We start from the raw sequence: 72089 nt of genomic DNA, 5'->3' as shown, positions 1-72089 counted from the left end.
GTATATTTTGTTTTTTTTTTTGTTTTTGTATTTAATGTAGGGAAGTGTAAGTAAGTGTATATATATAAATATATATAAATATTTATAGTTTGTTTGTGTTTAGCTGTTCATGCACTCTACACTAGAATCTGATCCCATGCTTGATTTTTTTTCAATATTAGTAGCTGGTTTTGGGAACAGAACAAACAAAACTCCATTCAATAGCCACTCTAGATACTTAGGAAACAAACTGTTATAGCAGCAAAATGTAACAAAAAGTAACAAAAAGACTGCTATTTAAATATGAAGTCTGCTTGTTCTGTGTCTTTGGATAAATGAGTGGTGCATTAATAAAACAATGACAACCGTATGCGCTTTCTGTCAGGAAGTAACGTACTTTCATAGCAATATCTTAGAGTCTCAAATGAAATGAAACATTGTGACTTCCAGGATTCTTTAGAAGTATTTTGTCTTTTTCTAAAGTTAATACCCCAGAAAGTCCTGCGGTGCTTGCAAATCGATTTCTGATTCAAGGCCATTATTAATTATGATATTGCACCCCATTATGAATATAAAACTGTAATTAATGCGTAATGGAGATTCAGTGAGCCACTTTTAGATGTCACTTTGATTCATTGTGATTCATAGAATCCAATGCAAATGTTTCAAGTGCCAAAGATATACCCACAGGCTCATTAGAGCTTTCTGATTTTTTTTTTTCTCCACGTTCACACAGTGAAAAAAATAGTGATGAAAAGGCAGGGAGAGCTGACCTTACTTCATGTGCACTTGTAGGAGTTTCCTTTTCAGACACAAAATTTAAGGGTGGAAAATATGAGTCATGCAAGGTTATTTGAAGAAGAAAATCATGGTTTGCGTTTATGCTATTTTTCATAATGATTATTGATAATGAGTTAAATTACAATAATTGAGTTCAATATCAATAATGGTGATTACATTAATCATTATGGAAATGTGCTGGGTGGTTCTGTGTTCTTTTATCTGTGCATTGTCAATAGATAACCCTCAGAACTTTCCAATTGGGGTTGGGGGGCAACTTACCCCAGGAGGGACCATCTTACCCCACTTGTAATATTAAACATTTTGTGCTATGACACACACTATGAAATAAAGTACAACCGAAAATAGTATTCTCTACTAACCAGCTACATCAGAGAACTACATCATATATATATAGTGAATAAGAAATATTATTGATTGCAAAGGCACCTGTTGTATTGCATTAATTATTTAAATAAAAAGTGCATAAAATTAGATAAGATAAGATCATTTTGGAGAAATTAACAAAAATAAAAACTGTACATATGACACACACACATTAGATAGATAGATAGATAGATAGATAGATAGACAGATAGATGGATGGATGGATGGATGGATAGATAGATAGATAGATAGATAGATAGATAGATAGATAGATAGATAGATAGATAGATAGATAGATTGATAGATAGATAGATAGATAGATAGATAGATAGATAGATAGATAGATAGATAGTTTTACCTCTCAGGTCCTTCAGGGTATCTTGGAGAGGTGAGATGTCCAAGTCGCAACATCTAATTAAACTGGGGTGCCTCAGGGTTCAGTTCTTGGACCACTTCTCTTCTCTGTCTACATGGCATCGCTAGGTTCTGTCATTCAGAAACATGACTTTTCATATCACTGCTATGCTGATGACACTCAACTCTGTAAGTAATGTTTATTTAACCAAGAAAATGTGACTGGAAAATGAATTTACATTATATTTAAAAAAAAAAAAAAAATTAATAAAAACCTGCACACCACTGATATATGTATATTCCTGACAACATTTCAGTTACTTAGTTAAGGTGACAGTTTGAGATTTACCATTATTTCAACTTTTATAAATAAGTATTTGTGCCATTGTATTTATGTAGAAAATGGTAAGATTGGATTTGTTCAAAAAAATAAAGCATCTGCAAAATGACAAATAACAAATAGCTTTAATAAAGAAACTGTATAATAACTTTGTCTCAGGCTAAAAAATATCTTAATTTGTATGCCTTTCTTCCTACATAATAAAATAGTATCCACTCAAATGAATAGTTAATGTCTGTCTGTCTATGTATCTATCGATCTATCTATCTATTTGCAGCACAATAGATTTTATGTTGCTTTGCGTTGGGGCGATAATGACCCTCTCTGGGTTTATTGCCCAATAATGTCTGGTCAACAATATATTATTATCCCTTATTTAATTTTGTAAAATAGGCTTATATAACATTTGTGTGCAGCCAGCAAAAGCTTTACCATTTAATGTGGCTAAACCAAGGCTGGTAAACAGGTTTGTTCCCATTTGCGCTGATGATGTTTGGAATTCATTCTTCACTAAACTTGATTCCTGAGTGCTATCTGTAGGTCTTGCTCATTTACCCAGTTACCAGGGAAACCACGCCGGCCCTAGAAACTACGCTGGTTTCCATGGGAACTATTGCAGGCTATTCTCTTCATTGTCAGTGACAGGAATTAGAAAACAGGAGATATTGCCCAAATATAAAATATTGCCCAAGTGCCATGCACTCTTATAGAAACCTGTGAGTTTAGCTACAGTATTTTTACCATTTTCCCCCATTCAGTTTCTATTCACATTACGGCCCTCTTTTAAAAGCTTAGTGAACTGCATACAGTATCACAGGTACACGATTATGCTTTTAAGGCAGCATCTTTTTGGTCAAATTCTGTAAGGCAGCATTGCATGTTTACTTTAAGGAAAAATCAATCCCATAATGCACTGTGCTAAGCTCAGTGAAAAAAAAAAAAATACATCCAGGGTGGCAGTTGAAGCAAGAAATGTCAATTATAAGTATACATATCATTCATTTAAAAACATATCAATGAAAAAAAAATCATTCTTGAAGTATGACCTTGTTTCATAGCTGTTTTCTATTTGTGAAGTTTGTAAATAAGCTGTAGATCACAATATATATAAAAAAAAATTAATCGCATTATTTTTTCATAGCTAATTAATTGTTAATGCGTTAAACTGATAGTCCTAATATATATATAATATATACATGTTGTTACACTCAAAGGTTATAGGGCTCTCAGGCAAAATACCAATTTGTCAGTTCGTTCTGATGTGATGTCTTCATTCCCTCCTTAAATATCCTTACGTTACTTATTTGAAAAAGTAACTCAGATATTTCTTTCTAAATTAAGAAGTAATCTGTTACTTTACTAGTAACTTAAAAAAAGTAATCTGATTATGTTACTTGCGTTACTTGAAATGCATTACCCCCAACACTGTTAATACAACTGAATGCCCAAAAAAGTTGTTCACATTTACATATTTTCTGTTGTCATACATAAAACAAGTATAAATAGTGACTAAACACAACCCATTGATACTACATGTTAACCAGCAGTCACTCTCAATTTACTCCTTAAATCCTGATTTATAATCGCAACATCATTTCATAAAATCAACATACATCTATACTAAAGGGCGGCTGTATCTGGTGGTTTCAGCTATATTATTTTTATGTCTGCATCTGAGTAACAAACTATGGTCTTATTTATAATTCAAAACAGTGCTGCTTCTCTGCTGCTAACTGCACAGAATAGACACAGAGAGATGATACTGTGCCAGGAAAGTCATACCTCGCTCTCGCGGGCCAGTACTGCCGACATCTTCCAGCTGAATGACAGCTAAGGTTTATCCAAAAAAGTTGCTAGGTTTGTCACTATGTACTAATGGTGGAAAAAGCCACGAAAAAAGAAAGTTGCTAAATATAGTGCTAAAGTCACGCTTGTGTATGTGAGACATGGGAGCTGATGGCAGGGGGCGGTGGATAATTGTGGCGGTCAATGTGTCACTTCCTGGGTTTGTGACATCACAAACCCTGAAATTTACATAAACCCTGCCCCCAGGAACACGCATCAGCGTGGGTGGGGCTGTGTTGTGCCACTTTAGAGAAGAGGAAGAGTTGTTGTAGTAGAGTTTTGTTGACTCAATCTGAACAGGTTCAGTGCCGGATTTGACCATAAGCTTGTCCTCAAAGATGGAGCAGTTCAAACTATAAATCAGAAACTATTTTTAAGGGCCACAACATCAAAGTAAGTTACTTACTCATACTTTACTGATGTGCTTTCCTTTAGTTTATATCGTTAATTGTATTTTGTAGTATGGATAAAGCTTTAGTATGGATAAAATCTTACATCAAAAGACAAAATAAGCAGCAGTAGCATTTACAAACAACAGCATATCTAGAAAATATATGAGTTAACTACAAAAAAATACCATTCTGATATCTCCCGTAAGAGTCCTGCTTGTATAGGTTCTGCTCGATCCTCTTCAGTTATATTCTCTGGGTCAGACTCAGGCTCAAATTGATAAGGCAATATTGACACCATTGTTTACAATATACAGGGACTGCATGCAACTAGCCATTATGGTAAGTGGCATGACGTTTCTGGATAACATACACTAGGCAGGTAGTGAATCACAACACACTGGGCCAGCTAACCAATCTGAACCCATTACAAATTTCTGAGGGAGGAACCAGAAATTCAACAGACAGTTTTTAGATGAACAGAAAAAGTGGTGTAGAATAAAGGTAAAATTAGATTTTTAAAACGAAGCATGCACACGTTACAGTGCATCCCATACACACAATCAAGCCTTCGAGAAAAGCTGATAGACCTTAACAGTGACTTGCTGTTATCTGGCGGTTTTAATTTCATATTTTAACTATTTTTTTACGTTTCATATATCAATCTTCAACGTTTTATGTTTAAAACAAATAATTATTTATGCATTTGTAACTGCAGGTTAAATGCATCCATGTCCACTCTGAGCTACATTAAACTGTGTAAATACACTTCAGATGTAGATTCCAGTTTTCTGATGTTGGAATGAAAGAGATGAAGTGCCTCTTATGCTTACCAAAAAATGCAAAATAGAAGAAATAGTTAAAACGGAACACAATCTTGCTGCTCAAACTGTGTATAAGCATTTTTTTAAATTACTTATTTATTTATTTATTTATTTGAATAGGCCTATAAATTTGTTTGCTCCTTTTCAATTTTGCATTTACTTGTACTCTGACTTTCAATTCTTAAGTTCGTTTAATAATAATAATAATTTTACTTTCAATACTTAAGTACTGTATGTTTAATATTATTTTTTTTTAATTTTATTATTTATGTTATTTTTGTTTAATTATATAGTATCATATAATACAAAGTCATTTTCTGGTAAGATATCGGTATAATTTGACTTAGTGTGGCTTTCTGGTATTTCAACCACCACTGGACTGTACAACAAGTACACCTTTCTTTGAAATGTATGTAATTACACATATTATCTTTGAAATATGTGTATTGCTAAATGTACTGGAAAGCATTTAAGGTAAACTAATTTTAGCAAATATTAAATGTCATTTCTATAGAAACTCGTATGTCATGTATCTCAAAATATTTGTAGTAATGAAGTTAAAAATTTAGTTGGTTGTAATCACAAAGCAATGCAATTTACAGACATGGAAATTAATTTATTAATATATGAGGGAACTAGCCTAGCCTAACAATGAAATATTTCACATTTGAATTCATAACTGTCTGTCAAAAACTGATGACAGCGTGCATAATGTCAATAATGTCAGCTTACAAAAACTTTTTTTATATGTAAATATTGTATGCAATGAAATGAAAATTTTTCCACACAAAAACAACCACACACCGTCAAAATCTTGAAACAATAAACAAATAAATAAAATACAAATCCTTGCAGAAAATTTCTAATGAGCTAATGAGAAAACGAACTATAATGAGAAAGCGTGCAACCAAATTTTTCATTTCGTGTTACAGTAGCTCTTGACCTTAGTAATCCGTCTTTTTCTGAAAAAAGAAAGAGAAATAAAATGACATATGAGGATAGGGAAAGCTCCAATTATTGTGCAGACGAGTGTATCTTGTGACAGTTTAGTATGGCTTAGCTATTTTGGGAATGATATCATACCCACCATCTTCATTAAGTGGCTGCCATTTAAATCAGTGGGCGCTAAAATGGATTGGCAACAGATGGTGAAAGGATATGACTTAACACAGTTGCTTAGTAACATAATCAGCCTCTGAAATGAGAGCCAATGGCTCCTTTGCATTTTTCAGTGGAAGGTGAGAGTACAATTGGTTGCCATCATGCACTAGAAGCTTGAGAATTGCAATAATAGAACAATACTGTTGCTACTTAGTTGCATTAATTTTCTTGAGTTTAAACACAAAGTATATATAATATATTATGCCTAACTATAACATGGTCCTAATATATATATATATATATATATATATATATATATATATATATATATATATATATATACACACAGTATATATACACACAGTATGTATATATATATATATATTAGGACCACGTTATAGTTAGGCATAATACATCATATCAATATAAATATTTTGTATTTTGCAATATTTTCATAATTATCGTTTGAGAGTTGAAATGGTTGGCATTCTGCACTGTGCAAGATGACCAGCAGATTGCGCTATACACAAAGAATTCGAAACACTGGCATCAGTTCTTCTATCGTGTTGCCTGAATCCAGTAAAGCATGTGGTATAACAGGAGTGAAGCACACAGCTATGCACCGAACCTGTTTGGTGCTGTTCCCAAGCCAGGTGATAAAGACACTGACACTGTCTTTTGTCCTGAATGTACAGTTTATTCGAGTTCATTCAGTGTAACAGCATCAAGAAGTAACTGGGATTACTTTTACTGGTCAAGCTCAGTGTTTGATATTGTTTTGATAGCTGATAGCCTGTAATATAAGCTGAAGTAAAAGTTTTGCCATTCAGGGTAATGTTTTTTGTCATTCGGTACATCGTAATGTCATCCATTAAACTGAATTACAGAATCACCATATACAGTAGATAACAATTTAAGCATCTTGTTTATATTTTAAATTAATTAGGAATGTTTAGCACTAACAAATGTGTTAAACTTTTTAGATGCCCATGAACAGAGAGCTCTGCAAAGTATTCCTGTGGCTCAGTGGTAGAGCATTGCGTTAGCAGCGCAAAAGGTTGTGGGTTCAATTCCCAGGGAACACACATACTGCTAAAGAAAATTTATAGCCTGAATGCACTGTTGTAAGTTGCTTTGGATAAAAGCGTCTGCTAAATGCATAAATGCAAAGCACCGCCAACAAGTTAATGTGGGCCCAGTAGCTATTTGGAACGAGAGCAGAAAGGTATTGAGGATTGCTACTGTCAGAATAATGGTTTACCTCTGTTTTTGGACAGAGAGCCCCCCCCCCCATCATTATGTCACAAGTTCAAAAGAAGCCATTGAGGTGATTCTCTACCCGAAATCCTGATAATATCATTTATGTGGCAAATAGAAAGTCTTCATAAATATAGCTGCAAGCAGTAGTTTCTGGGCCAAAGTCACAAGCAGGGAGCATCAGAACAGTAGAATAAAATTACTATTTTTCCACATCTGCTTTTGCTGTCATTTACTCAGCATATTAGATTTCATTTAATGATACAGACTAGGGGTGTAACGGTACACACACATGACAGTTTTGACATCAACATATGGTTTAAAATTCAATTCAATTCAATTCAAGTTTATTTGTATAGCGCTTTTTACGATACAAATCATTACAAAGCAACTTTACAGAAAATTAAGTTTCTACAATATTTAGTAGTAGCTTATCAGTGGTGATTGTCAGTTCATGTGCATATAGCAGAAATGTTCAGAAAAATCAATAAGAAGACGTAAAACAAACAGACGATTGACACTATTAACAGCAATTATGCAATCAAACTTATAGCAAAATGTGGTAGTTCTGTATGTTGTCTCTGGGTTAGCATCATCTGAGGTCCTCTGAGGGGTTGGCATCATCTCTTCTCAGGTGTTCTGGATCCAGACTGGAGCATTGTGTAAATCCTAGTTACCACGGGATGTAAATCCCGTGGCAAAGCAGAGAAACAAATAGAGACATAATTAGCGTAGCTGCTGTTTCCAGCCAAGTAAAATTAATTCGTTTAACCCAAGCTAAAGAATAATAATGCACATTTGATCAGATATAACTGCAGTCCAAAATTATGAGATGCATTATTTGAATGCTTGGCCAAAGAGGTGTGTTTTTTAATCTAGATTTAAACAGAGAGAGTGTGTCTGGGCCCCGAACATTATCAGGAAGGCTATTCCAGAGTTTGGGAGCCAAATGCGAAAAAGCTCTACCTCCTTTAGTGGACTTTGCTATCCTAGGTACTATCAAAAGTCCAGCGTTTTGTGACCTTAGGGATCGTGATGGGTTGTAGCGAGGTAGAAGACTAGTTAGGTACGCAGGAGCTAAGCCATTAAGGGCCTTATAAGTAAGTAATAATATTTTGTAACTGATACGGAACTTAATAGGTAGCCAGTGCAGAGACTGTAGTATTGGGGTAATATGATCATATTTTCTTGACCTGGTAAGGACTCTAGCCGCTGCATTTTGGACTACCTGTAGCTTGTTTATTGAGGATGCAGGACAACCACCTAGCAGTGCATTACAATAGTCCAGTCTAGAGGTCATGAATGCATGAACTAGCTTTTTTCTGCATCAGGAACAGGTAACATGTTTCGTAGCTTGGCAATGTTTCTAAGATGGAAGAATGCTGTTTTTTGTAACATGGGAAATATGATTTTCAAAAGACAAGTTACTGTCTAATATAACACCCAGATTTTTTACAGTACGAGAGGAGCAACAGTACATCCGTCTAATTGCAAATTGTAATCTACGAGATTCTGTGTAATGTTTTCTGGTCCAATAAGTAATATCTCTGTCTTATCTGAATTTAATATGAGAAAATTATTGGTCATCCAATCTTTTACATTTTTAAACACACTCTGTTAGCTTAGATAATTTTGAAGTTTCACCTGGTCTTGTTGAGATATATAGTTGAGTATCATCAGCATAACAGTGGAAACTAATCCCGTATTTTCTAATGATATTTTCTAATGATAAAATTGCTTTTTGTTTGTTGAACAGAGGTTTACAGAACAAATTGTTATAACTTTTTTCATAACATATTTATTTAAACATATATTAAATAATTAAGACATCACTAACAGGTAAAGTAAAATATAATAAGGTATATAGTCTAATTTCGCAAAATAGTCATTTCTAGACTTCATTTCTCTACTGAACTAACGAGCTGTGGACACTGATGACTTGCCTGAGGTTATAAAATGCTACGTGACATTTTGTTTTGACGTCTTTCCGTGGTTGAAACACTGATTCAGCAGTTACATGAGGCATGAGATGTTCATGTTTATTTTGCATTAAAACTAGTGGTAAAGAGAAAGGGATGATCACGATTACTTGCGCGCCACGCTGCCATTTGAACTGAGGATTTTATACAGCAATCTGTGACACTACATAAAAAGAGTGCTAAAACAGCATTTATTGTTTGAATATCCTGGATTTTTTTTTTTTTTTTTTACATAATTTGAAAGATGAGACTTTATTCTTATCAAAAGTAACAATACATGAAACTGGAAGTTTCCAATGAAGTTCCACTCGTGCAGTGGTTAAAACAATGCTGTATTTGCTCGGTACACATGCGCACCAAACTGAAAGACCCTTTCATACAGAGCCCCCAGAGCATGGGAAGCTGAAATGGAGCACACATAGTCTCTTAGAGTACCAGGATATGTACCCGAGGACAGTTTTTTTTTTTTGCATGAACTTCAGCACTGAAACAACGTGGGTCTGTGTGGTGTGCCTTGGTGAGAACAACAACATCTGGGCAGATACTTAAAATAATCTGTACTACATCGGCTGGAAGCCCAGCATCTTTTAGTTGGTCCCTTTAAGAGGCCAGACATGTAGGTTCCAAAGCTCGGGCCAGGGATGAAACACTGTCCCCTGAGCCTGAGACAGGAGATCTCTCCTGATCAGAATCACACACAGTGAGCCATCAAGGAAGGATATTAGATCTGAGAACCACACTCTGATCGGCCAACAAGATGCTATCAGTAAAAGGAGAGACCCTTGTTGACGGACCTTGGCCAGGACTCCTGGGAGCACGTACAAGCCATTGCGTCCAGACCCAGGGGTGCTGGACGAGTCAGGGAGGAGTAGAGGGGCATTGGGCTATCTCCTGTTAAGCAAAGAGGTCCACCTCTGCTTTGTAAAATCCTTCCCAAATTTGAGTGACTACTGGTGCAGTTTCCATTCTACATGTGTCACAGCTTGTCTGGACAGCAAGTCTGCTCCCACATTATTATGCCCCAGAGTGTAAACTGCCCTGAGAGACAGGAACTTGTCCTGTGCCCAAAGCAGAATCAGCCTGTTCAGGTGGTGTGAATGCAGTCCACCTTGGTGATTTACAGTATGTAACTACCGCAGTGTTGCCCAACTGCACTAGGACAATCTTAACTTTTGGCTGAAGTATTATAGGGCCCGAAATACATGAAAATGAACAAGAAGGTAGCTAGCCACACACTGAATTCAATACAGGCTGAAAAAGTCTAGCAAAGTATTGTTTTATTTTATAAATTGCATTATGCAAAACGTGCAGAGTGCATGTGAGTTAAAAACAAGTGGACACGAGCAAGCAGATGTTTCAGCACAGTGTTATCTTCCGTGTTCCCATTAAAGATCCTCCATTTTTATAGTTACTGTAGATTAGCAATTAATTATAGAGAGAGAGAGAGGGATGAAACTTTTGTGTGTGAATTGTGTCTGTGTTCTGCAAACAGTGAAGCTGTGAGTTTCGTTACCTCTTGCTGAGAAATACAGTGTGGGGGATTATTCCCAAAATAATCACTAGATAAAGTCAAAATAATTTTTTTATTGTAACTATGAGCTACATTGACAAGAGTGAAGAAGAAGTATTCACCATGATGCTTACACAAGAGATATACTTGAGAGAAAATGGATTTCACTGTAAGTGATTTAAATTCTTAGTAGTAAGAAAAACAGTGTTTTAAAGCTTGTTGTTGTGTAGAAAATCAAAGTTATGTATGTTATGAGAATAGTAAGGCCTGTAGATAGGGAGCATGTGTTATTTAACAGGGTTTCTGCAGGAGTTTTAAGCCCAAATTTAAGACCTTTTCAAGACCTGCACAAATAAAATTAATACCATAAGAGGGGGGTAGGGCAATGTCTATAGTACCATATTAAAATGTAAAATTACTGTAAAAAGCATAATTTAAAGTTCAGATACAAGTTTTCACAAAATCAAAATGTTTTATAAAACGCTAAACTTTACATTTAAGCCTTTAAACCATTTTTAAGAAAATGGATGAGTCAAAAGTATTAATTATTATATTAATGTAAATTATTATAAAAAAAAATATTCTATCAATTAAATAATATAAATTAGGGGTATGCGATATTGACAAAAAATAATATCGCAATAATTATCTGGGATTTTATCGATAACAGTAATTAGTTAATATTTTGCCATGGGGTGTGTTATTGTGCTGCTATCTTATCTCTAATTGTGCTAACAGCTGGCTCCTGAATTTTTTGATATTCTTCATCTTCTGTGTGGTAAGTTATAGAAATTAATAATTTCCAACAAGTTTTATTTATCTATTTATTTTTATTTTTAAGCCATTTTTTTCTAAAAGTGTGCACCATCTTTTGAGTCAAATTCTTGCATTTGGGCTTTTACCAAGCAAATGAAATCAGTAATCAAATTCGAAATGCTCACGATCAAGGCAAGTCACCTTTATTTATATAAGGTTTTAATACAAATCAATGCTATAATTCATGCACTCAAATAAATGTGATCTAACCACAGTAATTCATCTTGTCTGATTTCAAGAGGGCAGAATGCTAGATCTCATTTGCCTCATTTATGCATTAAAATGATTAAATGTAAATGTAAAATCATTTAATGCACAGCTGGCCAGCTGGCCATAGATTACATAAATAACAACAGAATTGTTTTGTATTGTTAAAGTTAACAGTTCATTAAGAAATAGTACATTTATTTACTTATTTCTTAATTTATTTTGGAAAATGTAGCAAGTGATTGAAAAATCAGAAAATTACATTGATAATAATAATAATAATAATAATAATAATAATAAAAATATAAAAACATAATAAACTTCTTAGTTCAGTCTCAAGCATTACTGTTATGTTGGTCCATACAAAACGTACTGGGACTTCATTGCTTTCACAAATCACAAGGAAATCGAGCCCCACACAGAGGAAGTCTGAGGTCACTTGGTTTGTTCACATAGCCTCTTAAAGGCCTCTTAAAGGCATCAACATAACACGTGAGAATGAATGTGTCATTTACTTGTTTACCAAAGCATACATAAACAGGTCACTTCCATGTTTAGCATTAAAACCAAACTAGTTACCTGCAGAATTAATGAACTCATTTATCCTATACAGCAAAATCTTTTCTAAAACATTTGAAAGAATACTGACAATGCTATCCTATTGATTCCTTATTTGGGGGGCCAGCAGAGATATTGTCTAGACCACTTCATTTGTTGTCAAACATCTTGTATATCTGCTGCTGCAATCTCCATTTAGTCAACCTGCCTGAAAAAGTGGAATGTGGCTAACACAAGTAAAGCATCTACCACAACAAATATGGTTTACACTCATAACACAACAGCACCCATTTCAACCACATGGGATCTATTGCAGTAGGGGAAATCCATAACCTTTACAAAAGCCTTTTTTTTTTTCCTTCTTATCATAACTACAGGTCATTATGTCAAATAAAGTCATGAAGGAAATCTAAAAAGTCTATCCACAAATGTAAAATCAGTTTTGGGTCACAGACAGCATGAATACAATGCTAAATGCAAAGTGTTTACATAGAGCCAGTGAGAGAGAATTAACCCTTTAAGTGCCACCTTTTTTGAATATAGATTAGAAAGTGCACTATTCAAACTTAAATTGTTATAATTCATGAACGCTTTAGAATACAGGCCTAAGGCTCGACTCTTTTTTAAGACAATCTGCAGATTATTGCAGATGTGAAATCATTTCAAAATATTAAAGTATCAAAAAGTTAAAGAAGTTTAAATTTACTGTAAAGAAAATGCACTGTACCTTTTTTATATTGTTTAAAATAAAAATTCAAAATATTTTTGAATTCAAAATTGCTATAAAATTAAAACCTTATGTCTAAATAAGTTATGTTCCAAATTCCAAAAAAAGAAAAACTGACGTTCCTGAGAGATTTTATTTAGGGTGTTATACCACAAACAGCCACCAGCTTCCATCTGAATTTTACTCCACTGACTTTTTTAAATGCATTTTTCTGTCACAAATGTCTAAAAATCTTTGTCAATTTTACTTCTATTACAAAATGGAATCTTGAGACTCAGACCTTTCAGATGATATGTATTTTAAAGATTATATAAAGTTTTGATTCTAAAAGACCATAATACATTTTGTAATATGACATCTGACTCCACCCACTAAGGGGGAGGAGATCGCCAAAAGATTTTAAAGTACCATTTCTATGGTAACGCAATGTCCGATTTTCAAATTGGATTTCACAGAATGAATTTTGAAGTTTTAAGCTTTCAAAGAATATGTATTTACGATTATTACTAAGATACATGACAGAGAAAAAAAGACAATGAAATGAAAAAAGAGCTTTTGTGTTTTTAATGTGTTTTTTACACTGTATTTTATATTTTCTGTGTTTTTTGTGTGTTTTTTTTTTATTTTTTTATGTGTTTTATTTTTTTTTTATATGTGTATTTTTAAATCATTTTCAAAGTTTTAAAATTGCTTGTTTTATTTTTGTTATTATTTTTCTTCATGATTCTTTTATTTTCTTTTATGTAAAGCACTTTGAATTACCATTGGGTACGAAATGTGCTATATAAATAAACTTGCCTTGCCTTGGCTTGCCTTAAACTACAAAGCAAATATAATAGTGTATTGTTCCGATATGAATTAAAGTAGCTGTACAAACTTAAGTTTTTTGTGTCGTGGCTGCACTACCACCTGGAGTGAAAACCTGTAGTTTTCTCACTACAGTGCGAAGTCGCACTATCAGTCAATGAGGGGTAGGAAAATGTAGAATGGTAGTGATAATTACCAATTAAAACAATGAATCATGATTTTCACAACATGGGACAGAGTTAAATAGGAAGCTAACATGACAGCAGATTACGGACTTTCAAATCAACAACAAAAAAAGTGTACCAAGGGTATACGCAGGTATTGATCTATTATCAGTCATAATACGCAAACAGCCTTGGGCAAAAAGTAAGCAAAGAGCAAATGGCCCTGACTACACCACTGGTTCAAGGAGGTTGTTCTCCTGGCACCAGTCCTCCAGGCCTTTGTTCCCCTCTTGGTAGGCCAGTGTCATCAGCAAACTTGACAGCAGTGGTGGAGTTAAAAGTGGCCATGCAATCATAAGTGTACAATGAGTACAGCAGGAAGCTCCAGCGGTGAGGGTGAGACATGTCTGCCCACCTTACTGCTTGTGGTCTGTGAGTCAGGAAGATAGAGACCTGTTTCTCACATCCAGAGGGTTCAGGGCCGTGTGCAGAAAGGTGTGTGATGGCATTGGTAGTTAATGATGGTATAGGCAAACTGTAATTAATCCAGGGACGTTTCTGACCAATGACCAATGTAATGAAGTTTCTGACCAATCTTTCAAAGCATTTCATTACAATTGATGTCAGTCCTATGGCAGTTTTTATTTTTTTTAAATGAATATATCCAGTACATATCATAAAACATGATTATGATTGCTTTTAAAGTGTTGAAAGTATATTGTGTAGCTTATAACATAAAAAACAAATGAGAAATGAAGATTCTGTCATTATTTTTATGTTGTACTTGATTGTAATTATAATATAATATAATATAATTCAGAAAAGGACACAAATACACCTCAAAAAGCACTTAAAAAGTGTGAGCAGCTCAGGTTTACCGCTGCTTAACTTTTAAAGATCATAACTGGTTACAGTGCAAATTCTATGCAACTAGGTCATAAGTGCAAATGTAGTGGTGACCTTTCACTTCATTTAACTAAATCTTGATCATAAGAAGCACTGTTTTGTCAATCTTAGAAAACCTTGTTTTTTTTACAGGTTATTTGTGTTAAACTGAAAATTCTTTCATCATCTACTTATCCACAAGTCATGTTGCACTAAACCTACTGAAACACAAAAAGAATACACAAAGTGTGTGTGAGAGGGTAAGGATGTATTAAATGCAAAATGGTGTGTAAGTGGAAAATGATCTGAACTTGAAACTCGTCACAAACAGGATCCTGCAAGTCACCCACACGATGCAGAAAAAAACTTCTTATTAGTCCATCGATGCTCTCTCCAATCTGTTGATCAGGACCGAATGACAACATCAAACCCACACAGCAACTTTGAGCATCATGTCAAGCTCCCGAAACCTATCTAAGAAATCAGCTGAGAACTGCAGTTTTTGCAACAAACAATGCAAACTTTATTTAAATAACAATTATTTTGCATTTTATTACCATGAACTGGTACAGTAATGGCTTTAGCCAGATTACAGGCATGTATAAATATGTACATACACAGTTTATAAAGAACGTGAAGAAAGGCATGCAAACAGTAATGCATTTTATAACAGACTTTTTTAGGTTTCTAATGCAGTATGCAACATGGTTAATCTCATTCAGTTTTCAGTTACTTGTCAACAAAATCAAATCAAACATTTAACCAAATTCTTTAAAAAAAAATTGTTTAAATAATTAAATAATACAAAAAAAGTGCAAATCTATATATATATATATATTTAATTATGAACAACATTTAGTATTTTCCCACATTGCTCTCATGTTTCGAGAAAAGTACACGTACAGAATGTACCACCACAAACATGGGTTACACTCATAACACAACGACACTCATGTCAACCACATGGGATCTATCGCAATAGGGGAAATCCATAACATTTACTTTTTTTTTTCTTTTTCTTATTTCATATATTATAACTAACATAAATATAGGCCATTCTCTCAGTTAAATAAAGCCATGAAGGAAATCTAAAAAGTCTATCCACAAATGTACACTCAGAGTACTCTAGCTCAGTGGTTCTCAACTGGTTGGTTTCACGCCAGATCTGGGTCACAGACAGAGTAATAAAAAAAAAAAAAAAAAAAAAAAAAAAATGAAAATACAATGCTAAGTGCAAACAGTGTGTGTGTGTGTGTGTGTGTATATTATGCACACACACACACACAGGGGATTATATATATATATATATATGTTGCTATATATATATATATATATATATATATATATATATATATATATATATATATATATATATATATATACAGCGAGAGAGAGAAAGAGAGAGAGAATTTAACTACAAAGCAAACATAATAGTGTACAGTTCAAATATAAATGAATGCTTCCCATGTCTTGCTGTTAAAGTTAACAGCTGTACATCCAATCTATCATTTAAAATAATAATAATAATAATAATTATAATAATAATAAACTGCCACACACTTTAGCACATTTAGATAACACATTTAGAAACCAAATGCTAATTTTCCTACTCAGCCTGTATCATGAACGGGCCTGTACAATTTCATACTGATATATATATAGAGAGAGAGAGACAAATGATTTGATAATAAGAAAAATAATTTGAGAACCACTGCTTTAGAGCAAATGCAGCTACATATTCATTATTTACAGAAAAGCAAGACATACTTAAATACACTTAAACTGCCATTCAGAGGATTGGACACAACTTATAATTCTTGACTGTTATTATTATTGTTTGTATTTTACAATAATAGTGAAATGATCAAAAGTATGAAATATCACAAATCTTATCAACAATGTTAGAACCATCATACACACACACACACACACATACACACACATGCCCTAGAGGTTTATACAAATACTTTTTTTTTAATGGTCATATGAAACATATATTAAGTCATGTGTACCCAAGCTGTGACCAATAGTATACATTGTTTAAAACTAAATATTTTCAATTTGTTGAGTTAAAAAAAAATGTATTTAATCTAGACAAGTCACAAATGGAAAAGTCATCCATTAATGCTAAATTTCAGTGAGTGAGCGGTTTATGCTGATTCTCCTTCTGTTTAAAGCATACATGTTTTTAAACTGGCCCTGAATTGCACACAGTATTGTTTTCCTGTATGAACTGGATAAGAAGTAATAGATAATTGGGTCTAGGCAGCTATTTAGAGCGGACAATAGCAAAGTACTCTCATTTAAGATGTGCAACAATTGTTGGCTATGAAGATCTCCGATCACATTCAGCTGAGCCAGAACGTATGGTATCCGTACTGCATGGTAAGGCAAGAAACACACTGTAAAAATGGCTGGCACTAAGAAAGTCTTTATGATGACCCTCTTTTTGCGACTCTGTGCCTTAGGGTCACCATTACCCATGGTCATAGTCTTGAGTTTCTTAGTGATCTTCACATAAAAACAAAGAAAGGCTACATAAAAAACAAGGAAGAGCACCACTGTTGTCAGGTTTATAGTCCCACCGACAGGTCCCTTGCTGTGGAAGTGGAAGCAGACCTTGTCACACGGATGTTTTTGACTGTTGCTTGAAAAAAAGGGAATCATTCCAGAAATGAGGATCACCCAGACGACGTAGCTTGCCATGTGGCTCCACTTTGTCTTTTGGATTCGAAAGACCCAAACAGGCTTGATAATTTTCAAATAGCGATCTAGACTGATGAGGCTGAGGAACAGGATGCTGGAATACATGTTTATGTAGAAAAAGATGCCCACCACCTTGCACAAGAAGAAGGGACCTTCTTTGTTGTGGTAGTGAACTCGCAGGGGCAAACACATGACCAGGAGGGTGTCCGCCAGGGCAAGGTGCCGCATGTACACAGCCATGGAAGAGTCTGCATGCCGGCGAAGGAAAAATATGTAGAGGGTGACAGTGTTACAGAGCAGACCAATGCAACAGATGAAAATGTAGCCAATGGGCAAGAAAGGGGACAATATGCCATCATGAATCTGACAGGACTCATTGGTGGTTAAATTGCCTTCCTGAAACATTGTGACAGCCAAAAAAATTGGTGTACACTTGCTGACCGCTGCTCCTCAAAATCTTGACATACAGTGATTTTGGGTTGTCCTAATGGGGCATGGGAGAAAAAAGGTCAAAAAATGGTCTTTATGATGACAGGTTCTCACTTGATCTATTCCTACAACTTGTTGAATTGCTTTTGAATAAATGCTAAGATCCCAAGAAAAGAATAGCAGTCTTACCTGTATGGCTGGTTTGCTTGTGCTTGAGCAAGTGACTAGATACATGTCTGTTCAGAAACTCCAGTACCTATGCAGGAAACTCTGCTCGCATGTGACGTTGACCCTGGTTGATGTGGTTGACATTACTGCTAACCTCAGTAGAAATGCAGAGGAGTGCTAGATAAATCAAGCAAAACTCGCTTCCATTCTCGGAGGACAGGAAATATCTGGTTGCCAAAAATGAAAACTGGATTTTTTTACCCCCAACAATACACACTTGAGGCTTGAGGAATATATACTTCAGAGCATAGGTCGTCCACCCCCCGCACCTGGAGACCCACTAGGGTTGAAACTTAACTCTGCAATACCCTGGGTCTCCAGGAGTATGGTTGAAGACCTCTTTTTTAGAGCTCTTTGACTTGTAATAACCTAAACAACCTTACAAGTTGCAAAACAAAAACATCCATTTCCTCATAAAATTTGTGCTCAGTATTAAAATGTCCAATATAGTTCAATTTAACACAAACAGTAAGATCCTTATCAGACAATTTAAAACCAGAAAAATTTGACATTCTCTTTAGGCCTTCAGATCATTACAAAATTCTTACTAGCATTTTATATAATACCATGTTCAAAGCCATGAACAGAACTGATGAGTGACATTTACATTTAGGCCTAGTCATTTAGCAGATGCTTTTATCCAAAGCGACTTACAAAGTAGAAGCAATCAGACCAACAAGTGAGCAACAATATACTTGCTGTGACAAGTCTCAGTTAATCTAGCACAGTGCACATAGCAAGGTGTTTTATATATATATATATATATATATATATATATATATATATATATATATATATATATATATATATATATATATATATATATATATATATAAATTAGACTGAATAGAATAGAATAGGTAAGTGCTAGTATTAATTGGTCAGGTGATGGCAAAAAAAGATGTCTTTAAAAGTTTTTTGAAAATGGCTAAAGACTTAGCTACTCGGATTGAGATGGGCAGGTTGTTTCACCAGCTGGGAACAGTTCAGGAAATGGTCAGTGAGAGTGATTTTGTTCCTCTTTGGGATGGCACCATGAGGCATCGTTACCTTGCAGAACACAAGCTTCTGGAGGGCACATAGGTCGGAACTAGCAAGTTTAGGTATATTGGTGCATCACCAGTTTATCACAATAAATGTGATCTTACTACACTGGATCCCTGTGTCTGATTAAAGCAGGTCGAATGCTAATGAGCCTTAACTGACAAAAATGACCATAATTTGCACGGTGGAAGAATTATCGTCTTGTCATATACAACCATTCAAAAACTCTGCAGAATTTATGTCACCTGATGTTCATGAACTCTCATAACTGGTAAGTGTTTTTTTTTTTTTTTTTTTTTTTTGGTTCGTGAACAGGCTGAGCCTTAATGAATCTGCTTCTTTATATTTATTTGATTACTGACCGTTGCATGCAATCGTGAAATACAAGATTTTTTTAAAAATTGGCTATTCCTTGTAAAAAAAAAAAAAAAAAAAAAAAATTCGGGTTTGGGTTGGGTTCGGGCTCTAAATTTAACTGTGGCGCTCAGGTTGGGTCGGGTCGGGTCGGGTCAGACGATCTCGAGTACAGGCTGGATTCGGGCTTCAGTTTAAAGATCGTGCAGACCTCTCGTGTGACGTGAGCTTTCTTCGGATAGTTGAAGACCACTTTGCCTGCTGCATTCTGGATCAGTTGCAGAGGCTGATAATAAATGTAGGAAGGCCTGCCAAGAGAGCATTACAATAGTCCAGTCTGGAGTGAACAAGAGCTTGGACAAGGAGTTGTGCGGTCTGCTCTGTTAGGAAGGGTCTAATCTTCCTTATGTTGTATAAGGCAAACCTGCAGGACCGGGCCATTGTAGCAATATAGTGTGCAAAGCTTAACTGATCATCCATCACAACTCCAAGGTTCCTGGCTGTTCTGGAAGGAGTTATGGTTAACAAACCTAGCTGTATAGAGAGGTTGTGATAAAGTGCTGCATTGGCTGAGACCACAAGGAGTTCTGTCTTAGTAAGGTTGAGTTGAAGGTGATGATCCTTCATCTAGACAGAAATATCTGTCAGACAGGCTGCATTGCGAACAGCTACCTTGGATGGAGAGGATGCTGGCGTTTGTTGTTCGCCGCTTCTCCGTTGTAACAATTTCTTTGTTTTAATAGTTTTAATAATTTTTAACCTTTTTTTTTTTTTTTGGATGGATTGTTCTAAATTGAAGTTAGAGGATGCTGGCACTTTGTTGTTTTCGCCGTTTTCTCTGTTTTAACAATTTTTTTTTTTTTTTTGCATGGATTATCATTGAACTGAAGGCTTTCTTCTCACCTACTGTTATCCCCTCCAACATCGGTTGATTGTTGCGCTGCTACTGCAAGTTTTTTTGGCGATTGGCATGAAGCTCAAGTATTCCCTTCCACAGTTGCTGACTCTCAACAACCGCACCATTCCAACGTGCACGGCAGTTGTCAAAAAATGTGGACTTCTGTGACGACCACGTTATATTCACAGAAGTTCCCGTCATAAGTTTGTTTATCATCAGCATGACTGCTCTGCTTCAGAAATTCCATCCATCTGGACCACTGTCGCACATCTGCCATGTCATCAGAACAGTGTCGCTCTTGATGTTAGTAACACAGGATCCCTGCACAGCAGGCAGGACAGAAAATGTGGTGTAAATTCCAGTATACTACGGCCTCTACAGAGATTCATTACCTTATTAACGTTTAAAATATAACTTTTTAATACACAATCCCTCTCAAATAAATCATCTTTTATATAAGACCACGTCATGGATAATGGATTAGACTTTATGTGCATTATAGAAACATGGCACCAGCCTGAGGTCTACTCAGCGTTAAATGACACATGTCCTCCTGGTTACAGCCACCTTAAGAAAGCCTGCAGCACTGGTCACTGTAACACACAGACAGAATTTGGAATTGTCCCCCCTCTCCCTGCCTGCATTGTGTTCTTTTGAATGCCTTGCATTAAAGTGTAAATCCCCTTTCCTCATGACAATACTTCTCATCTATCTGCCTCCTAAACAAAACTCAAGTTTTTTATCAGAGATGCACTATCTACTTACAACACTCTGCACATTTTCTGCTAACATTACAATACTTGGAGATTTTTATATTCATGAAGACATTCCCTCCTGCCACTTTGCAGCTGAGTTTCTGCCACTACTGGACTGTCTCAACCTCCAACAACATGTTGATGTCCCCACTCATTTCAGGGGCCACATACTGGACCTGGTCATTTCAAACTTAGCCCCTATTAGTAACTTTCTGGTGTATGTACTGGGTGAATCTGACCACAAGGTCCTCTCAATGAAGCTGCCACTTCCTACACTAAAGATAAGCGTCAAATCTGTTTCAGGGACCTGAAAAAGATCAGCCTCTATAGACCTCCAGCATCTCTCTTCTGTTGATTTTTCCTCAGCCACTGAGTCGGTTGATTTCTACAATCAATCTCTGAGCAGATTTCCATGCTATTATCAGAACTAGAATTGTCACCTTTTCGCACTCAGCTCCCTGGTACACCTGCGAACTGCGAAAGATGAAGACAGCAGGGCGTGTCCTTGTGCCTCGCTTTATGGCCTCAGGACTTACTGTTCACAGGCAAGCCTACAGAGAGCATCAGAAGGCCTATGCGAGGTCCAATATCATTAACAACAGTCCTGGTAACTCTAAGCAACTATTTTCTACTATAAATTACATCCTTAAACCACAAACTCATTGTTATTCAGAAGCTACAGAGGAGAGGTGTAACAACTTTATCACTTTTTTAGGAAAAAAAAAATAGATAACTTCTGCTTCATCCTATACAGCTCTCCTGTCTTGTCTGTCCCTACTGTCGGCCCACAGCCTGGGATTTCCCAACTTCTCTGCTGTTTCTCTGACATCTCACAGCAAGCGGTTGAGAACATTATTAGAAAGATGAAACCATCCACTTGTGCCCTGGACTCCTTTCCCACATCCTTGGTAAAATCTAACCTCTGTGTTATAAATCCCCTGATCACCAAGGTCATCAATAACTCCCTCCAGGCTGGCCATGTTCCATCTGCATTGAAAACTGCTGACATCAGACGACTTTTCAAAAAACCCACCTTAGACCCAGAATCCTTGACAACTACAGGCCCATCTCCAACCTTCCATTCCTTTCCAAAGTGTTGGAAAAAGTAGTAGCTGCCAGCTTCTGGTCCATTTGAAACAAAATAAACTGTTTGAGAAATCCCAGTCTGGTTTTCACTCCGGCCACAGCACAGAAACTGCCCTGGTCAGGGTTACAAATGACCTACTGATGACGGAAGATGCTGGCACCCCATCTCTCCTTATCCTTCCGGATTTGAGCTCAGCATTTGACACTGTGGACCACAACATTCTCCTTCATCATCTGCACTCCACCATTGGTCTCTCTGATTCTGTGTACAACTGGTTCTCATCTTACCTCACTGGAAGAACTGAGCATGTTGCCTTGGGAGAGGTTAAACCCTTGACACACAATGTCACTTGTGGTGTCCCTCAAGGCTCAGTGCTCGGCCCCATCCCGTTTATCCTTTACATGCTCCCCCTCAGTCATGTAATCAGCTGGCATGGAATTTCTTTTCATTGCTACGCTGATGACACTCAACTCTATGTCAAGACCAACTCAACCTCGTCTGCTGCCCTGCCATCTTCCACTCTGACCACCTGCCTGGAGGAGATAAAGGCGTGGATGAAGCAAAATGTCTTGCAGCTAAACAGCTCCAAAACTGAAGCCATCCTAATTGGCACTCCAAACCAGGTCCGAACATCTGTCATAAATAGCATTACCTTCTCTGGCAGGGATATTTCACTTTTTAACATAAGTCACCAACCTGGGTGTTAAAATGGACTCTCATCTGACCTTTGAGGACCACATTAAACATCTGTGTAAGACCTCTTTCTTCCACCTGAGGAACATCGCCAAACTTCGCCCCATGCTCACTCTTGCAGATGCAGAAAAGCTTGTCCACGCTTTTGTTTCCTCCATGCTGGACTATTGCAATGCGCTTCTCAACGGGATCCCTGGCAAAAGCCTCCAGAAGCTGCAGTACATTCAGAACTGTGCTGCTAGGATCCTCATGAGGGTGTGCAAATATGATCATATCACTTAAATTACTCCATTGATTCACTCAGGATTGAGTGCAAGGTTTCCCTTCTCACCCACCAGTGTATCCTTGGTCATTGGATTCACTAAATGTTCTCATTGGTCTCAACCAAGTCCAGCAAATTTTTTTTATTCTCCTTCAAAACAAAAATAATTTGCATGTTGGGCCTAAAAACGTGTGGAAATGCTAGGTGCGCCACTTTCTCCTTTTTTCCAAAGCACTCTGTAGCCTGCGCTCTATGCTTGCGCTCCCGTGGCGTCTGCCGTTGCTAGGCAACCATGACCTGCTCTCTATGAAAACGCAGAAGTTTCAGCAAAGAATAAATGGATTTCCAGTACTAAAAATTCCTTGCAGTAGCTCTGCTAATAAATTAATTTAAAAAATGGCTATCCTTGTACAGCTATGATCAGCTGTTTCTCCATCTTGGCTTAGCTTTCAGTTTTGTTACGGGAAAGGATGAAGCTGATTCGTTGATTCTTGTCACATGACTAGCGGTGCACTTGCTGCATTCTGAAAAATTTAGATGTCTATAATTTAATTTTCTACCTGTTAGATTGTGTTTTATTAATGTCTACACCTACCCCAGCCTTAAACTTACCCTTTACAATAATGAACTAATTAATGTTGTACAGTATGACAAAAATTACACTGTATTTATGTGCGCATGCCCAGTAGAGCCAAACGTATCTCTTCTAGCCTTAACCGTGCGAATGCGTCATATCCCCAGCTTTGCGTGTGTGCACTGCGCCAAGGCATCAGACATTTTAATTTTTGACCACAGACATAATGTCAGCAAACAGCAGCATTATAAAGTAAATAAAATGTAAATAAAGTACATAAAAAATAATTTGACCCTACAGCTCCAAACTCGTTCCTAGAGGGCCGGTGTCCTTTAGAGTTTAGCTCCAACCCTAATTAAACACACTTGAACCAGCTAATCAAGTTCTAACTAGACACACTAGAAACTTCCAGATAGGTGTGTTAAGGCCAGCTGGAGTTAAACTCTGCAGGGCATTGGACCTCCAGGATCTAGTTTGAATACCCCTGTCCTACAGAGTTGTTACTTGGCACGTGCTTTTTGATCATTACAAATAATAATGTAAAATGATTTTCTTAGAATAGAAGATATGCTGTCTCTCGCATCACATACATTATCAGTAGTCAAGTATGTAGTCTTTGAAGAGGATCCTTTTTTTCTCTCATTTGGACTCGATCTTGAAACTTTTGGACCTGAACTTGACTTGGACTCAAACCTCTTTGGACTCGGTGTTGACTCGGTCTCGACTAGTCCTGGTCTTGGACTCGACAAAGCTGGACTTGACTACAGCTCTACTCCCCACCTCAAGGAACTCTTCACTCCACAATGCTCTACACGTACCCTCCGTTCCGTTTCAGTATATCTCCTGAAACCTCCTAGGGCCAAGCTTCATACTATGGGAGATCGGGCTTTCTGCTCAGCCACTCCCAGTCTGTGGAATGCTCTCCTGGACCATCTGAGGACACCACAGTCTGTGGATTCTTTTAAATGTTGCCTTAAAGGCCACCTTTTTAAAAGAGATTTTGCTTGATTTTTTATTTTTTTTTTATTATTATTTTTTTCTCCCAGACCATCTGAGGACACCACAGTCTGTGGATTCTTTTAAATGTGGCCTTAAAACCCACCTTTTTAGTAGAGCTTTTGCTTGATTTTTTGCTTAGTGTAGCACTTTGGGATTTTGTTGAAATATAAAGTGCGTTATAAATGAAATCTATTATTATTATTATTATTAACTACTGTCGGATCATCTGGTTGGAATGAGAAGTAGAGTTGAGTTTCATCAGCATAGCAATGATAGGAAAAGCCATGCTTCTGAATGACGGATCCTAAAGATGACATGTAGATGGAGAAAAGAAGTGGTCCAAGAACTGAGCTTTGAGGAACCCCAGTAGCAAGAAGTTGTGACTTAGAAACCTCACCCCTCCAAAACACCCTGAAGGACCTACCAGAGAAGTAAGAACTACTGGAGTGCGGTTCCTGAGATGCCCATCTTCATGAGGGTGGACAGGAGGATCTGGTGGTTAACTGTGTCAAAATCAGCAAACAGATCCAGCAAGATGAGTACTGAGTATTTGGAAGCCGCTCTTGCCAGTCTCAGGACTTCAGTCACCAAAAGCAGTGCAGTCTCAGTTGAGTGGCCACTTTTGAAGCCAGATTTGTTGCTGTCCATGGGGTCGTTCTGTGCAAGAAACATAGAGAGTTGGTTTAACACATATCGCTTAAGTGTCTTAGCAATGAACGTTAGAAGGGATACCTGTCTGTAGTTTTCTAAAAGTGCTGGATTTAGAGAGAGTTTCTTAAGCAGTGGGGTTATCCGAGCCTGCTTGAATGCTGTGGGAAATGTACCAGAATGACAAGAGGTGTTAATAATGTGAGTGAGCATGGGTATAACTGAAGAAAAAATCGCCTGAAGGAGGTGAGTGGGGATAGGATCAATGGGACAGGTAGTAGGATGATTGTAAAGAAAAAGTTTAGAAACGTCTGCCTCAGAGAGTGGAGAGAGAATGCGTATTTATGGTTACAAAGTTTTTTCAGTTTGTGGTGTGGAGAACTGGTCACTAATGGTCCTTGTTTTATTTATGCAGAATATTGCAAAGTCATCAGCAGTATGAGTTGATGAAGAAGGGGGTGGAGGATGAGAAAGAAGAGAAGAAAGGGTTTTGAAAAGTGTGTGAGAGTCAGAACAGTTAATTTTGTTGTGTTATTATGTTGTTTCAGCAGTGGAGACACTTGGAGAGAAGGAGGAAAGGAGCGACTGATATACACTAAGGTCAGTAGAGTTTTTTGATTTGTGCCACTTCCTCTCTGCAGACCTAAGTCTAGAGCAATGTTCTCGGAGAACATGAGACAGCCAGGGGGCAGAGGAGGTGGTGCGTGCTGGTCTGGATTAGGAATGTTCATTTCTGTTATTTTTCCTAACCGACAACCGACGCTCGTCAGCTGATTATTAACCGTTAACAGACAAGATTATTTTAAATTAGAATTGGATTAAATTAGAAAGGATGAGTGTCTGTGACCCGTTAAAAATACTAACATTTGTTTCCCGGGGATTCATTTTACATGCACAAAAAGCAGCAGACAAAAGAACATGGTTCACATGATCATCATATCACATCACGCACCTCAGCACTTCTGCGTGCGGAGAAAAACAACTAGGCTTTCTCTCTCTCTCTCTCTCTCTCTCTCTCTCTCTCTCTCTCTCTCTATATATATTTTTTTTTTCTATTATATATATAAACAAATAAATAGGCCTATATGAGAAATATATTTTTATTTAAATAATAAATTAAGAAAATGAAAGAAAAACTGTGCAACAAGTAGCCTAGTAGGCCTATGCAGAGTTTCGGTTAAGTTTTAAAATACAGTCAGTCAAATACATATCCCAACATATGGGGAAATAAACACACTGCTCAGTTTAAATATGTAGTAAAATCTGTGCCGTTAAGTGTTATCACTGTACCACAGGGACGTAAATTTCATCTAACAGTTGGGGGGACAATAAACATAAAATTTTCAAGAGCAATTTTTGAGGGGGACACAAATAATACAGCCAAAATTGTACTTGTAAGGATATGTATACACAGAGGAACGGCTTACTACTATTAGAACAGCAGGGAGACGTGCCAAATTAGACAACTTCAAGCTGTAATGGTCACGCTGAGACAGCGCTCATGTCCATTGACCGGGGGGGACTAGCCATCTGGAGCACTTGTAGTTTTCCCGGTGGGCCGCTGTACAATGTGGGCCAGCCCTTTGCATAAATATATATAAAAAATGAATTGTAGTAAATGTATGTATATCCTTCCTTCGGCCCAGACGAATGGCCCGCGCAGCCCACTTGATTCAAAAATTCTAACTGATTTAGCGTGCTCCGGCTCAGTGCAGCAACTCAAAAGTGTTCATCATTGTCAAAATGTTGGAAATAGCCAATCAAAGTGTAGAAGGCGGGATTTACTTTTCACAGATGCTGTGCTGTGCGTGACTTCAATGTGAGCTGAGGTAAGATTTAAGCAGTTAAACATGACGAGACAATTCAGCAACATTTGCCAACCGTAAAATTAAATAAATATATAAATAAATAAAAGTTAAACGACGGATATTAATTTTCAAGAATACAAATTACTACTGACCTTTTCAAATTTCCCGTGTGCAATGCATCTCGCAGTCACTGAATGTGTATGGGTTGATAATGTCCTAAACCCCTTTTAGGCTCCAGCCCAACTATGTGTCATCTTAGCCCCCCAAAACTGTCTGAATGTTCGGGCCAGTGCTGCTTCCTCAAGAAAGTTTTATCATTCTCACATGTTTTAAGTCTTGTCAGTTTAAACATTAAGGTAATTTTAAGCCATTTAAGCACTAGACATCTCAATGCGGTACTCCCGCGCTGTGATCGTTTCTGTGCGCACCATGCTCAAACAAAGCCGTCTCAGATCCGTGAGATCCGTGCATTTCTTATGTTAATAATGTTCATCAAAAAGAACAAAAGTAAAATCATTCACTGCTCTTAAGTAAAGTCTGTAGTTTTAATGGATATTTGTGTATATGTCAATGTTAAAGAAATTCGGTGTTATTACATAATATGGGTGGTTGGTGGGGGGGGGGGGGGGGTGGCCCCAGTCCACCCCTGCCATTGACATTACTATCCGTCACAGTGTTACCAAGTCCGCGGTTTTTGCGTGGAATTGGGCTACTTTATCACTGTTGCCGTAGGTTGTTTTTCATGTCCGTGGGTTGAAGCGACCACAATAATGCAATTTTTAGCCCCCGGAATGCAATTTTTACCGGGGGATCCCCTTGAAACGCGGATAGTTCGTGCTAGTTTTGAGTAGAAATTGGGCGACTTTTGTTATGAAAACATGGCAACCCTTTCCCTCAAGCAGGTAACATTATTATTGCTAACATTGCGGACTCATCAAAAAATAAATTGCCATCATCTGTATTTATGAGAAAATAATCACTTCATCCGATGTTTAAGTGAGTAAAATAGCCTTGACAGCCTTACTTACTGGAGTTCCACAACTATTGACTTTGTTCTCACTGGACTTGTGTGTGTGTGTAGGTGATGTAAAAGAGGAAAACAGCATTTGGACCAACGCACTGTGAGGCAAGGGATCGTAAGGGAAATAGGTAAGTGAGGCAAATGAGTGAGGCAAATGTTTCTAAACTCTAAAATGTTTTGCCCCGTTTGTTATTTACAATGCACAGAGTGGTTTTTAATTATATTTTTAGGGGATATTTTTAGGGGATTTCCGCCTATGCCATACTGCCTCGATGTTATGCAAAAAAAATTGTTTTACATGGATATTAAAACGCAAGTGAAGTAGGCTACATAACTCATAATCATTTGGCATTCAAATACATCGCAAATACAGAAACATTTGATTTTGTGTCAAATGAGAGATGCAACGATGGTTTCAGTTTCGTTTTAGCTTAAATTAATTCATTTTTGCTTGTCGTTTATATTGCTTCTTATATTTTTAATTCTTGTTCTTTTCTAAATACTGTTAATTGAAAGGATTTGTTGTGGAGTGAGGGGAACTAAAATAGCCTAGCTATGTTTACAGTGTTTATTATAATGTTTGTAAACATTTAGCGTTGGCATAAGTGACGTGACATACAGCCAAGTATGCTGACCCATACTCAGAATTCGTGCTCTGCATTTAACCCATCCAAAGTGCGTGCACACACACACACACACAGTGAGTGAAGACAGTCGGTGGGCAGTTTTTTATGCTGCGGCGGGGGAGCAGTTGGGGGTTCGGTGCCTTGCTCAAGGGCACCTCAGTCGTGGTATTGCCGGCCCGAGACTTGAACCCACAACCTTAGGGTTAGGAGTCAAACTCTCTAACTATTAGGCCACGACTTCCCCATTAGGCATATTTCTTAAAAATATTTTTTATATATATACATAGCGTATTTTAACCATGCAGCAAACCTTTTTAAATATTTTGATAAATTACTGAAAAAATAAATAAATAAATGACTTTTTAAACCATGGTCGGTTAATGGTTAACCGGTTAAAATGAACATCCTTATGATAGATAGATAGATAGATAGATAGATAGATAGATAGATAGATAGATAGATAGATAGATAGATAGATAGATAGATAGATAGATAGATAGATAGATAGATAGATGAAACTATATAAACAATTAAATTCAGTTGATTCCTTTGCATAGTCATATATTTTCTTTCTGCTGCCAAATTTTGGTTGCAGCGGAAGTGTTTATTCCTTTCTTGTAAATGCATTTAAAATTATTACATTTTTAATATTGACATTGACAAAAAAAAGTGAACTGATGACTGTCGCAAGAAGTGAATCCCGCTGACGCTCTCCATGTTCTGTGTGATTGGCTGTTTGCTTCATGTGTCACACTTTCAGGTGCACACACTCCAGAGTTAATTACAACTCTGGTCCAAACTCTGAGTTGACAGAGAATGTTTATATCATGCTTTGTGAGCCCGGTGAACCTGGGGCCCGTTTCAGAAAGGAGGTTAAGTGAAATCTCTGTGTATGTTAACCCTGAAATGAGGGAAACTCTGGGTTTTCCATTTCAGAATGGGAGGTTTGTCAAACCCGAGAAAGCAGGGTAAGTCAAGCCCGTTTCTGAAAGAGAGGTAACTTATACTCAGAGTCAGTTACTGTGGTAAATTACTCTATGAACCGAACCTGGTCGGGAGCAGGTTTTCTTGTGTATGAACATAGTTTGTTTGGGTATCTTGCCCTTTTTTTTAAACAGAGTTTGATGTTTAAATACTTCATTCATTCTGCACGCTGCAAAAATGCTTTTCTTACTAAGCATTTTTTTCTTATTTCAAGTACAAATATAATTATAATAAAATGAATAAATCAAGATGGATTTTCTTTATAAGAAAATTATATAAGATATTTAGTCTTGTTTCCTGGGGGGATCTAAATTAAGTGCATTTTACTTAAGTAAAATTATATGCCAGTGTGGTAATAAAAATAATCTTAATGCAAATGGACAACAAGATTATTCAGAGTGTCTATTACTAAGTCCATATTTACAGTAGCTCCTTCCTCCGATGTCACACAAGGTTAAATACGATGTGTTAATAAGGCAGTAACGCCTTGGGCGTGGAGAACTAGCTTGTAACGCTATTGATCGGGTTCGAGTCCGGCTTTTGCCGAGCTCGTTCTTCTCACTTTTCCCATCATATATCATATTAGAATATATTTTTAATAAAAATGAAGAAAATTTTCTAAAAGTGGAAGTGTCTAACGAGTGTTTAATAATGATAAAAGTATTTATAATTTTAATAAATATAATAATTTACAATCTGTTATAATTGCATCCTGTTAATGTACAACAATACTGAGGTGCAAATAGTATCCACCAATATAAAGTATAAATAGCATTTAATTATTATTTACAATTATTGCAAAGAACTGCTATTTTTACATGGTAAATAGAATATATCACAAGCTATTTGCACTTAGCCTACTGTAAAAAGGATCTATCGCTAAGAAAGTATGTTAATTCTACTTAGTGTAAATAGCCGCTGCTGTATTTTTCTTACCCTTTTGGCAGATCATTTGTAAAATAATAAAAATGCACTAATATTATTATTATTATTATTATTATTATTATTATTATTATTATTATTATATATTTTTTAGTTCAATAAGCCAGTTTTCACTGTGATTTTATAATAGTGATAAAAATTTAACTTGTATTGAGTCTGAAGTATGCAGACATCTTTTTGGCGGTAGCTGTTGCCATGGTGAATCGTAATATCGGAGCTCCATTGATCATGGCTTTTCACAGTCATGGTGCACGTGCTAAACTCAGGGTCAGCCTACTCAGAGTTGACTGAACCTAAAAACTCAGACTTTCCCATCTCAGAGAAAGTCAACTCAGAGTTCAAGTTTTAATTCAGAGTTGGTTCAACCGGGCCCCTGATCTAAACCAGTTTGGCTTTATAGGGTTTTGTCAACTCAAAACTTCCGCTGCAACTCTGAGTTTGTTCATCTCGCTTCATGCTACAGGCCACAAGTAATAATAATCCCATGGGAACAGGGCTTTGATGAATGCATATAAATGTATAAAAATAAAAGCAAGTGAGGGACTAATGACTTAATTTATTTAACACAGATTAACAGAGTAACATAATTAGGACAACTAGGGAAAGTAGGTCAAAGGAAAGTGAACACAGAAAACCACAGACATGTAACAAGAAGCCAAAATAGAAGAGACATGTTGACTCTTCTCAGCACGTACAATCAGACTAGCTGCCGCATTCTGAACTAATTTTATGTGTGAAATAATTGTCTGACAAGTCCCCACACAAAAAACATAACAAGACAAAATAAAGGCATTAATAACCTTTTCTAAATCTTTCCTTGACAAAATAGATTTTATTCGAGTAAGAGACCTAATCAGCAAGAAGAAGAAGAAGGAAAAACAACAACAACTCTTAAACACAGCATTAATGTGCTTGCTAAATATCAAATCTGGGTCAAACACAACTCCTAGATTTCCTTTTTTTGGGGGGGGGTTGACCAAGGACCTAAATAAGTGTTAATGTCTGAGCATCCTCTGGTGGGGCAAAAATCATAATCTCTGTTTTACTTTAATTTAACTGAACCAAATTGTGAACCATCCAGCTTTTCACCTCTTCCAGACATACCAAAAGTAAATTTGAACAACAATTCTCTCCATGCTGTATTTTTAAAAAACAGAAACTTGCTGCATGAAAAATCAGTATGCACCTACAATGGGAATATGTTTTTATTTTTTATGGAAGGTGAAAATAAGTACAAAATGACTTCCAAATAAATTTTATGCACTTTAAACTATGCTTCCAATATATATCCAATAAAGAGAACAGGCTGAAACAATTAAATATTTTGTTTTCTTATTTACAGTATGTTATAGGATTTTTATTAAACAGTATTAATTAAGGACCTGATTCAAACCAATTTCCTGTTCAAACATTTAATTTATTCATTAACATAGAAACTACAAAAGCTTTACCAATCATTTAAAACAACTTAAACCAGAATTACTTCTCAAACATTTACTGCAAGGCTGCTCAAGGCTGCCCCTTACTGCTATCATTGCCCCCAACGGAAGTGACAAGAGCTGGTTTCAAAACTCATGTTTTGCATGTCAGCCAAACCTCAAATGCAGCCATAACAATCTTTGAACTCTGTAACTCTTAAATCTGCAGCTCACTGCTAGAAAATGATGTACAGGACACCGAAACCTTTCCAACCCACGCTACCAAACTCCCCAGTTTCACTTACGACACTGCAAAAAAAAACTAGCAGCACAGACATTCTGGTAACACACATCACATCAAGTGCTGCGTAAAACGTAGGGATTTCACACTAGAGAAACCCCAAATATCCACATACAGTACAACATATAATACAAAAACACAACCAGTAAAAAGAACAAACATCCTATAAAAGTTACATTTTGTATTTACAGTCAGGAAATTGTCAGTACATTCGAAAAAAATATATCAATTATTCAAATACTTATAATCAATAAAATCAAGAGACAAGTTTCCTTTAATAACTAGCAGCAGGTCAGCAAACAAAATAGTCTTGCTCTGTTCCTGTTGTTTTCTCCTTTTTTGTGTGTGTGTCTGATGTTAGAACGTTTAGGGGGAGACAAATGAAACACTTTGTTTCGACCTGAATCAGCAACATCAAATGAGATGGAAGAGGAAGCACAACAAACATAAAGCCTGCATCTGCCCTTGTAATATTTGTAATGCTTTGTTATTAATAAATGTAAGAGTGGTATGGTCTTCTTTTAAAAATCTGAAAGGTGGTAGCTAAAAGGTACAAACACTATGGAGCCTCGGGGACTCTCTTAAACAAGACATGAACAATGTGTATTTACTTTTAAATTGTAACATATTTAGATATAAGTGTATGGTGATGATGCATCAGCCAAGTGTTATTAGGGAAATAAATAAACATTTTGCTAATATAGTAATTTGCTTATTTGCATTTGCTTATTTGCTAATAACAGCACAAAATGTATGTCTTAAGATGTCTGAATGTACTGTATGTCCACTTTGTGTCTAAAATACACACACACACACACACACACACACACACACGAATATATATTCACCATAATACAATAATCACACCATTATTTTCCAGAGACACAAAATTAGATCACTTAACCTCAGAACTGTTTTGACTAACTAAATCTCACATATGTCGATATTCAGATGAAATCAAACACACACACACACACACACACACACACACACACACACACACACAAGAAGAGCAGCCATTCATTAAGTGTTAAAATGAGATTTTGTGTTGGTAATCTAATCCCATTTTACCTACCCTTTTTGAATATTACCTTCATTAGTCTAACTAATACTGACCACTATAAGGAATGAAAATGAGCAAGCAAACTTGGACACAAAGTGTACTGGATAGTGCTTTAAAATTTGGTAACCTGTTTAAAAGTACTACACTTTTGTACCTTATTTAGCCCTAAAAGATACATATTAGTACTATAAATGAACATATATTACCTTGTTATTATTGCAATGATTTTGGACACAGCCAGAGGCAGTAAAATTAATTGATGTAATTAAACTAAATAAATAAATACCTCCTGAATATGTTCTAGAGGACACCGTTCATACTAGAATTCTCTAACTGTACTTTCACTACTGAAAAAAAAGTTTGTGTGTGGGACGCAAGGGGGCGTACATGCTCATCAATTTGAAATTTACTCAAGCTTGTCTTATGGATTCACTTACATGAATGCATATTCACTATTTTGCACAAGAAAAGTTCATTTTCATTTCAATTACAATAATATACAGGAGGATTACTTAACTTTTCTCGTACATTGTTTTATTCTTCTCCCTTTATTATTCATATACTGTATAACCATAAAAAGCTAAATTGAACAATCAGCTGAAAAGAACACAAAACCACTATTCAGCATCTTGTTTATGACATTTTCAGTTTCACAGGGAAATGAAACAACGTCAATCAGCAAGCGGTTGACACAACTGTAATTCGCCAAAACATTTGCTAGTTTTAAAACTGTACTATGATGAAGGCTTTGCTCATTAATATTTAACAAACCTTCCTGGTTACTGTCACGGATCACTCGTGGAACACGTAAAATCCAAGTGCAGTTTATTAATCCACAGAAAAAACAAAGATCGAAAAACAGAGCAACAAGCAGAAAACAAAGGCAAAAGGTAATCCACAAACAGCGTAACAAAACAATACTGAAGCAAACAAGGGCTAACAGAACATGGTGTATATATAGGGGAACTAATGAGACTAAATGACACACATGAGAACTAAGTGCAAGGGGTGATGGGAACTGAAGTCCGGAACACAAACAACAGTCCAGAAGAGTGCCCTCTGATGACTGGCAAGGGCACTCCAGCAGATGGCTGTGACATGACCCCCGCTTTAAGGAGCAGATTCCAGACACTCCAAATAAAGTCAAAGAAATCCAGGAGGGAGGCAGATCAGGGGGAGGGATGGCGGGCTAGGCCCATGTTAGAACAGAAGGCCAGGACAGTGCAGGAGGCCAGGGCGGGCCCGGCAGGACAAACCAGCGATGCTCTGGCCAAACAGAAACCCTGGCGGGCGACCAAGGTGGAGCCAGGAGCTTGTCAGGCAGCAAGGGTGGAGCTGAAGACCACCTCAGCAGAGCTGACAAAGCAGATGACCCCCCCTACAAAGCTCAGGCAGGACTGCAATAGAGAGCTTAGAGGTAACAGACTTGATGGCCGCAATAGGACAGACAAACAGCTCAGCAATGGTCTCCTTGAACGTAACAGGGTAGACAGACAGTTCACCTCGTCAGGATAAATAAAGAGTTTATAAATGGACACCCTTGTCTTGAGAGGAGCTGAAGTGAACACCCCTGCCACCACTGGAAGCTCTGCAGCAAACGCTGCCACCCGGGGAGGAACTGAAGCAGTCTCAGGAATGGACTCCTGGACTGGGGTGAGTGCTGGAGTGAACTCAAACTTGAGTGGGATCGGGAGTAAACTCATAGACTAGAGTAGGCACTGGAGTGGACTCGGACAGCCAGCCTTCTGGAGTGGACTCTGAGGGCTCCCGGACTGGAGCAGGCTCTGGAGTGGATTCTGTGAACTTCTGGATTGGAGTGTGTTATGGAGAGGACTCTAAGACCACCGTAGTTGGGTCCCCCAGTACCACCGCACTCAGGACCACCGTAGTCGGGTCCCCCAGTACCACCAGATTTGGGACCACAGGAGCAGACTTAACTGCCGTTCTCCTTCTCACCCTACGTTTTACGGGGCAGAGATAGGAAAGCTTCACTGTTCTCTGGCGATGTTACAGCGGATTTTGGCATCTCCGGGGGCACTGCAATGGGCTCAGACTGACCTGGTGATACCACTAAACTGCGGTAACAGAGATAGTTAACAAAACCCCAATAATCCAGAGTCTGAAGTGCTTCCATCTCACACTGGGGCCGAGGTTTATCCAGGCAACCATTAAAACAAATCCTTGAGTGCCACATCATTGTAATCTAGCCCCACCACTAAAGTCCAGAAAAACTGGGAGAAACCTCAACCTCCATCCCCTGCTGGCACAGAGCCAACAAGGACCGAAATCGTGCCATCCGCTCCTTGCTAGTGGCTGGAGGAAGAATATGAATTCCCATGGTTCAAAGGAAAAACAGAGAACACTGCTCAACTGCTGGATCTGATGTTGGCTTCAGTATTCTGTCACGGATCACTCGTCGAAAACATATAAGATCCAAGTGCAGTTTATTAATCCACAAAAAACAATGATCCAAAAACAGAGCAACAAGCAGAAAACAAAGGCAAAAGGTAATCCACAAACATTGTAACAGAAAACAATACCAAAGCAAACAAGGGTTAACAGATCATGGTATATATAGAGGAACTTATAAGACTTAATGACACACAGCTGGGAACAATGCTGAACTAATAAGTGCAAGGGGTGATGGGAACTGAAGTCTGGAACACAAACAACAGTCCAGAAGAGGGCCCTCTGGTGACTGGCAAGGGCACTCCAGCAGATGGCTGTGACAGTAACATCACAGGATTAATATTCATGAACCACGCCTTCAGTAGCAGATTTTGCTTGTTTTCTTTAAAAAAAATAAAAATAAATAAATAAAAGCTTTTCTAATCTTTTTCTATTCTATCTATTTGTTTTATTTTTATTATTATACAATTAACAAAAGCAAAAAAGCCCTGTAACACTACTTTCCTCTATTCTTTTTCTATTCTATCTGTTTTCTTTTTATTTATTATATAATTTAAACTTGTTACAGCACTTGTATACCATTGTTCCATTGTTGATTTTGATTGCTTCCATTGTCTTCATTTGTAAGTCGCTTTGGATAAGAGTGTCTGCTAAATGACTAAACGTAAATGTAAATAACTAGCCCCCGCCTATTATCTGTCTTTCAGCCAATCAATGTAGACTACTGCTACGTCATTAATATTCATGAGCTTAGTCTTCGCCATAGTAGAAATCGCTTGCGGTCCGCGGTCTGTCAGAGAGAGTAACTACGTAAGTGCGCACTCTAAAAGGAAGCTGCAGTGTGCCAGCCCCCTCCTCACACTTATGTTTATGTGCTTTGTCAGCTGTGTCTTGTCTCTTGCGCAAACTCTGGACTTCGAGCCCGAATCCTTCAACCTTCATCTTTAACTATCTCAAGCTTTCTTATCACGCCGTATCGCTCTTCTGACCAACCCCTTTCGGACCTTGAGCAGACCCAACTCGGTCCAGACAGGTTTTTTTTCTTTTACTACGCCCTCCCCCTCAAACTGTGAAACATGACATTAAATTCCAATAAAAACGAACCTGCTGTCATTCTGGAGCGTGTGAACAGCGCGCGAACGGCTCTCTCCGATCTCTATCTGGAACAGCTGCTGCAGAATAAACCCAAGTCAGACAAGGTAAGAGGATTCGCTCAACACACCACTGATCTCACGATTACAGAAGACGACTCGTTTCTTTATTTCAGCGTTTACATTTGACAATCGGATGTTGACAGTGCGTGTCGATAGTTTTTATCAGTGTCACAGATATAAGAGTTTCTCATGGATGATCAAGATGTTCTGGTCCAGACTGGTGCAGCCCGGTTTGAGCTCAGCATCACACTGACGCTCAGAACAACTTTCCTCGTCATACCATTAGATATTTTGACGATTTCAGGTCAGATAGTTTTCAACGTTACTAGAACTAATTTAACACGACTCACATTTAAAGGCGTTGAATAGATTATCGAATATTATTTTGGCATGACGCATCGTCGTGACGTCATAATGGTAGCGGGGAACTCATTTCCGTAAAAGGGTTCTTTCGAACAGTTCTTTTAAGAACCGGATTTAAAAAAATAAAAAATCATTCGGTGATTCTTTTATCAGAGGGACCCTTCCTTTTATGGGATCTGTTATAAAAACTATGGTTACACTTTGTTTTAAAGTGTCCTTGTTACAGTGTAACTATACATTTAAGTACTTAGTAATATTAATTAACTACATGTAGCCTACTTACTAGCCTATATGGTTAGGGTTAGGATTAGAGTTTGTCTTAGGGTTACTTGCAGGTAATTGTGCATAATTAATTGTTATTATAAGAGTTATTAGTACATGTAACGTCTAACAATCTACACCTTAAAATAAAGTGTTACCAAAACTATGCATCTGTATGCACGTTTGTTATATATTACCCCCTTTTCTTCAATTATTATTTCTTCAATTTTGTTGGTGTTTTGTTGTGATTTCACATGTCCTTGTAGTCCATGTGAGGTAAATAAAAAAAAATTAAAATAAAATAAAAATCATGTCATGAATGTATTTAAATAAGTTATAGCTAAATATATACAATCAATGCATAACTATATATCCAGTTAGTTTTATGTGTTTCACTTCTTGTGTTTTACTATCAGTCAAATCCTCTGGAGAATCACTCAGACCAGTTCGTGAACCACCTCTGAATCACTTATTAAATATTTATTAGTATTTCATTTAATGTGGTGGGGATTATTATTATTATTTATTTTTTTTAGTCTGTGCCTGGAAAATATCATTTTTACTCTAAGATAATTTAATAGAAACTGATTCTACTTTTTGCTGATGTCATGCTAAAATAGCTTGTCATCCCAAAATACCAGAAACTTCCAGTTAAAGGCTCAATTTAATTATTTTCCTTCCTTGGAAAAACAATGGAGACATTGATGACATCTCAACTAACATTCTTATAAGCTGTTAGAGATAATAATCACATCATGTTCGCCTAGAAGCCTGTATAGTTATAATGGTAATTGAATTAGTTAAAGTAGTAATGTTTCAGATTCACATGTTGACTCATCATCATCAGTCTCTCTACTCTTCACTTTTATGGGTTGATGTCATTAATTCCTTTTCCTTGTGTTACCAGCAGTACATGGGACATTATGTTCAAACATGGTAAAGACATTTTCAGTTGTGAAGTATAAGGTTAATGATTGTTTCCTCAGATAAACTCAGTGATGATGAGGAGGAAACAATAGTGTTCTGTAGTAAAGATAGGATTAGTGGCAAGAGGCACAACAGACATGTTAACTTTGGTTTGCTATAAGAAGTCATATTTCTATTAATCTTCTTGGTCAGATGTGATGTCTAATGAGGGAGACCCATTGAAAAGCGAACAAAACCTTATTATTATTATTTCTGCTCTGGACTTCTGATGTTTATGTCTGTCTCTGGCCCTCTCTAGCTGAAAAATGTTGCACATATATTGGCATATATATACCTTTTTTTTAATAGATATACTGATGTAATAGCCAATAAATCTTTGTATGCATATGCAATAGTCACTTACCAACGTGATGGTTAATATTATAAATCGAATGTTCCAATGTGTAAGCTCCAATGTCTTGATATTATCTGCTTCTATTATTAGTCAGTTCAGTTCAGTCCATTGTTATTAATGGCCGATAACTTTATGGTCAATATATTGTCATTTTGAATGCATATTTCACTGAGGTCATATCTAGGGATTTTCAGATTTGGGCCAGTACACTAACCAGCAATGAGAAGTATGAAGACAATCACTTAATCCATCATCTCATTCAAATACTAAACCTTCTACCTGCAGAATACTGAGGGGGCGCTGCACTAGTCAAACTGAAAAGCACAAGCTTTCTATTAATAGAAGCCGTAATTTTCTCTGCGGATAAAGGGGGGAGTCTGGAGAACAGTTTGGAGCTGCTTGTGTATAACACAGTGTCCCTGCGTTGTGTTTGTTTTAGATAAAAGTACAGGACATGTAGCTTCCCTGTTCACACGTGGCTGATTGTAAGCACACTGACCGTAGCACACATATGTGTAGCTGGTCTACAGTAGAGAAGGATATTCCCCATCAAAATGTGCTTATTAACAGTAAACCTTTAGCATTATTGTCACAAAAATCATGCAAGCAAATAAAGTTTTAAATAATATCATAATAATGTTGTTTATATTATTGGTCCCACTTTATATTAGGTGGCCTTAACTACTATGTACTTCAAAATAAGTACAGTGTACTCATTGTGGTCATACTGTATTGCAAAACAGTTTTGCTGCTATTGAGGTGGGATACGGGTAAGATTAGGGACAGGTTTGGTGGTATGGGTAGGTGTAAGGGTTGGTTAAGGTGTAAGGAATGGGTCAACAGTGTAATTAAAAATGTAATTACAGAAATTAATTACAGATGTAACATGCAGGGTTTTTTAATATTAGTACAATGTAAAACATGATTGTACATAATAAGTGCATTGTATCAAATTATTAATTTAAATATAAGTGCTGTACATGGGTTTATTGCACAGTATGCATTTAGCAACACTGCAAGCAATCAAGTAGTATATAGTGTATATATTATAGTATATATGCAAGTATACGTATAAAGTTGGACTTAATTATATATTCAACTTTATATAGAGAGCTGGGCGATAATATAGATACATGAAAAAATGACTAAATGAAAAATCAGGCAGCTGAGATCATACAGTCAATATTTGCTATAATAGCTAAAAATAAATAACTGTGGTAAAATCACTGTAAAGTTCATTGTTGTGGCCTATGGCATTTTTAAAACTGTGACAGCGGTAATATGAAAAAAGAAACCAAAATGCCACAATTTTCAATATTACAAGGCTGTAACCATGTCATGTCTTGTTTTTTTTTTCTTTTTTCTTTTTCTTTTTTAAAAAGAGAATAAATAATAAGAAAGAACCTGAATTTTAAGTAATCAATTTGAACTATTTTCAAGTTCATACTCTTATTCGTATGCTATTGTTTATTGTCTTGTCACATTCAGTAAAGAATTACATAAATCAAGTAAAGGAAAGAATATATTTTCAAATCAAAACTGCGAAATCTGACAAAAAGGTGGAGCAGTTTGCAACACTGGATATTATTGTCAGTTATTTCAAGATTTCTATGGCAAAACAGTTGTTAAATGTTAAATGTGACCCTGGAGCACAAAAGCAGTCTTAAGTCTCTGGGGTATATTAACTAATCAATCAAGATGCATGAAGTCACAGTGCAAATTAGGCCCATTCAGGTTCATGGTTTGGAAGAAGACACTTTTTAAACTCACTAGGGTTGTTTTGGCTTGTGTTGCTCAGGGCAGTCTTCATAGATAAGGGATGTGCTGAGACAAGACTCAGAATACTGCAGGTATCAGCAAGAGACATCGACTCTATCACACTTCTTCTGGTGAAGTGCACTGCAGTACATATCTCCGCAAAGACCAGAGCTGTTTCTACAGATGAAGAAAAAAAGACTATAAAGTTTCAAACTGAGTTGTTTGAACATGATAAATGATTTCAAATATTTAGAGGACTGTCTTGATCATTGGTCCTTTTAATTTTTTTTATTTAATTATTTTTATTTTTTTGTTCAGCACTGAAAATTTCAACATCTTAAGCCATGCGATGACACTTCCCTGAAATCAGAGGTGGTTTTTCTTTGTCTGTTGAGTCACATGATAGTCCTGACTCAGTGAAACTCCAAAGTAGGAAGTGTTTAAGAGGAGATCGTGTCGCAGACTGTTATTTTGCCCTTGGGAATGAGGATGTGTTAGGGCCTCTCACAGTTATAGAATTGGTTGCATACACACTGCAGACTTTTGGGAGTGTACAAATGAAGTACTCTTTTAGCATTACAGTCAACGGTCTGAAATGGGATTTACTTCATGAGGATATGACCTCTGTAATCTGCAGTAGCTTTAGTTTTGCCAAATCTGAATTCTTCATATTCATATTTCAGAGTTGAAGTGCTGATTTCACAAGACCTTAGTCAACATGTTTCTCTGCATGGACACGCATTAGTGGGTTCTGTTTAGCTGACCCATGCATTGATGATTTATCAGCCCAATCGTGGCATGCAACCTTTGCTCAGGATGTCTGGCTGTTTCCTACCAACATGTGACTTCCCTCTGATGAGGACAGTGCTGTCAGCAGTACGAAGCGAGTTCATTGGAGGCTTTTGCTGATGGTTGATCTCCAACTGGTGCCGCACAAAATAAAATTTTTTTTTTTTTTTTTGGTTTAGGTTTTTTTTATTACTTTTAGACAGATTTAAATAAAAACAAAAAGGTGTTTAAAATACAACAACTTTTTATTTTTTATATTATTTTATTAATATATCAGTAAGAAAAAATCCATTATGCCGTATTAAAAGAGTACATTTGGCTATATGGGTATTCCTTCATTTTTAATTTGTACTGAAACTGGTCCCACTTTATATTAGGTGTCTTTATGTACTTAACAATACTAACACTTAATAATAAAATAATGAATTGTTAGAAAGAATGTATATATTGTGTTTATGCTGTTTTTTAGGTGGAATATCAATATGTTTCGATTTAAAAGTAAATGCACATTGTTTTTAAGGGTGGCATCTTGTCAAATATATTAAGTTAGCACTTCTGCCTCTGGTCTTAATGTGTCCAGACAGACGCTATATTTATACCGGATTGAATTACATGTAAACACATGTCAGTAAATACGTGTTTCAGGATTATCCTACAGTATGAGTGCATAAATGGGTTTCTTCAGAGAATCCATATGAGCAGGAAACACAAAAGCAGTGATTTGATTACCTTAATGTAGTCACTCAGACCTGGGACTCCCCATTTGTCCTGTTATCTCCCTTACACTAATGGACTCAGTCTTAAAACCCTTTGACCTTTACTTTCACTCTCTCTAAGGCTAACTGAAATGCAGAGACTCTAACTTTGATTGGACTTTGATACGAATCATGAGTTTTACTTTTTCTCATGGAGGTTTAGTTAAAGCATCTAATGATAGTTGATTATCATATGAGTATCATATAATGTGCAACATCAATTTTATTTGTAAATGAAAATGTTTTTCATGTGTGTAGCATGATGTTAATGTTATGATGTTAATCATATCTTAATATGTTTGTCCCTTAGTTGCATGTAGCAGATTAGAGCTGGATGATAATATAGTTCTAGTAATTAATTAGCAATGTAAGCTATGTTTGCTATAGCTGAGCGGCTAAACTTCAGCAACACATAGCATATGAGGCCTCTATTTTTCCAGATGTGCATTAGATCAGCCACGTGTTGATTCTGATTTAGCACGACAAAAGAGCATTTCAGTTTTATTTATTTCAGTGTAACTTAACATCATCAAATGTGTGTGATTCTATCCGCAACAACTTTGAGGACATCTAAACTATGAAAGGACTGCGTCGAATTTGCATGCTCTGACTTTATCACAGACTGATGGCTTCCATTTGTTAAGGGGTATCAAAGAATGTTTTTCTGTTTTACACGAAAACTGTAGGTGTGTCAAGTTAAAACAGTGAAAGGATTCATGGCTCAAACATGGTTTGTCTCATTCTTTGCTTCCAAAACAGCCTCTTTCAAAAGAAATGTTAGGGATTGCTTATGGTTTTGAACATGACATTTGCAGTAATCTAATCTGTATGAGTCTAATCTTCTGTTTCTAATAATTTAAGATCCATGGTCCAATGGAAAAGGCTGGTTATAATACATGTTGTTGAACTGCCAAAGTATAAAACCATGCTGTTATTTTTTGCTAAAAAGTATTAAATCAGGAATAGCTGTGGGGTAAAGTGTGCCAGTGGCTCAACTAATAGTGATAGTAGGCTTTGCATCCAAAAGCACTGTTTTCAAATTATTCTAAACTTTTTCTAGCTAGTTTACAAAATTCATTCATTGTGCAGTAAAAATATACATTGGAATAGGACTACATTTTTTTTCTCTCTCTCTCTCTGATTTAGTTTTATTGTATTGTTTTTTGCTCACTAATGGCACTAGATCTTTCACTAATTCTGTTTCATCATGACTTTAAGCATTTTTTAGGGCTGTGCAAAAAATCGAATACGATTTTCATGCGCATCTCTTCAGTAAAGACGCTCCTGTAATTAGTAGTATATCTCCAGCACGTGCGTTAAGATCAGGGTTGCCAGGTTTTCACAACAAACCCTGCCCAGTTGCTTCTCAAAACTAGTCCAAAACTAGCCCCGAGGTTCCCCGATAAAAATTGCATCCCGGGGTTAAAATATAAGTTTTTTTTGTCAGGGTTTCCCTGGTAATATTCGCGTTTTAGGGACTAAATATCACGTTATTGGTATTGGGGTCGCTTCAACCCGTGAACATGAAAAACAACCGCAGACTTGGCAACACTGGTTCAGGTGGAGCAGCATTTACTACACAGAGCCGTAGTCCACCGACAAGCTACTCAAAATCGCCAAAGAATCGCCTGCGATTTTAAAATCGATTTTGTGTAGATTGTCAGTGAATTACGGCTCTGTGTAGTAAAAGCCAACCAGTGTTTCCAAGTCTGCGGTTGTTTTTCATGTCCTCGGGTTGAAGCGACCCCAATACCAATAACGTGATATTTAGCCCCTAAAATGTGAATATTACCAGGGAAACCCTGACAAAAACGTATATTTTAACCCCGGGATGCATTTTTTATCGGGGAACCTCCTGGAAATGCGATTGGGCTAGTTTTGGACTAGTTTTGGACTAGTTTTGAGAAGCAACTGGGCAGGATTTGTTTTAGAGGACAACTTGAAAGGACAGCTCACCTCCCATCAACATTCATTCACCTGCATGTTGTTCTAAAACGTATGGCTTTTTTAAAGGAACACACGAGATATTTTGAGAAGTGTTTCAGTGTTTTGTGGCACAGCTTGTCCTTATTGACCAGTATGAATACATAGTGGATTTCATAATGTATGAAAAAAAGCATACCTCATCATCATAACTAGTTGACACCAGATTGTGCTGATCAGGAAAACCATCATGTTAGTCACTGCGTCATCAAACTCAACTCAAAGCTGAGGTCTAAAGTCCGGATCATCTAGTAATGTGGTGTAAACTTTGCCCTGAGCATTCATGCATTGTCATGCATTTGCTGAACATCAAGACGTGTACATACGTCTTGTAAAAGCAAGACATGGCATTTTTTTTATTGTTTTTTATAAATTAATTATTGAAATGACTGACTGCTGCTCTCCAGGCCCACTGCTCTGTCTGTGAAAGCAGATGATTGACAACCCGATCATCTCTGTCATATTTTGCTCCTAAATAATGCTTGAAATTACCAGATTTACCCTGGCATGGTAACCCTATAATTATAGCATGACGGTAACAAACAACAAGATATGTTGTCACACTCTGTGGACTATTAAAAAAAAAATAATAATAATAATAATAACTACAAGATGAGCTAAACGTGCTGTCCTGCTTCCCTTATTGTATTTAGCAGTGTAGTAGTTTAGTAGTTTGTAGTAATGTCAGCTGCAAAAATAACTCTTCACTCTATTCATTGTACATTTTTCACTGTGCCTTTTTAGTAAATCCTGACAGTATTGTTTTTTTTTTTTTATGCCAAAAGAGGGTTTGTGCTGGTGCTAAATCTGGCCCTATATGTATGAACAAAAATAGGACAAAAAATAATAATTAAGCCACTTTATACATTTCAGACTGAAAATCTATTTTAAATCACTAATAAAAGTCGGATAAAGAAAAAACAAAACAATACTGGTACTATCAAACCATTTCTGTAACACTCTTTCTCCATAAGAACTTATGCATTGGGCCACTCAGTTTAACATATTATTAAATAAAATGTACCATTACTACTTTCTGGGGAAGCTTGTTTAGTCATGTCAGTTGAAACCAAGCCCCTCATCAGACAACATAACCATGCCAACCAGTTCCCAGCATTGCAGGATTTAATGAAGTGTTAAGAAGTAACCGTTTAATCATTAACCCAGGACAGATGTCCACAATGATGCTTTAATTCTAATCCTAAAACTTTACAAAATCATGTATGATTCCTCCCTAATATCTTGTGTAAGATATATGGATTCAGCTAATACAAAACGAATTATTGGGATTCCTGTAATACAGATCTTAATGTGCTCCATGTTTGCATTCCCAGGCCGCTATGCAGGCTTACGACTGCAAAGGACAGGAAGTCTTCTCCAACGGCAGCGCTGGCCATATGAACGGCAAAGACTCGAGCAGGATGCGAGAAGTGGCCTTTGAGAAGAACCCCTCTGAGCCACTGGTATAAACTTTTTGTTTCATTTATGCATTTCATTTAATGTTTCAAAATGACTAATTCAAATTACAAAAAAGAATAGAATTAAATTCATTGGAGTCATTCAGTTATTTAAAAGTAATGATTCATCCAAACATTTTAAATGTTGTCTATCATTCAAAAGGAGTATTAAGAAGACGTCTAGTCTAAATTTGTGTTTTGTGTCTATTCAGGGTGTAACTCTTAAGCTGAATGAAAGACAGAGGTGTACAGTAGCGAGAATATTGCATGGAGGGATGATACACAAACAAGGTTTGTTTGTGAATAATAATCAGTTTCCATACAGCTCAATGAATAATTGCTAATGACAAACCTTTTATTTATTTTTTAACAGGTTCTTTACATGAAGGTGATGAAATCGCTGAGATTAATGGCAAAAGTGTTGCTAATCAAAGTGTAGACCAGCTACAGAAGATTCTGGTGGGTTGTGTTCTCATTTGTGGACGCACACTTTTCAGTGTCTTGTGAGAATAGTACATTTTAGCATACTTTTAAAAAGAGCACCTATTATTAAAATATACTTTAAGTGCGAACTGAATTAAATATTCTTGGACAATTAATTGTATGTTATTTAAAAATAAATTAAAATGTATAAATCTTATCTTAAATGTAGACTGTTTGTTTACACGACACCTGAGTTTTGGGGACTGAAAACGCATATTTTTAAAAACGGGTTTCAAAGTGCAAGTTATCATTTGCGTGTAAACACTCAATACAGGAATCTTTGGAAATGGTGACGTCACACGCGTGCGTAGTATGTGTTAGGTATGTAGACAGTGGAGTTGTTGTTTACTTTTTGATTTTAGTGGGAAGTGAGATAAAAAATAATGGAGGATTGCGTGGTACTTTTTTTTGTTGTTGAGAGTATGCTAACGCTTCTTCAACAAAGTGTGGATTTACTTCACCAATATTACAACCAACAGCAGAGACGCATCATATACAACATATAATCGTCACTTCCCTACAGGTACTGCTTACTAACAAGGTGACAGCGCCAACTACTGGCCTGGCATATGTAATACAGCGTTTTTGGCAATTTTCGCGGATATGTGTAAACAGTGAATCGTTTTGAAAATGTTGTGTATACATAAAACTTTTTAAAAATGCAAGGGAAAAACTTTTCCATTTTTGACTCCACCGTTATCGTGTAAACATAGCCTAAGACTGCTCTCTTGGCAGCATTCACACATTGAAAAGCATTCATTAATTGGCTAAAATATATCTTAATGTAATTCCTATTTATACTTTTATGTCATGTGTTTAAATATATGTGTCTTTACACTTAACTTTTCCCCACAAGTAGTATGTGTTAGTCACAATGTCACATTGCTTTGTATCAAACGTGATAATATACAAGTAAATGGTAGAATCTCAGGAAAACTACAGAGAATTGCCTGGGACATATTCAATCCTAAAATCTGAAGAAAAATTAAGAAATTACATTTAGCATTTTGTTTTGTTAATATGAAGTATGAATGAAGTATACTTAATGAAAGCATTTGTGTATGACTGACGTGAGGATTTTCATGACTGCCTTAGATTATCGAGAGAAACTGTATTTGTGTTATGCTAATTCGAATTTGGCATGAAGATAAAGCTTCAGTTCAAGTTTCTGTTGTGTAACTACTTTATTAAAAGCTGAACTTTAAATTCTGGGTAGCTTGATGTTTGATTAGCTGTAGCTCCCTGAGCACTGGCACAGTTTTTAAGAATTAACACTCCAAGATGTTTCTGTGGCTGTGTTGCTTTTGATTTAATGTTGTTGGATGCTGTTCAACATTACAGAAAGACACAAATGGTGTAGTCACATTGAAAATCATCCCCAATCAGCAAAGTCGGCCCATGGCATGTGAGGTGAGTAAAAGATGAATAAATGGCGAAACCAGTGTCACGTCTTATCAGTTTCTTGCTTTTATTATTATTGATCTCAGTCTACTCAACCCGCTTTATTCCTTTGATCAGTAAATACACACTTAAATTTTATCACTTCTTTCTTTGTCTGTCTATCCTGTATCCTTGGTTAAATTAAGGTTTGGTGTTTATCATGGGAATGGGAAACTGATTGAAAGACACAGGTGACTATTTAAAGCATCAATAGCAGATAACTACACTTACTTTTCTCTTTAGATGAAGTAACTACCAAACTTTCTTCTGCCATCTGCTGGTCACACAGCATCAAACTGAACTGCAGCTGATTAAAACATATTAGACATGTTTTGATGTTGTGTAGAGCAATGGCAGTCCTCATTCACCATAAACAACCACAAACATGTAGGTCCATCTAGAGCTTTTTTTTTCTAGACCATTTTTAGCCTGTAACTAGTTCTAGCTGTAGATATTGTCAATAATCTATCTATCTATCTATCTATCTATCTATCTATCTATCTATCTATCTATCTATCTATTATTTAAAATAATAGATTAAGCAGAAATGAATGTATCAAATGAAGGGATTTTTAGTTTTTTTGAAGATGCTAGTTACAGCTTCTACAGTAAGTAAGAAAAAAAAAAAATATATATATATATATATATATATATATTTTTTTTTTTTTTTTTTATTGAACATCTTTTATTGACCATGGAGAAACCTATCCCTAAATATAGAAATCAGTGATTGGCTGATAAGTCATCTTTAAGAAGTGCATACAATGGTTTTAGGAGGGAGTAATGTTTTTCAAATAATGTTTTTGCAGACGTATATGAGAGCACAATTCGACTATGACCCTGCCAAAGATGAACTTATCCCATGCAAAGAAGCTGGCCTGAAATTCCAAACGGGTGACATTATTCAGATTATCAATAAAAAGGATCCAAACTGGTGGCAAGGAAAGGTGGACAACTCCTCCACAGACTTCGCAGGACTCCTCCCTTCCCCAGAGCTTCAGGAATGGTACGTTCTGACATGCATTCATCTTTTTTGTTTATTTGGTGACAGATTGACTTTCTTTGAAATTATGGAGAGATTAGTAATGTACATGTACGATGTTCCTGTCATTTGTTTTCAGGCGAGTAGCAAGCAAAAGCAAAGCAACACGGGAAGCCGGTCAGTCCTGCAGTCTTTTTGGCAAGAAGAAGAAATGCAAAGACAAATACCTTGCCAAACACAGCTCAAGTAAGTGAAGCTCACCTTATTTCATATCACATGCAGTGCATATTTATTTTGAGAAATTCCTCTAATAACGATCTTTTGAAAAATAGGCTTACATACATACATATACTTTGGGTTTGTGTTCAGTTCCATGTAGATTAATTACTTTTTGGATGTAAAGGTGACACTTCTACCAATGAAAATAATTCACAAATGCCATCTCCCAATAACCAGTTTATAGCTGTAATTAAAAAAAAAACACTCAATGTAATAACCTAGAAATCACTTTATTTTCTGTATGAAGCACAAACGGTGTCTATGTTAAAGTGCAACCTCTGGCCGCTGTTGTAGAAGCAGGCCTTAGACAGGTGCTCTTGTCATGCATTAACTAAAGAATTTTTGTTTCTTCCTTAGTCTTTGACCAGCTTGATGTAATATCCTATGAGGAGGTAGTGAGACTGCCTGCATTCAACAGAAAAACTCTGGTTCTCATTGGTAAGCATCGTCATAGCTATGTTTATTTATATATATATATATATATATATATATATATATATATATATATATATATATAAACTTTGCAGGATTTACAATGCTGATGACCATTAAAATGTGTCATCACAATTTGTGAAAAGGGTCCATTGGAGCAAATGGGAATGCAAAAATATATATTTGTTGTAATTTGTGTCAGACGTTTACCCAACTATGACAACTTCCGCTTCTGCACACAATGGAAAAAGGAAAAATAATCCCTTTATAAAATATAGATCACACAGATCCACAACGATGATCTTAATATTTGAAAATGCACAGTTAATTAGAAGTGTACAGGCTAAACTGTGTTATTTGCTCTTTTTCTGTTGTTTAAAGGTGCACCTGGAGTTGGAAGGAGCCATATTAAAAATTCACTGCTGAGTAAATATCCCGAGAAGTTTGCTTACCCAGCACCACGTATGTACTGTCCAGCTGCATGCCTTCTCTTATTCATTTCTTAACCATGAACTCTTCCTCTTGTTTTTGAGAGTGTGAGAGCCAAACTGAATTATATACAGTCTTAAATCTATGTGTACATAGTTTACCCAAATTTTATGATTCTGCCATTATTCATAACTTGTCAAGTTGACATGCTGCATCATTTTTAGTCTATTGCAAATTGCATTATGTGCATTATAAAGGCCCAGATGTACTTTTACAAAAACAATCAAATGTCTAAGAACATCTAAGTTTGTTTAGAGTTTGTTATAGTTTAAAATAGCTTGCCAGCGTGAACTTTTTTTTTTGTTTGTTTTTTGGAAAACGCTGGCTGTTAAACATCTCTGAGCTACCACTAGTTTACATACTCATCTAAACACCACATCCAGCAGTGCAGACGGTGTTCGCAAACAAGTAGCTACAGTAGAAACAACTCAATTTCAAAAAATTTTTACCACTGAGTGAAAACCTTAGAAAAAAAGAGGTTTAAAGTTTTTTTCCTTCCACTACACTTCCTCTAGACTGTTCTAGACTGACTTCTTTTAGTTCAACTTTTAAAAAACAAACAACTAACTAGTTTTAATTTAAATTTTTTAGTTTTCCACTTAGGTTATATTATCATCCTTAAAACAAGTTACAGGTACTTGTTAAAACTGCATAAGATATTTAGGCTATGTTTTGCGTTTTTAAAAAGATTTACGTATACATGACAACGTTTTTAGATATTACGCATATCAGCAAAAATTGCTGTATTTGGTGTGTTAGGTATGTAGTTGGAGTTGTTGGCTTGTTAGTAAACATGATTATAAATCCACACTTTGCTGAAGAAGCGTTAGCATACTCTTGAGCAGCAACAACAGTAGCATGTACTCCATCATTGTTGTGTATGTTTGTTCACGCTTGTCTTTAAAATCAACACGTACTACACATGTCTACATACCTAACACATACTATGCACACGCGTGAAGTCACCCTTTTCAAAGATTCCCGTATTGAGTGTTTACACAGAAACGATAACTTGCACTTTGAAACTAATTTTTTAAAATATGTGTTTTCAGTCCCCAAAACGCTGTTGTCGTGAAGACAAACAGTCAAAATGCATAAAAAGTTTCCTGTTTTTGGCCAAAACTAAGACCATAAGATATATCTTTTTATTTTTTAAATTATTTATAGATAATTTTTAAAGCTTAATTTAAGATATATTCTCTGAAATCAAGTGTTACAAAAATCTTATTTTGAGAATATTTACCAAAAGGCAAGACAAAATAATGAATAAAATAATGAATCATAAAAACATACCATTTTTCTTTGTAGACACCACTAGACCCCAGAAGAAGGACGAGGAGAATGGCAAAGAATATTACTTTATTTCCAACGATGAAATGACCAAATGCATCATCGGGAATGAGCTACTTGAATACGGCAGTTACCAGGGACACATGTTCGGGACTAAGATCGAAACGGTCCACAAGATTCACGAGCAAGGGAAAATCGCTGTGCTGGATGTGGAACCGCAGGTAATGACACACTGCCAAGTCAGCCGTCAATGTAATTAACATAGCATTCGATCCCTATTTCAATGAACCTTCCAGTGTCACTCATTCTTGCTTTGACAATCAGTGCTTTTCTGAACGCTTTCTGTTTTTTCCAGACACTGAAAGTGCTCAGAATGGCAGAGTTCGCTCCTCTCGTGATGTTCATTGCTCCTACAAACACTGCCAATCAGGTTAGAAACTGATATCTTCGAACTTCAAGCCCCAGATGTTCATTTCTACTCATGCTTATGACCTGAAGGTGAAAATGCAACAATCTTTCATTTTTAAAACTGAAGTTTGCATTCTGCTTTTCAGTCAGAGGCGGTGCAGAACATCCAGAAGGAATCCGACAGCATCCTCAGTGCATACCGCCACTTCTTCGACGAAATGCTGGTCAACAACGATGTAGATGAGAGTGTTAAGGGTGTGGAGGAGGCCATCGAGAGAGCCTCCTCAACCCCGCAGTGGGTACCCATCTCCTGGGTGTACTAAAACCCCAATCCCTTTCTCCAGTCGCCCCTCCAAAAATCCCACTCACACGGTGCCCTGCCTAATACAGTCGTTATCAAGTTTGCACATGAATAAGTGTTTTATAGAATGTTTGGCAAAAAAAAAAGCAATAAGTTTGTTCTTTTTGTTTAATATGTGAATGATTTTCAAATGACAGAGCGCTATAGCATTAAGCGATGACATTGTTAGCGATGCAAAAAGGACCTCTACTGTGATTTAAGATAGCACTCAGTTCATTAAGGTCTGTTGGTTTTCGATCTTCCCTGAAGTTTCAGTGTGGTTTTTTTGTAATGTGCCATGTTCTTCGTAAAGATTATTAAATTTAAAAAAACATGTCAAAAACACAGGGAAATTGTATCAGTCAATATTGAAAGCAGTCCTGAAATGTTCTTGATAATTATATATGGGTTTACCTCAAGTCGTAATGTAAGGCACTTTTAAAAGAACTGAATAAACCTCTCCCTACACTCCAACTGTGACTCTCTGTGTTAAAGTGTGGAAAACTGTTACTGCGACTAGCTACAACATCTTTTTCACGTTTTAGCGCTGCGTCTGTGATGGGCAGTTTCTATGGAAGACTGTTTCCACCACTGAATAAAAAATAAAACAAGGTAACTGCGACTTTTCATCTCGCAATTAGGACTTTTTTTCACAATTCTGACTTTATAACTCGCAATTCTGAGAAAAAAAAGTCATAATTGCGAGATATGAACTCGCAATTGTGAGAAAAAAAGTTTATATCTCGCAATTCTGACTATAACTCAAAATTTTGACTTTGTAGCTAGCAATTGCATGTTATAAAGTCAGGATTGCAAGATATAAACTCGCAGTTCTTAAAAAAAAAAAAGTTAGAATTGTGAGATAAAAAGTCGCAATTACCTTGTTTTATTTTTATTCAGTGGCGGAAACGGGCTTCCATAAGTTGCAGCTCTTTCATGGATGTTGGATTTGTGAAGTTGGCTGTGCTTGGTTTATGTGTGAACACAGTCTGTTGTTCTTGAAACACCAAACAATTGGGCTGATAAGGTTACAGATGCTAGTGCTAAGTTAAAAAGATGATATATACACATTTCTTTCATTTTAACCATTTAACCAATCATGAAAATGCACACTCATACACGATACAAGCTGAAGTCTGGCCTTCAGTGTGCCTCAATATATATTTCTCCTGAAAATGTACACACTTATATTTAATCACAGTTCTAGGTCTATTCTATTTAACATTCAAAAAAGTTGTTTCATGTAAAGTCATATATATTATTCTAATAATGTTTCTGTCCTGAATTGTGAGTGACAGATTGATTTCATCTAGTCGGACTAAAATACAAAGCTAGTATGAAAGTGGTAAATAAGCATTATGCTAAATATGACATTCATACACAATAAGCAAATGTGCCCAAAACAGACATTTGTTTCCTGCATTCAGATGGTAAGCCGCAATGTAACTACACTGCCCCATTTTTGTTTTGTAGTCACTATAGTTCTTTTTTCCATTTGTCAATTGTTACAATCAAAAATTCATGCATTTTATGTTTCCATGTAAGTGTTAGCATGTTGCTAAATTCATATTCTTTGTCAAATATTATACTGTATGTCTTTTAGTAAAAGTTGAATAATAATACCTTTGCATTCCACTTTAGTTAAAATGAAAATTTGGGTAGAGAACCAACACAAACAAATGTTTACTGAGCACTAGGTGGCAGTATAGGATTGTGTTTAAGATAATAGAAGATTTAGAGAGTGGAGAATGTAGTGTACTTGCTGAATTCAGATCTGTATATTGGTATATTACTCTTATTATTCTGCCTTACAAAGATATAGTAAAAACTGGAAGTCTCTCTATGTCTAATTGTCCAATTATCTTTATATACTTATTCCAGAAGTACTTTTCCTTACCTTTGCGGTGTAATTTGAGCCATATCTGTCTTTCTCCATTGATGCTTATTCAAAAGTAGCTATGTATTCTGACCTTATTTATTTATTTATTTATTTTTTTGCATTCAACATTTAAATTACAAATATTTCATTATATTGAATGTTTAACTTTTTAAAGAGGGATTTTAAAGAAATACACTGCATTTGTCAGACCGCTTATTTGTTTTGTCATATATCATATAATAAAAATTGTAATTGAATGTGACAAGAGATTTTCAGCAGATTAGAAGGCTAATATAATCAGGAAAATTTGCATGCACTTAATTTTAAACCCTCGTCCTCTCCCAAATTCTTATTTATTGATTGATTTATTTACTTCTAAGTTCTTGGATTTTTCATAAACATGTCGTTTTTTACATTAGTATCTAACCATCATAAGAGATCATGCATTGAGGCATTGAGTGTCTCCGTTGACCTCTTGTGGGAAAAAAGATGACATACAATTGCACTTTTCTTTGGAAATCTACATGGAGTAAATAAACTAAGGTGAAAAATGTTTTAACATTGCATTATTAGTTTCACTGTAAAACAATGTTAAATTCATGGACCTTCCCAGAAGTCCCTGTTTCACCCATTACATATTATTATCTAGTTCTTTTATTTATAAAGCACATTTAAATAGAGTCACAGGACAGAATGCTGTTCAAAGTCACATAATCAAAACAGGAAATAGCATAAAAAAATGAGAGCATCAGCATCTTTTGAAAGCTGAAGAAAACAGGTGTTTTTACATGAGAGATTTAAAAACAGATAGGGAAGGAGCAACTCAACTGAGGCTGTTCCACAATCCAGGTCCCAAAAGGCTCCATCTGCGTTTCAGCCTTGTGCAGGGAACCATGAGTAGGTTTTGAATACCCGATCTTAAGTCTCTGGAAGAGCTGTGAGGATGCAGATCGGTGACAAGGCATGTTGTGTAAACACTGATACACAAATAGGAGCATTTTAAAATGAATCCTGTGAACTGGAAGCCAATGAAGAGCTCATCAGGTATCAGGTATCTGTCATGTCACGCATTAATATCACTCACATGTCAAGTATGCAGAGCTTAGACTATGAGTTTCTGCATATTTTCTTCCACGGCTCTAAAACACATAAAGTGCTGAAGGAAGTCTGTGTTCTGTCACATTCAAAACTACCCCGATCTGTAGATCCATGATGCTTTTTTAAAATATACACAGACTAGGGACCAGAATTACTAAACAGGGCAAATCAGGAAAGACTGCCAATAAAAAGCACCAATGGGAGTGGATATTGTTTTTTATTAACTAACATTAACTAACTGGACCTTATTCTTAGTGTTACTGACACATCAGTTTTGCTCTCTTTCGTAGATTCTCTCTTGTAAATAAACAGCATTTTAGTTCCACTGAACAGTTGCACTTTGTAGGCCTGTGTAGGCTATAGATGGAGTTTTTAACAAAATAATTTTAGCAACAAGGCCTACTTAAAAACATCTTAATCAAAATTATGCATGAAATCAATAAAGATTGACTGTTAAAGGCGCATACATACAAGACATTTAAGCACCTTTGCAGTAGTATGAAAATGCTTAGGTCAAGGCACGTTTATTTATATAACAAAGCGACTTCTTAAGCCAATGTTTGTGTAATATAATATACCGTGTTTATAATGTAGGAAATGCATAGCTGGTTGGTGTAAATGTAGTGCTCGTGTCGTCCTGTGAGAGCGCTGAAGTTCACAGCTGTCTCGCTGACATCATAGGAAGCTCCGAGACAAATCTGATCTGATGAGGGCTGTGCCTTTGCCTTAAACTAGATATATATCATTTTATTTAGACAGTTTGCTGTGTGAGTTGTGTCTGTACTGGTCCTCGTTATCTTCTTAAGCTCGCTGAGGATGGCTGAGCCAAGTGGGAGATATCAGCAGGTGAGTGAACGGCACTGTAACTCGGCACGGTTGTTTAGTAAAGCAGACCGGAGGCAGACGCCTCCACGGCGGGGAGAGTTGTCGGGAAACACCGAGGCTCTGACAGGATGCGGGCCGCAATGTTTTGAAATGGAAAAACACGTCCATTTAAATGATAACGGCATTGCATAACACTTAAATTGCGCTCGTCTGTAAACATATAGCGTTAAACCAGTCCGTCATTTAAAAACGCTTGCTAATGCAGTTGTTTCTTGCTTACGTCAAAGTTTTCATTCATACAATATAAATTACGTAACTCTTTTACAGTAAGTTACCCATGCAAGGAAAGTAAACTCAGTGCAGGGATATTGCAGATTAGCAAATGTTTATGTAGCCAGAACCGGCCTGGTTTATTAAATTGACAAGTTGAAAAAAAAATATATATCTGGTTAAAACACTGAATTAACGTTAGTGGAGGCCATTGTAATGTAATGGTACACTACAGCAGACATGTTGGCAGAAGTATGTTTTATTATTATTATTTTATTTTATTTAAATTTTTTAAGAAACATCCTATTCGTTGACATCTTAGGTTTGGTCAAGGTTATTGCACTAACCTTTATAAGATACACTTCTGATGTCAGATGGTTCTTTGATCTACTGGTGACTATAGAATTGAATGTCCAAGATACTTCAAAAGCAGTTTCTGTCCTGCTAAAACAATGATAAAACCACAATTCTGGGCACACAAAGTCCCTTAAACCATGGTATTACAATGGTGAATGTCTGGAGACATGGTTAACCATAAAATATGTTTAAAACGTCAGGAAAATAATGTAACCATGTATGGTATTGATGTATATAACCATGGTACATTAATTCTGTAATGCTTGAGATAAAACCTGAAATAATAGTCTGTAATATTAGTGAGAATGTGGAGCTTATATTTTAAGAAAATACACCACAAGTTTTCTTTCAGAGGCCCAAATTGAGCACTAATATGCAATTTGGTGCAAATGTTGTTATTTACATGATTGAAAAGTAAGAAATTGTTATAGCTTATAATGTAAATCAGTTAGATTTTAACCAGACTACTTACCTTAAATGTTCAGTTCTGTTCACCTTGAAATATTACTAACAATATAAAAGTTATTCTTATGTTAAACAAAAATTCATGAAAGATTTAACACCAATAAGACACGTGTCCCACACCATGAAAGTAGAATTGTTTTTTTGAGTTATATTAAAAGGGATTTTGCTTTAAAAAATATAAAATATCCATCAGAGAGCAGAAGGCATGTATTAGATTTAGTAGATGTAGTAAAAGTAAAGTTTTGACCATTAGAAATGCATGTCAGATTTAATACAGTAATGTATTTACAAAATGGTGTAATCCTATTCCATCCCTTTATGTGGCTGTTTACTTTTTCATTTAGTGAATAAAACTTAAATAGGGTTTTCATTGAAGTTGTTTTATGTAATGTGAATACGTCTGCTCATCATTAATAAAGGGCAGTTTAGCATTCCCTTTTTTTTTTTTTTTCTGATTTGTGAAATGGTGAAGATGAACACTTCTGGAACAGATGCGAGTGTTTAGTGCGTGGCCATGTGATGAGTGAGTCTATGGAAAGTTACATTAGTGATGGTGTGTATTTACACTGACACCACTGGTATTGTAATTGAACACAATAAAATCAGGTTTTGCTTGTACCAGATCATCTCATATTTCCACTTGCCTTTGATAGAGTTGTATTTGCAACCATGTCACAGTCAAACTTGGGCGGAAGAGTTCAAGATTTCATGCAGTCAGTGAATTCTCTTGTGTCACCAGCTGCCCAGTGAAGAGGAGCCGGAGGAGGGAGCTCAGGTGGCCAGTGACCCTCCGCCCCCTTACAGTAGCATTGCAGCTGACAGCGCAGGTATGCAGCGTTTATAGGGCCCTGTAAAATCCTTTTATTTTTCTGTGTTTTCCCATTTAATTATTAGGGCCCGAGCACCGATGGTGTGAGGACCCTATTGTATCTGCTTTGTTTATTATTATTATTATTCTTCTTCTTCTTCTTCTTCTTCTTCTCCAAAATGAATCGCATTTTTGAGGGCCTAAACATGCTCGAAAAGTCCTGAAACTTTGCACACGGGTCATACCTGGTGAAAATTTACGTCTGATATAGGTTTCAGAAGAGGGTGTGGCAAAATGGCTCGACAGCGCCACCTACCGTAAAAAAAATCAACAGCCCTCGAGCTGTGTTTCACGTACATGCACGAAAATTGGCACACATATGTAAAGCATCAGTACCTACAAAAAAGACTCTTGGAGCAATATCCGAAACCCAACAGGAAGTCGGTTATTTTTAATTTTATGAGCAAATTTTGCATCATTTTTGTCATTTGCATGCCTTGTATTTTAACGAACTCCTCCTAGAGATTTATTCAGATCAACACCAAATTTGGTATGCCTAATCTAAAGGCCTTTGCGATGTTAAATTGCGAAGATCTTGAGTTTTCGTTGAAGGGCGTGTCCGTGGCGGCCTGACAAATTTCGATGATTCGCCATGGAAAATGAAGTTGCTATAACTCAGACATACAATGTCCAATCTGCCACAAACTTCACATGTTTGATAAGACTCCTGACCTGAACAGATTGATATGCCCATATTCAGTTATAGTCATAGCGCCACCTACTGGCAACAGGAAGTGACATATTTTACACTGTAACAAAGTACCCCGAGAAATTTTATGACATAATTTTTTTTTTTTCAGTCACTCTATTCTAAAGGCCTGTGCGATGTTAAATTGTGAAGATCTTGAGTTTTCGTTAAAGGGCGTGTCCATGGCGCCGTCACAAAGTTCGATGTCTCGCCATGGGAATAAAAGTTATTGTAACTCAGGCATAAAATGTCCGATCTTGCCCAAACTTCACATGTTCGATAAGAGTCCTGGCCTGAACACATCTGAAGGCCAATATTCCATTGGGTGTGGCAAAATGCCTCGATAGCGCCACCTATACATTTTCAACGGAGTGCGCCTCGAGCTACGTTTCACGTACATGTACAAAAAATTGGTACACACATGTAACACACCAATACTTACAAAAAAGTCTCTTGTTCCGAAATTCGAATCCCAACAGGAAGTCAGTTATTTTGAATTTTCTCTGCAAAATTTGTGTAGTTTTTGCCATTTTCAGGGGTTGTACTTTAACGAACTCCTCTTAGAGATTTATTCAGATCAACACCAAACTTTGTCAGTGTAATCTAAAGGCCTTTGCGATGTTAAATTGCGAAGATCTTGAGGTTTCGTTTAAGGGCGTGTCTGTGGCGGCCTTACAAATTTCGATGTTTCGCCATGAGAAAGGAAGTTGCTATAACTCAGACATGCAATGTCCAATCTGCCCCAAACTTCACATGTTTGAGAAGACTCCTGACCTGAATATATCTACATGCCAATATTCAGATATCGCTATAGCGCCACCTGCTGGCAACAGGTAGTGACATGTTTTACGCCGTAACAAACTACTCCTAGATATTTTATGACATTTTATAATTTTTTTTGGTCAGTCTAATCTAAAGGCCTTTGTGATGTTAAATTGTGAACATCTTGAGGTTTCATTAAAGGGTGTGGCCATGGCGCCATGACAAAGTTTGATGTTTCGCCATGGGAATAGAAGTTGTTGTAACTCAGGCATAAGACGTCCGATCTTCCCCAAACTTCACATGTTCGAAAAAGAGTCTTGGCCTGAACACATCTGAAGGTCAATATTCCACTATAATCATAGCGCCACCTGCTGGCAACAAGAAATGGTTTCTTTTACACTAACTTAAACATGCAATGTCCAATCTGCACCAAACTTCAAATATTTGGAAAGAGTCATGGCCTGAAGATATCTTAAGGCCAATATTCAGTTATAATCATAGCGCCACCTGTTGGCAATAGGACACCTAATGCTTTATACTAAATCAAACATTCCATGTTCAATCTGCACCAAATTTCATAGGCTTGATAAAAGTGCTGGACTGAAGAAATCTACATGCTAAAATTGAGTTATAGTCATAGCGCCACCAGCTGACAGCAGGAAGATTGGCACATATAAATCACTTTGACATATTTCTCTTATATTTACCACATTAAACGCATATTTCTCGCAGTTCGCTGTTTTACTAAAGCCACCCGCTGGCGGTGAGGCAAGGGTGCGAGGGCCCGTTCATCGCTGCTTGCAGCTTTTATTCTGGGTTGTATTTTAAAGCTTTAATATTGAATTTAAATGTTGTACACTATGATCATGGAAATCATAGTGCACAACATTTGTTTTGTTTGTTTGTTTATTCAAAGCATATTATGAAATAGCAATCAACATATATATATTTTTTTTTTCACTCTTCTCAGGATATTTTGATTATAAAGACGATGCAGCATTTCCCAAGCCCCCATCTTACAACGTAGCCACATCTCTACCATCGTACGAAGAGGCTGAGAGAAACAAAACAGAGGCGACTATCCCACTGGTGTCAGGGCAAGTAAGTACCGCAGATCTCAGCCACTAATTCCAACCAGCTCTGGGACAAAACACAGGAAGTGCTGTTTCAGTGTGATGTTTCCCCTGTTCACTGCTCTGTTTCTCTGCCACACGCTGCTTGCATACAGCACAGGGAACGTCTGGACACATTCGATGATGTAACTCGCTGTGAGCTGGAGGTACAATAACAGAGTGTGTGAGACTGTAAAGTCTGGTGGTGGAGGTGATGATCTAGGAAGACCCAGGGCCCTGTTTTTCTGGCTTGAACCTGTTACAATATAGGTGTATATTTATTTTTGTAATGCAACAGAAAAATATCAGCATTAACAACAAGCATTGCATGCTTGATACAATTACTAGCATTTGGATTGCAGCACTAATTTGGTGCCTTTCAGGCCATGAAATGTTGCCCCTGGTGTCTTAGGTTTTAGACGAGATAATAATTATGTGCTATAGAGTATCCACAACATTGTTTTTTTCTGGAGATATTTTGCTATTTCAATGTGTTATATGTATGTGGAATGTTTAGTAATTTTGTACAATCATCTTTAAAAATGTGTATATATTAAATTCAGTTTTTCAGTCAGAACAACTTTTAAAGGAAGTTCAAACATGTTTGATGAAAGTGCAGTCATGAACCTGCTAGCAGTGGAGAAAAAAGTGTCAATTCTTTTGAGACTTTATTGTAATATGAAAACATACTGTAACCTCATTAGCCATATTTATTTTTTTTATATTACTGATTAGTTTGAGATTTTTTTTCAAGCAGTGCTTTAATAGGCATTGCATCGTATGTGCAATCATGTTTAGTTTTGCAAAATGTAAATTGTTCATGTGGTGAAACATTTCCCCACTCGGATTCACATCAGAATCAAGTGTGAAATTTGCGCCTTTAAACCGTTTGCACTGTTAAACCTCTTTGACATTGCATCTTTACGTTTACCTCCGTCATAGCACAACTGTCTCGTCTCCACACATACAGCCAAATATCATTGGTAGCTACGACTTGTTCTCATTTTTAAACGCCTTGCTTGTCAAACTAAAATTGCTTCAACTTTTAAAAATTTGTCTCAAGACTATCCTGTTGCTTATCTTCCAGCTGTGAACCCAATAAAGTGTCTTGTTTAAAGACTCCCTATGAAACGTGTCTGATAGGGTTTGGTAAACCCCAAACCAGTTTGTTTTGAAAATATATACATTTCTGAAAATGTTTTTTGCTTTTCCATTTTAAAACTTCCAACACACTAGGCAAGGTTTCATCACACCTTCAATTCTTCCATAGTATCCCAATTAGGGCTGTCACAATATTAGATTTATCATATCACGGTTATTGTGGCCATAAGAATTCACAATATCGATATATCGTGATATCTATGGAAACCTTGGGGGGAGGAAAGATATCAGTCAAATCATTTTTTACTTTGTTTATTGAGTTTTTCTTTTTCACCCAACGAACATAAGGACACTGATAAACACAGGGCACAAGACTCTGGCTTTCTCTATCTTCTTTGAAGCTCCTATGAAATAATGAGAGAAAACACTGTCAAGTTTAACAATATGATGAATAAATATTAATGGTAACCCTTTACAATAAGATGTCATTTGTAAACATTAATGTATTAACTAACATGAATGAACAAAGAACAGTACATTTATTACATAATTTATTCATCTTTGTTAATGTTAATAAAAATAGAGTCATTCATTGTTCATGTCAGTTCACAGTGCATTAATGTTTACAAACACAACTTGTGATTTTAATAATGCATTAGTAAATGCTGAAATTAACATGAACTAAGATTAATAAATGCTGTGGAAATATTGTTCATTATTTGTTATTTATATATGTTAACTAATGGAATTAATTAATGTTAACTAATGAACCTTACTGAAGAATGACTGCAGATGAGGCATTAAATGCATGGCACTGCAACCAACTTAACATTATACAGAGTTTAATGTAGAAATGTGGTCGCTCCGTTTTCCAAGATCAGTTTTAATTGTGTAACTGTTAATAGATTTGAACAGAGAAATAAAGTGTTATAAGACGAGTAAAGAAAATGCAGTATTTATTAAAATAATCACCCTTTACTTAACTATATGAACACAGAAAACCGCTGTTAACAGGTTAATATAACGTTTCCCATTCTATGACTAGTAAAATAATGACAACTTACTCTGATGAACACGGCTCTCCTCGGAGTAGCTGCGACTGCAAGCACTGCAACTTCTTCTTATTTGAAAGGTGTCAGCGTTAAGGCACAATACTGCCACCTGGGAGCTCAACCAGGTACTGGCGATGGAGTATTTACATGTGGTGTTATCATAAGAGAACTGTTCATTTTAAATATTGCGGTTATCGCTAATCGCATGTATATCGTCACACACTAAATTAACACGATATCGATAATTGTTGCTTTGAATATCACAGTTATCGTCAATACCGGTATATCGCGACACCCCTAATCCCAATGCTAGCAGAAATGTTAGGATGAGACCCATGTGATGTCTAAATTTTAGCTTTTGTTGTTTTAAAGTCAGCAAAAAATCCAGAGAAATCACACTACCAGGTACTTTTTATGTTCACTGTTTTAAGTACTTGTTTTTTCTTATTTTGGTTTCTCTCTTGTTTTTTAGTTGGAAAAAAAAGGTTCATTTGATAGCAGAGTTCGGTTTGTTTATATAAAATGTTTTCCAAGCTTAGGTGTGCACCCGTGAGCTGTGCTCGAGTCTGGTTTTAAAAGATGGTCTGGGCCACAGTTCATGTGAACTTCAGTGCATGTATCTGCCTCCCTCCAGCAGAAATTGAATTGTGTGTAATTAGGGCTGCAACTAACAAGTTTGATAATTAAACTAGTATGTTATTTATTTCTTTAATCACTTGAAAAATACAAAAGTTATGAATCAGTATCAAAAATAATACTTGTATTTAAAAAAAAAAAAAAAAAGTATTCCATAATTTACTAAATAGTTATTCCACATCCTGCTCATTGTTGTCCTCAAAATGATCTGTAATTTGAAGGCAGTAAAAATAAATATAGTGAATTTATTTAGAAAGGCAATGTGCAATTAAAAAGTGCAAAAAGGAGTTAAAATATAAGATGTTTGCTTGCCATTTGAAAGTAAAAGTTTAAATTGCTGAATTAAGAAATAAAGAATAACTAAAGCAAAGCAAACAAAATCTTAACTGGTTGAACCATTGCCAGAGCCAGTCCTCCCTATACGCAAAGGACGCAAGCTGTGTAGGGCCCCCGAAACACCAGGGGGCCCCCTTGCTCTCAAAGATGATTTAAGTTTAGTTTAATTATGAAAACCGCTTATGTCATTTCTTTTAATGCGCTGTCACCCTTTCTACGTAAAAATCAGTCAAATCATGTAATGCGAATGTCATACAGTCTCTTACTCGAGACAAAATAAAAAATGAGTTGAAACATACCGAGCCACAGAAGATACACTGTTTCTCAAGTGCTTTCCGTGAGCGTGATTTGAGACGGCGTGAACACGGACAAAGGCGTTTCATTCATTCATAACGCTTTTAAATCGAAATAATATAACCCTATGAGGCTATTCACATTAGGCGCGATCATTTGCAGTGCAAAAAAGTGAGGGTTTTTTTCCCCATCGCTCCGTGATGAAACAGGCCATCAAATCAGATTTGAGCTAAGATCACGTGCCCAGAGCAGCTGCTGTTGCTGATCTCTCGGATTAAAATATCCTGTAAAAAAAAAATCGAGTGAAACGTTTTTCTACACATGAAATGTGAAAGCAAATAGACATTGATTATGACGATATATTTTCTGTATGTGTGTTGTATGCAGCTCATGGTATTTTTATAGCAATAAAGGATGTTTGACAAATATTAGCAATGTAGTGTTATTAAGCATACAAAGAGTGCATGTGTCTGCTTATTATAGAATCAAAATCAACTATAGATCTCAATTGAAATTTATTACAAGCGCTCGATGATGGTTTAAAGCGGGTCAGCAAATACATTAATAATTTATTTTAGGATGCATTCTTCTAAGTATTATAAAAACTAAGCATTACCAAACTTTGCTTATTTTAATATAATGCTGTATATTGAGCAGCGGACAATGTTAAATCCATATTTGAGATGCATATCTGAGGAAAAATGAATTGTTGGTCGGCGCCACCTAGCGTGCAAGTGTGAATTAGCAGAAGGCGAACAAACGTTTCGCACTCAGTGTGAAAGCACCGTTCGTCTGTGATTCGCCTCACTTTTACTCATTGCGCTCATTGTGAAACGGCCGTAAGTCATGCAGTATTACCTCTACTCTGCATCCTCTGCTGTTTTCCAGATGTGCTTTTTCCATAAAATTGAACCGAATCCATAGACAGCATGGGGATGGGTAAGCAATCCTACTATAGTTCAGACCAAGCAATCGAACCAAGTGTGAAAGAACCATGAAGCTACATGTCTACCAAGTCTGCTCTTAAAGTGTTACTTTATTGTTACTTGTTTATGTTTCTGTTAATTATATGAGGCCCAATGCATCCAGTCACATTCTTCTCCTGCCATTAACAAATTCTCTTGTTTTTCTCATTTAAAGGGGTCATAGCATGATTCTGATCCTCTGTCTGAAATTATTTGTTTTTAAAGAGCGGGTTTATCAGTAAATGCAACTGTAATTGTTGACTGACATCATTGCATAGGAAATCGTATCAATGTCCCTTGCTATTGCAAGAAAACAGTATCCATATAAAACCAATATTAACAGACAAACCAATGTTTGTCAAATTGTTTATGATGTATTGGTTTGCGATGCAGCTGCTGTCAGATCCAATACAGTTGGCTTCTTCATCTTTCCACAAAAAGTTGCATTGCAAACTCTCCATTACTGTGCTTCATTTGCATAATATGCAGTCAAATGCTCCAAACAAACATATAATACTCCAGGCGCCATCCACTTGTTCCTTATGCTGGGGTCCTTCTGAAGTCTGCACTTCCTTTTTCTTCTCTTGACTGGAGTAGCTCAAGCACATGGAAAATGTGATTTCTCATGTAATGTCCCCTTTAAACGACCCTGCGATTGTTGTATTTTAGCCTTGCTTTCCTCTTTCTGTCTCTGTTACACATTTAGAGTTGATGGACCTCTCTCTGTCTCTGTATATTTTCCTGCAGGATGATGACTTTGTGGCCAGAGATGACTTTGAGGATGCTGACCAGCTGCAGATAGGCAATGACGGCATTTTCATGTTGACATGTTTCAGTAAGTGTTTTCAGGAATGATAGAGGGTTCAGAAACAGTTTTTGCATGCCCATGTTCCTTTATCTCCTTCCCATCAAGCAGGACTTTCCAAACATAAGTTAAGTATGAATGTTACCAATCAAATAAAAAAGAAAGGGGAAAAAAGTAACTAAAAAAAGAAAACGATGGTGATGAGGGTCATGTTCACATATTCTTTAGAAAATCTGATATTTCAGTTTTTAAATCTCTTTTTCCTCAGTGGCATTCCTCTTCAACTGGATTGGCTTCTTTCTATCATTCTGCCTTACAACCTCAGCAGCGGGGCGTTATGGCGCCATATCTGGGTTTGGTCTGTCCCTCATCAAATGGATTCTCATCGTACGGGTACGCTCCCACCTAGACATCCGCAGCTAATTTTACACATTATAATTTATTTAGATAGCATATCAATTGGTTAACCATTTTGGCTTGGCTGGGTTAGTGAGAACATTCCAGAAGCACATTACTGCACATTAGTAATCACCACAAATGCTCAAATCTGACTAAATGATTCAAACACGCTGTAATGCATTGTAATGTGTTTTCTTCATGACACTACAAGCCTGGACATGATCGGTGTTTTATCCGTGCATCTCTTTCTCACTCTTCCGCTCTCTTTTCATTCTCAGTTTTCTGCTTATTTCCCTGGTTATTTTGATGGACAGTACTGGTTGTGGTGGGTGTTCCTGGTGCTCGGTAAGTATAAATCCACAAAACAGGACTGAAGTGCCCTAAGTGAAATGTTTCACTTGTAAAACAGGCTTATGATCAGTATAAGTAGATTCTAAAACATAGTTTGATGTTTATGACATTCTTAATTTTAAGCACATCTTATGCATGAAAAATGTGTACGTTGTTGGCCCAGTTAAAAGGCCATTTGAAGCAAGAGCACTGAAATGAGTTTTTATGACCTACAGGCATCCTGCTCTTCCTCAGAGGCTTTATTAACTATGCCAAGATCCGAAAAATGGCAGACTCCGTTTCTACTCTTCCGCGGACCAGAGTTCTCTTCATCTATTAAAGGTTGATATTTCTGAGCCTCTTCAATATAAAGGCAAAGCTGTATTGTGTTTATTAAATGAAGTTCTAAAATGTAATTGTCTCGAGGTTTGCCTTCAGTTGATTATAATCATATGATGATTCCCTTGGGAGGAAACCCCTTTTTAAAATTTAAAGGCAGCTATATATATTTTTCATGTTTTAAAAAAATTATATTTAAAAAATATATGCAAGGTTAAATTAAAAGCCCTTTTCCTACAACCTGTTGTTATGAACACCCTCTTTTCAGGATCCAATGAATTATATTACTCATCGTCAAAAAAAAAAAAAGTCCTCTTTCATTCATGCTTTTATTTCCAGCAGTATTTCTTAACATGTAAATATTAGTATTAGCATAGAAAGTTTAACAAATGAGACAAACTGAAAAGGTTTCACAGGCTTTTTTAATGAACTGAAATGGAATAATGAGGCATGAACAAAGCTTCTGAAAATTGTTCAGAAGCAAGCGTGCAATTTGGAACAGCTCTGGAAGAGTTTATTATAATGACTGTCCATTCCAGTAAAGTGAACACATGAATAATGCTATTTTTTTATTTTTATTTTTTTTTTTTCAATCTACTCTAGTCACTTGCTGGAAATGAAAACACATTCACGGGCCTGCATTGAGCCGTTGACCGAGCAGTGAAAATATATTTAAGAAAAAAAATCCTTCCGTCTGTTATCTACTCATCTAAAAGGAAGACCGCAGAATTCCAGAGCGATGGAGGAAGAGCATTTTTTCCACCCTCTGCTTTTGAAAATGCAGTTTGGGTGTCAGATAACAAGATACTCTTTTTACGTTTCTAGATGTAAAGTAGTGGATGCTAACTGTTCTGAAATCATTAGTGCTTTGATGTTGAGTGCTATTTGCTCTTTTCAAGTCTGTAATGTATTAAAAAAGCCTTCTGTATGAGATCTTGTTTGTAGTAAAGGCATGCACTGTACTCCCTGTTAACCAGTAGGGGGAAGTCTTGCGTTTCAGTGACGTTTGACAAGAAGGCAACCAGTCACTGCTGGTCACCATTCATGAAGAGCTTTTCTCTTTGTGAATGGCAGTGTGAAATGAAGTGAATCTAAAACAGTCGATGCTTTTCTTTTCTTCTCTTCTCTTCTACTGGTTCTCTCTTGCTCCCTACATGACATGAAATTAAAGTTGCTGGTTTTAACTTTTCATTTTTGGTTTGTTTTATTGGCCATATAGTTTTTTTGAGTTGCTTATTAATAGCAAAATTAAAATCATGGAATATTTTTAAAAAGATGCATGAATTGCATCTAGCATTGGCAGATTAGTTTCTTTGTACTCAACATTTGGCCTCATGTTTGAGTACTTGCAACTTTTTCAGTATTTGCAGTTGAACTTTTCTCCTTTTATGCAACGCGGCTGATGGCACTGCACATTTTTCCGACCTTTGAATATACATTTAGCCGGATGCCTCTCCCCCACCTTGTGCAGTGGCCGTGATAGGGGCCCGTTTGATCTCTCGCTGTCTAATCATGCATGATTTTGTTGTGGCTTGTCTGCTCTTGTCACCTTGGGTCTCGTCCATGACACAGGAAGTTACTCTTTTGTGTTCAGTTTTCCGTGCAGCTCTGCGGTCGCCCGTTGAATTCCAGTGACTGTGCACATGCATTTGCTTGTAAATAAGATACTGCTATTAAACGTCTCTGGTGTCCAACGTTTACTGGAAAAGTTTTTTGTGTATCTTTGACGTAAGGGTGCAGTATATATGAGAAATTTGAGTAAACATTTAAAGTTATTAGCAGTTAAACTTTATACAGTATAATATAAAAAACGTAATTTTTTTTAAATGGTTTAAAATACTTTTAAAACCACATGAGGATAATATGAATACAAAGAAACGTTTCTAAGCACTTGTTGTCTGCGTTTTAAACTAGATTTTTGATTTTGTTTTCTTGCACTCTTTATTTGTCATTGACCATTTTCTAACAGCAAAAGCCTTTGAGAAAGAATCATCTGTTATTGAAGGGTTGTTTTCAACTGTTAGCCTCTCCTGAAGTCGCTGAACCAATAAAACTAGTCTGACCTGATTTCATTGGTTGGATGTAGAGGGAAAATATTCATGTCAACAAGGGCAAATTTCTGTTGTGGTTGCGGCTGGAGCCTATTGACGGGCAATATATCATGTCAGCGAAATGAAAGTAATGAATCCTATGGAATGTAGAATATTAAGCAGAAGGGTTTTGAATACAAAGATATTTGCCCATCTAATAGCTCCTGAATGCAGTGCAGTTGTGTGTATGCGAGTGTGGGTTTGAGGAGCAGGCACAGGCTGTCTCCTGTTATTGCCTGTTTGTGCCGTCCATTTGATGTGTGAAACCAGCAGCTCTCATTCCTCCTTCTGGTGTGACTTCCTGGGGGAAGCGCACAGCATTTAATAACCTAACACTCTCCTACCACTGACAATCATCTCCGCAAACGCAAACACACTCATGCTCTGGAGTCCTAAATATATCCAGGATGGCTTTCCAAGAAGGGGACAAGAGTCCAGTTTGAATGTGGAGGGAGGTGGAGTGTGACTGTGACAGATGAGGGGGGAAAGCAGTTTTATTTATTTAAAGTTGATATTTGTTAATGTTAATCTGATCATACATTCTACAAAATAGGTTCTAAAAGGAGGTTTTTGCAGGAATGCCATAGAAGAGCCATTTTGGGTTCCCCAAAGAATGTATTTTCTAGTATGAACTTTAATGATCTGAAGAACATTTTCAGTGTTATTTAAGTGAACATTTAATATATTATATATATATATTTGTTATTATTGTGATATATTTTAGATATTTAAGCAATATTTTGTTTTAATTTTAAAACTTTGTTCATTTTATTGCATTTTTATATTTATTTAGTTTATATTAAGTTGTAGTTTTGTTTTTATCTTAGTACTTAAACTAAACAAAAAATATACAGTAGCCAAAATATAAAGTAAGTTTAGTTAATTTTTAATTAATTAATTAATTTATTTATTTATTTATTTTTTTTGCAAGTTAACTATAGTGCAATGGAAAATTAACCTTTTTTTTAGAGTGTACCATAGCAATACAGTGGGGGAATTTTTTTTTAAGACTGGTATTAGAACAAAACAATGTCAGAATAACTGCACTGCCACAGAGCGTATTAAAAATAAAATAATAAAATAAAATCATGGTATTACCATGGTTTATGTGATGGTATCAGATGGTGATAAAAAAAAAAAAAAAAAAAAAAAAAAAATTTTTATTATCATAGTACATATGCAACATGTATAAGATGGTACTGCCATCCTACACGTGGTGCTACTGAGGTTTTTTATTTTATTTTATTTTATTTTTGGGAATGTACCATAGACGTACCATGCTTACATAAAGTATCCTGTTATTATCATCTGATCCCATCATTAAACCCATAATACAGTGGGGGAAATATTTATTTGATCCCTGCTGATTTTGTAAGTTTGTCCACTTACATAGAAATGAAGAGTCTGTAATTTTTATGGTCGGTTTATTTTAACGGACAGAGACAGAATATCAACCAAAAAATCCAGAAAAAAACACATTATATAAAGGTTAGAAACTGATTTGCATCTCAGTGAGTGAAATAAGTATTTGATCCCCAAGAAAAACATGACTTAGTACTTGGTGCAGAAACCCTTGTTGGCAAGCACAGAGGTAAGGCGTTTTTTGTAGCTGGTCACCAGGTTTGCACACATCTCAGGAGGGATTTTGATCCACTCCTCTTTACAGATCCTCTCTAAATCCTTAAGGTTCCTTGGCTGTCATTTGGCAACTCAAAGTTTCAGTTCCCTTCTCAGATTTTCTATAGGATTGAGGTCTGGAGACTGGCTCGGCCACTCCATGACCTTAATATGCTTCTTCTTGAGCCACTCCTTTGTTCGGTGAAGTCGTCCTGTACCCTTAGCAGAAAAACATCCCCAGAGCATAATGTTTCCACCTCTGTGATTGACTGTAGGGATGGTGTTCTTGGGGTCAAAGTCAGCATTTCTCTCCCTCCAAACACGGCGAGTCGAGTTGATGCCAAAGAGCTCAATTTTTATCTCATCTGACCACAGCACTTTCTCCCAAGCCTTCTCTGAATCATTTTGATGTTCTTTGGCAAACTTTAAATGGGCCTGTACATGTTTCTTCTGGACCAGGGGGACCTTGAGGGCGCTGCAGGATTTCAGTCCATTGCAGCGAAGTGTGTTAACAATGTCTTGCTTGGTGACTGTGTTCCCAACTGCCTTAAGATCATTAACAAGCTCCTCCCGAGTTGTTCAGGGCTGATCCCTCACCTTTCTCATGAACATTCTTACCCCATGAGGCAAGGTCTTGCACAGAGCTCCAGACAAAGGCCGGCTGATGGTTGTTTTGTATTTCTTCCAATTCCAAATTATCGCACTAACAGTTGTCTCCTTCGCACCAAGCTTCTTGCTGATGGTCTTGTGGCCCATTCAAGACTTGTGCAGATCTACAATCTCTGACATCCTTTGACAGCTCTTTGGTCTTGCCCATGGTGGTGGGAGAGGTTGGAATGGAAGATACAGATTGTGTGTATGTCTTATACACCCAAAGAGCTGACATTAGGACTAACTTCTTAAAGTGACAGGACTAATCTGTGTTCCACACGGGCACATAACCAATCTGTGGCAGCCAGAATTCTTGCTGGTTGGTAGGGGATCAAATACTTATTTCACTCACTGAAATGCAAATCAGTTTCTAACCTTTATATAATGTTTTTTTCCCGGATTTTTTTTTTTGTCTCTATCCGTTAAAATAAACCTACCATAAAAATTACAGACCCTTCATTTCTTTGTAAGTGGGCAAACTTACAAAATCAGCAGGGGATCAAATAAATATTTCCCCCACTGTATTATGGGTTCAGTGATGGGATCAGATGATAATAACAGGATACTTTATGGAAGCATGGTACGTCTATGGTGCATTCCCAAAAATAAAATTAAGTAAAAAGCCTTGGTAGTACCACATGTACAATGGCAGTACCATCTTATATCTGTTGGATATGTACCATGGTAACAAAATGTTATTATGATTATTATTTTCAAATTCCTTGTATACTATTGTAAATAAGATGGTAAATATGGTGATCATTTAGTACCATCCATGCTATCACCATCTGATACCATCACACGAATCATGGTAATACCATGATTTTATTTTATTATTTTATTTTTTTAATATGCTCTATGGCAGTGCAGTTTTTCAGACATTGTTTTGTTGTAATACCAGTCTTTACACATATTACACGTATTCTTTAAATTACATGTAATTACTATGATATATGGTAATCATCCAGTACCATGGAACCTTGCACTACCATCAAATGTACCATGGTA

The 72089-nt window shown here is 36.4% G+C and overlaps 3 protein-coding genes and 1 long non-coding RNA gene across 6 annotated transcripts; 2 read left to right on the top strand and 2 right to left on the bottom strand.

Annotated features, from left to right (window-relative positions):
* Positions 1 to 16272: 16272 nt before the first annotated feature.
* On the bottom strand, positions 16273 to 18996 carry LOC109088402 (probable G-protein coupled receptor 34). The gene is made up of 2 exons (XM_042748266.1): positions 18234 to 18996; positions 16273 to 18099 (listed from the first exon to the last, which is right to left on the bottom strand). Exon 2 carries the CDS (start codon positions 18018 to 18020, stop codon positions 17037 to 17039), a length of 984 nt encoding a protein of 327 aa, XP_042604200.1. The 5' UTR covers positions 18021 to 18099; positions 18234 to 18996; the 3' UTR covers positions 16273 to 17036.
* A 574-nt stretch (positions 18997 to 19570) lies between these two features.
* Positions 19571 to 24246, bottom strand: LOC122141294. Its single transcript, XR_006157674.1, has 2 exons — positions 22895 to 24246; positions 19571 to 22614 (listed from the first exon to the last, which is right to left on the bottom strand). It is a non-coding gene; the product is annotated as an uncharacterized LOC122141294 (long non-coding RNA).
* Positions 24247 to 36965: 12719 nt separating this feature from the next.
* On the top strand, positions 36966 to 52616 carry LOC109056139 (55 kDa erythrocyte membrane protein-like). The gene is made up of 12 exons (XM_042748517.1): positions 36966 to 37357; positions 45877 to 46005; positions 46212 to 46290; positions 46373 to 46458; positions 47824 to 47892; positions 48732 to 48928; positions 49044 to 49150; positions 49541 to 49621; positions 49997 to 50077; positions 51413 to 51615; positions 51750 to 51824; positions 51949 to 52616. The coding sequence occupies exons 1-12, from the start codon at positions 37235 to 37237 to the stop codon at positions 52123 to 52125; spliced, it is 1407 nt and encodes a 468-aa protein (XP_042604451.1). The 5' UTR covers positions 36966 to 37234; the 3' UTR covers positions 52126 to 52616.
* Positions 52617 to 55758: 3142 nt separating this feature from the next.
* On the top strand, positions 55759 to 67912 carry ndfip1l (Nedd4 family interacting protein 1, like). Of its 3 annotated transcripts, none has more exons than XM_042747583.1 (9): positions 55759 to 55965; positions 57776 to 57863; positions 60325 to 60455; positions 60583 to 60633; positions 65598 to 65685; positions 65924 to 66048; positions 66333 to 66399; positions 66621 to 66726; positions 67317 to 67912. In XM_042747583.1, exons 1-8 carry the CDS (start codon positions 55936 to 55938, stop codon positions 66722 to 66724), a joined length of 684 nt encoding a protein of 227 aa, XP_042603517.1. In that variant the 5' UTR covers positions 55759 to 55935; the 3' UTR covers positions 66725 to 66726; positions 67317 to 67912. The 3 variants fall into 3 exon arrangements, with proteins under 3 accessions (XP_042603517.1, XP_042603516.1, XP_018928865.1); XM_042747582.1 differs by having other exon boundaries at positions 55760 to 55965; positions 67327 to 67912; XM_019073320.2 differs by lacking the exon at positions 60583 to 60633 and having other exon boundaries at positions 55765 to 55965; positions 67327 to 67912.
* Positions 67913 to 72089: the final 4177 nt, after the last annotated feature.

This window comes from Cyprinus carpio, chromosome B21 (genome assembly GCF_018340385.1).
Source record: "Cyprinus carpio isolate SPL01 chromosome B21, ASM1834038v1, whole genome shotgun sequence".
NCBI classification, from domain to species: Eukaryota; Metazoa; Chordata; class Actinopteri; order Cypriniformes; family Cyprinidae; genus Cyprinus; species Cyprinus carpio.
This window is presented reverse-complemented; position numbering and strand designations above follow the sequence as displayed.

What these genes read in the sequence shown, in the direction of transcription:
- ndfip1l (XM_042747583.1), top strand. Translation starts at nt 55,936, where the DNA reads ATGGCTGAGCCAAGTGGGAGATATCAGCAG. An exon ending in CATTGCAGCTGACAGCGCAG is followed by an intron (nt 57,864 to 60,324) that starts GTATGCAGCGTT and finishes CACTCTTCTCAG; the next exon opens with GATATTTTGATTATAAAGAC. An exon ending in TCCCACTGGTGTCAGGGCAA is followed by an intron (nt 60,456 to 60,582) that starts GTAAGTACCGCA and finishes GCTTGCATACAG; the next exon opens with CACAGGGAACGTCTGGACAC.
- LOC109056139 (XM_042748517.1), top strand. Translation starts at nt 37,235, where the DNA reads ATGACATTAAATTCCAATAAAAACGAACCTGCTGTCATTCTGGAGCGT. An exon ending in AGGGATGATACACAAACAAG is followed by an intron (nt 46,291 to 46,372) that starts GTTTGTTTGTGA and finishes ATTTTTTAACAG; the next exon opens with GTTCTTTACATGAAGGTGAT. An exon ending in GTTTGCTTACCCAGCACCAC is followed by an intron (nt 50,078 to 51,412) that starts GTATGTACTGTC and finishes TTTTCTTTGTAG; the next exon opens with ACACCACTAGACCCCAGAAG.
- LOC109088402 (XM_042748266.1), bottom strand. Translation starts at nt 18,020, where the DNA reads ATGTTTCAGGAAGGCAATTTAACCACCAATGAGTCCTGTCAGATTCAT.